This window comes from Tyto alba, unplaced genomic scaffold (assembly GCF_018691265.1).
Source record: "Tyto alba isolate M040663 unplaced genomic scaffold, T.alba_DEE_v4.0 Super-Scaffold_16, whole genome shotgun sequence".
NCBI lineage: Eukaryota > Metazoa > Chordata > Aves > Strigiformes > Tytonidae > Tyto > Tyto alba.
Window position 1 is genome coordinate 14,750,581 of NW_024881278.1, and position 72,089 is coordinate 14,822,669.

The 72,089-nt window shown below is 39.1% G+C and overlaps 1 protein-coding gene across 1 annotated transcript; it reads right to left on the reverse strand.

The window, feature by feature from the left end:
• Positions 1 to 5,402: 5,402 nt before the first annotated feature.
• Positions 5,403 to 58,015, reverse strand: CNIH3 (cornichon family AMPA receptor auxiliary protein 3). Its single transcript, XM_032989424.2, has 6 exons — positions 57,685 to 58,015; positions 30,403 to 30,471; positions 27,456 to 27,503; positions 11,026 to 11,138; positions 8,381 to 8,524; positions 5,403 to 6,367 (listed from the first exon to the last, which is right to left on the reverse strand). The coding sequence occupies exons 1-6, from the start codon at positions 57,763 to 57,765 to the stop codon at positions 6,340 to 6,342; spliced, it is 483 nt and encodes a 160-aa protein (XP_032845315.2). The 5' UTR covers positions 57,766 to 58,015; the 3' UTR covers positions 5,403 to 6,339.
• Between the last annotated feature and the right edge of the window lie 14,074 nt (positions 58,016 to 72,089).

Below are 72,089 nucleotides of genomic sequence, written 5' to 3' on the forward strand. Positions count from 1 at the left end.
AGTCTGGTATGAACACTGGCATTACACTTATCCCTCTGAAATGCATGTTCCTCTTTGTCCTGGGTTTGAGTGAGTGGTGTTTTTGGTAGCTGAGGAGGGGGCTACAGCGGTGGTCCTTGTGAGAAGCTTCTTGAAGCGCCCCCTGCTCCAAATCGGACCCATCTCTGCACCAGGGCTGAGCCAATTAGCCATGGTGGCCGCACCTCTGCAATAATGTATTTAAGAAGGGACCTGGGAAGAGGAGTGGGAGTTGTGAGGAGGAGTTGTGACATCTATGTGATCACCAAGGTCAGTGGAAGAATGGAGGAGGAAAGGGCAGGGAGGTGTGCTGGAGCAGAGACCTCCCTGTGTCCTATGGTGAGACAGCAGGGCGACCCCCCCTGCCACCCATGGAGGTCTATGGTAGAGCAGACACTGGCATGCCATCTCAGGTGACTGTGCCCGAAGGTGGCCAGGATCCCATGGGAAGAAGCAGCCCTGGATGTTGTAATTTAGTGCTGGGAGGATTGCAACACACGGGGGAGACCCATGCCGGAGCAGCTTGGGAAGTGCTACAGCCTGTGGGAAGGACTCAAGTTGGAGGAAATTTGTGCAGGACTCTCCTGTGAGAGGGGGACCACACTGGAGCAGGGGGAATAAGTTATAGAAGCTCCCCCCACCGAAGATGGAAGGAGTGGCAGCACTGACTGCACCCCCCATTCCCTGCCCCTGAGCCACTGGGGGAGGAGGTAGAGATATCGGGAGCAGAGCTGAGCCCAGAAAGAAGGGAGGGGTGGGGGAAGATGTTTTCAAGATGTGGTAATGCTTCTCACTGTCCTACCCTGTCTGTTAAGTGTTGTTGTTAGTGTCTGTATTAAATTTATGTTCTTTTTTATTTCCCCTAACAAGTCTGTCTTTTGCCCGTGACCGTAATGGGTGAGTCATCCCTGTCTGTCCTTATCTCGAATCCTGAGCCTTTTGCTTCATTTTCTCCTTCTCAGAGCTGGCAAGGAAAAACAGTGTAAGCAGCTGTGTGGTGCTCAGTTGCCCTCTGAGCTCAAACCACAACACTCTTCCATTAATACAACTCAGTTAAACGGATGTGATATCAAGATCTAAAGGCTCGATGGGACTTTCCAGTATGAACCTGATTCCCATGTAGCTCTAGAGTAATGGACATTAACTGAAGTCTATTAATAACAACATAAAATCTCCAGTAAATTCAAAGATTTTGTATCATGCCCTATAAAAAAATTCTTTTTAGAAAAATACCTGTGTGGAGACAAAATGGAGAAATCAAAGCAATAGATTGCTAATACCCCTACTAATGTACGAGTAATCATGACTGCAACAGCAGTTGCAGATCATAACAACCTCAATGCAGTTCCTGTAAGGTGTAGGTTGAAGTACTTTTTCTTCCACTTTCAGTGACTTAGTGCAAAAGAAAGAGTATGGCCCAAGGAAACAGATGGAAAAACATTTCTGACAGCTTAAGTGCAGTTAATTATTTGTAGGCGAAGCATTCTGCTATCAGCACTGATTTGCTGTATTTGAAACTGAAACAGTCATAGCAGCAACAATTCTATTCAGCATCGCTGCAATTACCTGACTATATATAGGACAGGCAGAACCACAGAGCAACACCTTACCAACAGGGCTGCTTTTTCATCGCCTCCAGAAACAGGCAGCTACAGGCCAGCACACTGTGCAGCTACCCCTTTGGTAAGCAGCCCATTCAGGTCTCATCCTCTCAATTTTTTTCCATCTCCTACCTTTTTCCTTTAAGCAGAGTCAACAGTTACAGAAGAAAAAAATAAAAAAAAAAGGCATTATATGTATGGAAAGATTTCACAAGCTAGGTATCACCATTCTCACTTTACAGATGGTGCAAATGAGGAAAATGAATACTCATATAAGTGTGTGCTCACTGCACACCCGTTCAAAGGAGCAGAGGAAGATGACATGCTTTCTTAAGACTTTTGTGGGATTTAACTCTATCACCAGAGCATGTGAGAGAAGAAAACTACTGCTCCTAAGTAATGACATTCACCCTTCCAGAAAAAGAGACAGGAAAGGAGCAGAGTTGGGGAGGAATCTCTAGCCTCCACCAATCAACAAGGAGGAACTGGAAACAAAAAGGATGGCAGAGATTTTTTCCTCCCTTAAAAGTGTGACATGGAGAAGAGACTGCCTTGTGATCAAATATCACAGCACTTTTTCTGTTCTTCATCAACAGCTATGCAGTTCGTTACTTCCCATGCTTTGGTCAAAGTATTCCTAGCTTGTGTTTAGCCAGACACATGGCCAGGGATTAAGAGGGCAACAGGTATCTTGTATCCCTCATTCTTCCCTCCTCCATTTATGTTTCTTCTCTTATAATATGGCTGCCAAGCCTAACAGGGAAAGCAACAAATCTGGTCTTGAGAACATCCACTATAGGTGAATGCAACTGTTCAGAGACCAGACCAGACAGCCACAACACAGAAAAATCCAGGGTAGATTTCTGGAATTTTTACAGTAATCCTACACTTCCTGTTACATAACAGAGCTATTTGACTTTAGAAAAAAAAAAAAGGGGGGGGGGGTTGTTTTGTACCCTGTGACAAATCCAGAGAAACAATCCTGACGTTGTAAGAAAATTACTAATTTGAAAAACAGTATGAATATGGTATTGAAGTTTACCTGCCACTAAAGCAGCACCACCACATCATGGTTCAGCACTGGAGTGCAGCCAAGCAGTGGCAGTCTGCTGGAGTAACCCAGCAAGATACTGCAACCCACCTGGCTAACAACACAGCGCAAGGAACATGCTGTGGGCTGTATCTCACTCTGCTGTCTGTGAGGTCCACAGCACTATCAGCTTCCTGATACTGCCAGACACCTTACTCAAGGTTGAAGATACCGTGTAAGGTTGGAGATACCTGCCTCACATTAAACTTCCTCCAACTAATGCTTTGGCCAGTTTCATGAATTATTTCTGCTCAGGAGAAGTTTCACTAAATTCAATGAAAGGGAAAATATCTTCATATTAAACAATTTTGACTTTAAATTAAGATTTTTCTTGAAGAGAAAAAAAAAATGCTACTGGGAGCAGTAGGATTACTTTTCTGAATAAGGGTTATTGGAAGGAACTGAGAATGTTAGCTTTCATTGTCCATTCATAGTAAGGACTAGTTAGAGTAAGATACTTTCCAGAATACTCTGAACAGTGGTGATCATCCATTCTTAAGAAAAATTACTTTGACTGGAAAGACAACAGAGAAATCCTTTAAAGACATGAAGAATGGAGAGCTTTTATCCGGGAGGATGGAAGAAGAGATAGTTCATTGCAAACACAATGGAGGCTGGAAAGGACTGCTCTCTCTATATATCAGGGTCATAAGCATCATGAGATAAGGTGCATTTAGGCTAATGTTGGCTCAGAAATAAGTGGAATAAATTATCCAAGAATAAATTAACTCTGGAATTGCAGAAATACTTTCTAGTACCCAATCAGCAAGATCCTGGAAATGCTTGCTTTTAGCAGTAGCAGGATCAAACAAACTGTTCTGCTTTCAAGTAGGGTTTGATAAGTGTATTGATGAAGTTGCCTGAAACTGAGAAATTGTTTCAAATGACCTAGCACATCCATTCAAGTATTATGTCCTCAAAGTCACCTGAAGCTACATACAGAAGACCTACATATGTAAGTGCTTCTTGTGCAAAGTCAAGAATTAGATGCCAATGCCAGTTACAAAAACTCATAGAGGTTCTACCCAGCCTTGTAGACAAGCAATTGACCGGCTAGCAGTCTAGCTCATGTCTAAATCTCAGGATTTGAAAACTGTGTTTTCAGGCAAGACATGATCATGCTTTCACCCATTCATCCTCACAAAAAAATTCCAGGCCTTTCAATGAAACTGACTTCAAAGCACGTGTCTGGTATGTAGGAAACCTGAATTAATTTATTTCCACCTCCTACATATCCTGGGAGAAGCCTGGAAAGATTCAGTCACCTGTTCAGAGTTGAGAGTTTTATGAGGTAGCAAGATATCTAGAAGTGATTCACTGTGATTTGTTCTTGTGAATCTAGTTCCTATACTTCTGTAGAACTAGATGCTTTAGTTGGGATGTAGAGAAGAAATTTAGTTACAATCATCAGCTTTTTATGCGTTGTGCATTAATTATACCATGGCAGCAGAGCTTTATCAGTTAGCTCTGTAACAACCCAGTGAAGTTTCTTGGCTCAAGCACACTCCAAGTGAATACACCTATATTGCTTGCAGGATCATTGTGATTTCAAGAGCAGTTTAGCCACTTCTGTAGTGTGTACAATCCAAACTTCTGAACCATAAGAGCCCAAATTAGCATCCCAAGTAACCTGATTTGGCAGTCTTGTTTTGTGCTTCCTCAACTGGTAATGATACGTTGTAAGAAGTTAAACTACATCCACTAAAACTTACTGGCTGTCTGTACTTGTAAATTAACGAATGTCTGCACCTGGGACAACTTGATCATCTAAATATTGTTAGAATGACCCCTGGTATAATTTTTGTGCAGGCCAGCTAGCACTCTTCCAAGCAATGTCTAAGCATGACTGGGGAGTTGGCATGGTCCAGGGGCAGACAGTTTGCATGCAGCAGCTGTGCTTTGCAGGCTAACAGGATTTAATTTTGTTAACGTAGCCAGATGAGAGCAGAAAGAGTCTTGGCACTGTACACATGCAGTAACTCTGGCTCAGCTTGGACCTTGCTAGACATAAGATGTCTCCATTCAGCCACTGCTTCTGCACCATGCTCTGAAACAGGGTATGTCAGCACAGAGGCAGTGCTGAATGTGAGACTGCATCTCTCCTGCTCAAGTCCTGTGCCCAAATTGAAAAGTCCTCAGAGTTTTGTCCAAGAAAAATCTATTGGCTTTTAATAGCCAGACCAAACTCAGCAGGGCCAACAATGAGCTAGTGCTAACAAGACCAGCTATAACCAAGCTGGGATACAGATGGGCCTCTCTGCACTGTTCTCTGCAGCATCCCTGGCAGCAACGTACCTTATTAGCTCATTCACAATGCATGATCCAAGTTGGTCTCTGTGCAAGAACTGGTGTTAAATCTTGATCTTACAGGTTTGCCTACTACTCAGAGCATCAGTGGCTGCATTGAAATACCTTAGTGACTTTGAGGGAACCAGCCCTGGTCCACTAGGTTCAGCGTTGAAATATGTTTAGCAGCAGTTCTGGACACTTGATGCCTTTGACCTGTCAAACAAATGGATTAACCTAAAATATAAATAGAGTATTTATGTAGATGTCTATTTGTATATACATATGTATATATATAAAGATATACAGCCCACATTTGAATTTAAATGAGAATTATATGATAAAATTTAAAAACTTTTAAATTATAAAAAACTGAACATCTTTCAATAGAAACCTCATACAAGACAAAAACATTTTGTACATTTGTTTCAGCTTAAATTTGACAGCAGAAATAAAGCTGCAAAACAGAATGACGGACCATGATAGCTGGTCCAGTATTTTGTTATCCAGCATTGTGATGAATATAATACCTATGTTACAATCCTCCTTCACATATGTAGCTTTTGAGACTCTATTCTGATAAGTGCTTGGCATGATTAGGTGAAACCCTGTGTATTTATATATATATATATATATGTATCACTGTATGTTATTGGTGCATCACAGATGAAGTACAGAAATATACTGGATGTTCTCCTAGAGAAATAGCGTATCATTAGAAAACAGAACACTGCAACTGCAAATTCTTTTGCTATTGTTGTTATGCGTGGGAAAAAAACAAACACTGAAGCAATTTCCACAAGACTTGACATCCTCGTTTGATTAGTGTCATGTGAACATCCCTGCAGAATGGTCACACATCTGAATTCCAGTTGGTGCTCATTTTCAGAATGTGTTGTAGAGCTGTTCTTTCTGTATAAGATGATCTTGCCCTCTGCTTCCTCTGTTCAGAACAGGCATTAAGAAAAGAAACTTTGCTCCCTGGAATATAGTAGGGACTATAGTCTACAATGAATCCACTAAACCAAGCAGCATTAACCCTGGAAAGGTGAATAGTGGTGCAACTTAGCCCACCTTGTTGCATTTTTGTTTTGTTTTGCTTGGGTTTTGAAAATCATTTACTGCAACACAATGAGAAACAGGAGAAAACACAGTCAACTCAGCCATTCTCCCGTGTTATTCTGCTTCTTCTTGCTGGAACTCTGTTTCATGTACTCTATTTACTTCTTGGGTTCAAAGTCTTCCTCTCTTTGCTTTTTTTTTTATTAATCATGCATATCTTGGCTCACTTGTTCTTGTACCTCCAGCCTTTGTTGTTTTCAGTCTTTAATGATGATCTTTCAGTTATGAGCTCACCAAAGTGTAGATCATGCTGAACGTAAAAGAAAGACAGAATATGAAAGTATCCTTTTGAAGCATACAGAGCGCTTTGATTTTTATAACCCTTTACTGTCTGTCCCTCAGGTCTGACTGTAATGGCCCATGCTTTCCTTTGCATTCTTTCTATCTCTCTAAAGCATCTTAATTACGGTGTATTCAAGACGGGTATCAAAAAGCACTCAAGAAATAACAAATTCATTATCGACATCCTACTGCACCACAAGCTGTGTTTGAGCTTATTAAAGTGTAGTCTGATGCCTGAATTTGAACAGTGAAGAAACAAAACCATTTTGCTTTAGCATGTTTGATCTTTAAAACTTCAACCAGCAACTCTCAGCAGGGCAGGCAAGGTTTCCCATGAAACTGCATTATTTTGTTTCCTTTGGAAAAAACCCCATGCAGTAGAAGAAACATAAAATGCAGATACCAGCTGGAGTGAATCCATACATACTAAATGCAACTCTGAAAAGAAAAGAAATTGCAATATATTGCTATGGCTCCATTTCACAGCAATTCTAATTCTGACAATATCCAGGAAAGCACAGCAAAATTGAATGTAGTTAATACTGTTTTATTTAGCACCAGGCAGTGGATTTTGGATTACAGCCACATTTTAGAATGAAGGAAGCAAGACTCAGAGGAAGCTGCACAACAGTAGACTCCTATGCTACAGCAAACTGCACAGCTGACTTTGACAGGGTCTTTTAGACATCACAAAAATGTGGAGTTAAAAACGCTTCTCTCTCAAGCCATGCCTTGTCATCTCTCCTTGCACTACCAACAAGAGCTTCTCCAGCATAACTACCAAGCTTTCCACTCTCAGCCCCGTGAAGAGGACTGGTGGGCAAAGGTGCTCAGCCCAAACCCACAAAGCTACTGGATGCTAAACTTCTGCTCAGATTCTCATGCCCCGTCCATCCTAGTGTGAATTAGGCACCTACCATCTTCTGTGAGACTGGGCCCTTCTACTTTCTCTCTCTCATGTATGCAGACACAGGCACATACACATGCACATGTGGACAGAAAACTCTTTTCCATAGTATTTAAAACTAAAATTGAGAAACAATAGCCTGCAGCAATGACTCCTCAGGATATGAGGAACAACAGAACAGATAACGGACCAGTAATCAAAGGAGAAATAACATTTATCTTCTTCCACCAGCACATAAGCTTGCCTTACAGGGGGATTACTGCATGCAAGACTGGCTTGAAGAGGTACTCTATGCAAATACATTATGGAAGAAGGAGTAGAAGAAAGGCATCATAAAAGAACACCTCCATTGAAAGTGTGTTAACCTTTGTTGTCAAGTAGTTTTATGATGTGATTGCAGCAGTGACTAAAAGCACACAGATTCTGTCAAGGCCTTACCTTAAATATGATACTCACATACTCTTGCACTGGGCATTTGTGACTGTGCACCAAGGACATCTGACAGCTAAAAGGGGCAGGGGGACAACACACAACTGGGGTCCGTATCTTCAAGATGGTATTTAAATTAGGGGTTTGGACCACACACAGGCTTACTCTGTCATGAAACGGATTGTGTAGGAATGACTACAGGCATGGTGCACCCTGTGTTCCTACCCACTGTTGACCATTTACTTGTCATCTTGAGCATCACTGCACCAGCAGATGTAGTATTTTTCTTATGATTCTCTTGAATAATAAGAACATTATCATTTTCATATGATGTAATGTCATTATCATAACATTTGCTATTTAACCCATTCTAAGAGACTATGCAGAGGAGGAAGAAGTTTTTTACTTTGGGTTGGCCCTGAGGCCTGGCTCAGGCCTTGGACAAACGCTTAATGTTCTGTACTAAGGTGTCAGCAGATATAAGCACATGCTTCTGTAAGTGAGAATGCTTCCCTGAATCAAGTTCAGAAGCAAGGTTTATAAGACTAAGGAAATGGGCCAGTTGGTTCCAGCCATTCTTAAATACAATTTCACATTTCAACTGAAAAGCAGCTAATATTTCCTTAGTGAGATGACCAGACTTACCAGTACAGATAGTAGAAGAAGGAAAGGAGATAGAAAGCTAGCTTACACCAGGCCTCTTTTTGACAGTAACTCAAGGTATCTGCATTCATGACTGCAGGTGGATCATATGCTAGCTCTGAACTATCTGCTGGGCAACGAAAATACCTGAAAGAGTAGGAGAAGACATCTGGAATGACTCTGTAATATTGTGTATTAAATATGTGCACATATACACCCTACTGATCACCAGCTCAGAGGACAACCATTTTCTATGATACAAGAGAATTTTCCTCTCTTTTTCAAGCCTCTATTTCTGGACGCTGTTAAAAGACTGTTCTTATACAACCAAGCAACTCATGAATGTGGACTTTCTGTGTTCTATTAATTCTTTAGATTGAAACATACCCCCTTCCTATATAGTTATTTCTGGCTTACTTACTAACAACTAACATATTGTGAGTGACATTATGTGGCAGCTTGTGATCACAGCATGGAGGAAGGATTACTGGGCTTTAACTGCATCTACACAACTGATTTCAGACATGATGAAAGGTGACAGTCTCAACCAACTGATAGCTCAGTTCCTCCAAATCTGAAAGGAAAAAAGTCAATATGGAGTAATGTAAGAGCTGGCTGACTAATGTTTTCTACATATAGCACTGCTCAAAAATTTTTCATCCAATAATTTTAATTGGAAAACGTTTTTCTTCTCACACAGGAGAAATTTCTAATTATTCTCATCGATTACTGGATGTTTGAGAAAACCCTGACAAAAGAACTTTTTTGGCAAAGGAGCTTTTGTCTCTTTACTTTGCAGTAAAAAGCAGAAGCAAACCAAAAAAAGAAGTCGAGAAAGTTAATAAGTTGCTTTAAGATCAGCATGACTCAGATGAAATACTGTTATTTTTGTTGCTTTGAAACAGTAAACACTGAAGATTGTTGGGATTACTTATAGGTAAACAGACAGACAGATAGATATAAAACCCCCAAACAAGTGACCACCAGGAAACTTGGTATGCAAATGTTCTCATAATAACTTTTCATTCCTCCCTTTCAATATTAGCCACATCCACTTACAATCTCTAATAACATTACAAATTCTTTTACAGATACCACTGATGAAACCTTGCTTAATTATCTTCATTGGGATGAACATATTACATAGTATCTTCCCATGGCTTTGTGCAGGACTTTATCAATGAACCCAAACCAGTCTGTGGTTAAACCAGCAGAAATTATGGGGTAATTATAGCAAAGTATGTGGAGAATCATGGAAACAAATACAATCAAAAGTTCTCTTCAAAGGATAATACCATTATTTAGAGTCTAACTGTTTCCACCATGGACATAAAGTAAAATTTTAAAAATTTGTTTTAAAAAACTTCTTAAACCAGTATTATTGTCACACTTTGATTGTTAGCCCTTAGTAAAACAGCACCATAAAACATTATTATTGCACCAAACCGATAGGAAGAAAAGTACTCGTAGCTTCATCTAATTTAGATTTCTGAGAACTATACTGGCACTGAATGACACACTTTATCATATGCCTCTCCAAGCTTTTGCAGAAAATAGTGTAGAAAAGCTACTACTTTTTATCTCCTGGTTGAGATAATGGTTTTGTCTTCTTTACAGAACTATTCTTCAGGCTACTTCGCAACAGGAGATATCTGCTACCACATGTATCTTTGTAACACAAAGAGAACGTGACAGACAAAAGTCATCTGTGCTTTTACAAATATTGTGGAAATGCAAATCTAGTAAAGACTCCAGACTGACAACCACAAAAAAAGATATCTCTTGGTTATCTTCAGAGGCAACAGAAGGCTGATCCTCTACTAGAATGCAGAGGAAGATGCAGCAGCAGCAGCTGCACTGCCTGTCCAAAAAAAAAAAAAAAACATTAAAGCTACTCAACAGCAGGTCCTACATGATCAATTCTGAAAGCCTCTCAGTGAATAGAAACACAATGCAGAAATCCAGAGCAGAAACACTCCCCACTTTTTCATGTGGGCAGGGTGAAGACAACAGCTCTTCATCTACTGCAATCCCTACATCAAGAGTCTCTAAGAGACCTCTCTTGCAGAACAGAAATTCTCCACTGTACAGCAATAAACAACTTATTTTATAGTGGAAAAAAAAAAAAAAAAAAAAGCACGAAGCTGCCAAAGAAGATGAAGATGAGAAGCAAAATTCTGTCAACCTGTCCAGTCTTTATTTTACAACCCCAGTGGAAAGGTTTCCTTGCTGGGGCTGAATGAATCGGTCCAGTATTTTTCAGATATGAACTACCTTACAACTCCCCATATGTGAAGTATTTAGAGCCTCACCAAGTTCCACTTTCAAATTCTAGCCTACTTAATTTCCAAGTTTTCATTCGGTTGTGGTGAGTGCATCCTGACACCCTTCAGAATACTAATCCAAGTCAGTAACGCAAAACCATGTTTATATTATTATGTGTTTTCTTTACCCCTCCCAAATGTTCATGAAAAATATTTACTTTTTCTCTGGAAACATAAGTTTCAGCTGCTTCTAGGCAAAAGCTGCTAGGCAAAATACATTCAGCCATACTCTTTTCACTGCACATCATTGTTCATACGATCTGCATGTGTGCTGAGCTGGCAAATAAGGCTAACAAGCAGTGAGCATATAAAAGATGGGCTTACCTCCAGAAGTGATAAAAAAGCAAAGGAACATTTAACCCCAGCGTGAGCCACTCTTGAGCACACAAAAACATTATGCAGAAGAGACTATGGATAGAGTACTCCGGCAACACCAACTAAAAAGAAAGGAACAGAAATAACAGATGTCAGTAAAACACCTTTTTGGTTTTAGCCATTAGTTGTTTTCAGAAAACAAACCATGTCTGCAAATCTCCCCTGTGTCTGTCCCTGGACATATCTCAGTTGACAGACAGCTTGACTATGGGCAATGAGCACAAGATGCAGTGCCACGTTTGTTCAGGTTCTAACCGTGGCTGTACTCCAGGGGCTTGTTGAGAGGCATGGGACAAACCACTTAGTGTCTTAGCTGGTGCTCCAGATTCCTGTCCACAAAATGTAGATTATATTACTGCCTCCCTCACAGAAGCATCATGAGACTAAATAGGTGTCTGTAAAAGAGTTCTTAAAGAACTAAGTTTCATTACTGATGCATTCAGAAAGGAAACAGTAAAGCTATTACTGAAGCTTCCCTTCTATATTGGAGGAATGTCCTTGGAAAAACAAAAGGTTGCTTCTACTATTTTGATATGTTATATACACCCTGAAGAGATCAAATCCATTACTAAGTCAGCATTGCAAGCTAAAACCCACTACGACAGGAAACTCACTTCCTCAGTAAATCCATGGCTCCTCACACTACTTGTTTCAGACCCAAGATGATTCTTTCTACTAAAAGAGAAAGTGAGTGGGCAGCTGGCAGAAGCAGAAATTTGTGATGTTGATTCAGAGTAGTTATTTCTAAAGGCATTTTGCTTTTTTCACTGCTTTCCCATTTCTTAGCTGGCTTTCTTTTCTTGTTTTCTTCCAATGCCTTTTCTCAAAAATCTCTATTTCTTTTCTTCAAGTCATAGATGAGATTAATTTCCAGCAGAACATACTTCTCAAAGCTAGACAATCCCATACACAGTTTATCTGCATCTCTTGCTGCCTCTTGGAGCTACATCAACCAAAGTTAAATCACAAAAAGCATTTGAGGGGCTGCTTCTGATATAAATTAATTTTCATCTGTCAAATAATTTAAGTGAGCCCTATTTTTTAAAACAATGTAAATCCTACTATACAGCTACTCCCAATGCCTACCTACTCCCACGAAGCTGTACTGCAATAAATTCCATCTTCTTGGTTCTAGAAGTATTTCCACCTCACATGAAACATATTTTTTTGTTTTCATTTAACTTCACTACTTGAAATAATTAACACGTTTGGATATCTCTGTGTCTATGCCTTCAACTTAAAAATTCTCAAAAGTTTATCTTATGTGGATGACAAATCATAATACAATTACACAGTTCAGATTCCAGATGGTAGTTATTTATCACTGCTGGATTTTTTTTTTCATTTTTAGAATGCGATTTACAACATGACTATAACCTTTCCCTAAAGAATGATTCATCTTCATCACAAATTGCAGACAAGAAAGGTCTTCATGATGTACATCTACCCACTAAACATCACAACACTTAAAAGTATATTACATTCATTATCAAGTATTTGATTTCTGATTTCAACATGATCCACAAACTTAGCAAGAACATAACCCTGGTGCCTGATCAGTGGGCTGGCTGGCAATAACAGGGAAGGAAACCCATGGTGAAAATTATGCAGAGCTTAAAAAACAAAACAAAACAGAAAGTCTGCTGTGAAGCTAGAAAGGAAACAAAGGAAGCAGTGAAATTTCAGAAACAGACTCACTTTCCAGTCACAGTTTCTGGTGCAAATTAAATCTAACTATGCTTTTGATAGAACAACAAATGGGCCATTTATGTCTCTTCAACCTTTTATTGGAGTGATATTTTCCTGTGGACATAAATAAAGGATCAGTGCTGATCACAGTTTCTGAAGAGAATTCATGCAAAGAAGCAAACAAAGCCCAGCCTACAAAGCCAATTACAGTTTATATTCAGGCAATTTACCTAAGAGACCAAATCTAAAAGGAGGTGAGAGAACTGAAAGCATAAAGTGTAGAAAGGCAGGAACAGCAAGGCTTGTGAGGAAAAGTAAACTGATTAACTAAATAACAACACTGCCCCAGTACTTGGCTGTAAGAGTCATACTGCAGTTTGACAACAATGTCCTCTAAAACCAAAGGAAACTTTCAATCAGCTTTAGCAAACACAGGATTCAGCTCCTGGAGAGAAGAAATCTGGCTGGGAAACAAGCAACAGTCAATCCTTGTTGTTCCTGCTGAGGTAGTTAACTGCAATAGTAATTTCTGTGATACAGATAGCTGTGCAATAGGAATTAAGCTAAAGTCTTTAATTCATTCATGGGGGAGCATATGAAGCTGTCAGATGGTAAACATGTTAGGATATAAATAGTAGACTTCTATTTTGAACCAGGACCACCCTGATTCAGAAAATGACCTCTGCTTTCTGACACAGCTCAAGGGGAAGTCTTGAGATGGTTAAAGAACATGGAGTTGAAGGAGGAACTGGCAAAGTAGCACAATTCTTAAGGGCTGCAACTTGGTCACTTTGAATCCCAAGCTAATGGCATTACAAGTTTATCATCAGAAATTCTGCTGGCTGAGATTTACCTGTGGAAAACCACAGGAAAAGGAAGCCAGATTCTAGACCAAAATGCTGCTAATCAGAAACACCTTTTGCTGTAACATAAGCAAGGGAAAGAAACTACAATACCTTTCTAAGTTTTGGTCTGATATGTATAGTTAAGTAAATATCCGTTATCAGTAAATATTCAAAATCCTTATCCACAATCTATCATTTGCATTTAAAACGTAAAATCTTAGGTAGATATCATACTCATATCATTACTGTCTCATCATAAATATTCAATACATCCTCATACAAAGTAGTACACACATACATGCACACGTAGATAAATTCTTCCCCTCTAATTCCAAAAAAAATAAGGCAGGCTTTGCTATATATAGACATCTAGGTTTGGCTGAACTAAAGCATGGAAAAACAAGCACTGAAGCTAAGCACCTGTCAGCAGCTTCTTTATGTTTATATGAATACAAAGACCTCTGCAGATAGCAACTGCAGAAGGGCATCTCTCGGGAAGTTCAGTCCTAAATAATTTTACACAGTTTCTTATTTCCTAAAGATACTCTGTTGTTCTTATACAAAAGATAAACCCATCTTTTTCTGTCAGTACTTTTCCTCATTCTGTTTATTACATATGGATACCTCCTCAAATGTAATTTTGCTTTTGCAGAATATTATATCATTTTTACATGGAATGACTCTTACACTTTGTCTTGCCAGGGAACAGGACATATAAAATCCCTTGCAGAAACCAAAACTGGGAAGATATTATAGCAGGAATAGTAATCTCCCTTCATTAGTGCTATTAAATTCTCACGCCTAGTAAATGAACTGCAAGAAGTGAATCAAACTGTTTTCCCAGTCACTGTTAAGCCACTGAAATGTCAAGACCTCATGCTTCTTTCCAGCACTTTGCTTAGGACCAACACTCCCTAGTGCTACGCAATAACAGTAATTCTCACAGAATTGCTGTTTCTTCCCGCAAAAGACTCTGAGTCTACATCAGTCTCCATCTGTGCATGCCAGCCTCTGTACTGTAACCACAGATCTTACACTGTACGCAAAAATTGCCAGCCATTAGACACTCTACCCTTCCCAGGGTTTCTGAGAGTCTTCATTATGCTGTTAGAGGCTGAGACAACTTCTCTTCTTAATGCCTGACATCTCACCCCACAGATGGCAGGAAAAAAACTGCAGGGAAGTGGAAGTTGAATCTCCTTCATGTAATGTAACATCTCTGGTGATTACCCAAGTGGAAACAAATTGTTCACCTTACAAACACAGAGGGCCTTTTCCATCCACCTAAAAGCAACAAGAAACTGAAAACACCATGCATGCATTGAATCACCTCAGAGCCCCATATTAGGCCTGAGCTAAGCACAGGCTGCTTTATTGCAGTGGCTAACGTGCTGCACGTCCTTCCACTAAAGGATGGCCACATCTTGCCATTGTGGTGCTCACTCTGCTGTTTTTTCCACCATATCTCTTGCTAAAGCTGACGTGTAGAATTTTTCCTCATCAGTAGAAGGGAAAGAGGCAACGGACATGTACCCAAGGTTTTCAGAACACAAGAGTTACTTTAATTATACTTTAAAGCCCTCCCTAACAGAGCCTGCCAGAGCTAACCCAGGTTACTGAGGAGTATAAACTGCTGAATTAAAGACATTGTGAGACCAAAGGAAGACAATTATTTACATGACTCTGAAATTCTGCTAATTGAACAACATAGACTACAAAAGTCAGAAATGTAGTGCAAGCAAATGAGAAAAAAAAAAAAAAAAAAAAAAAAGCAGGAACACACAGAAAAATAGTAGCAGCATGTGCATTAGCCTAGACCAGGCACGTATGTAGGATGTACGTATGTTGAAACAAACAAATCATATCTGTTTTCTTCTGATGTTGCACAAACCAAAGAAGCAGGGTCAGCTGTGCATAATTTATATACACGGATCATAAATCTTAACATTTGCAACAGTTTAAACATACTGCTTGCATTGATCAAACACATGAAACATTAAATTTGCTGTTGAAATACAGGAAGGCTTCCCACTTACATGTTCTAGTGTATCCTTCTAATTTACTTTAAATGATTTGAGTTACTTGACCTTCAAAAACTCCTCTGAAAGGCTGCCCTAGAGCCCAATACAATGCTGTCACAGTAAATACACTAAGGTTTTCAGTCCAAAATTTCAGATTCGATTTCTTACAGTTCTCCTGTTAAAATCCACACTTGCTTGTGTCTCTACAATCTCTATTCTCTAGTTGCTTATAGCAATTACTTAGAAATTCAGTGGTGTAGTTATAGTTTTGTGCTATAATAATTTTAACCAAAGTATTTTAAGTAATTCAAAACCATTTTATGCAAACCCCTAGAAGTATTTAGCAGTTTGCTACATATATGTGTGCAATTAGCTGAAGAGAAAATGTTGGGAAAATCATTTCCAGATCATCACAAGAACAACCTGCAGCTGAACCTACTAAGTTCACATATACAGATTTATATTTCATGTGCAGGAGAGCTATGGTGCATACACGCAAGACTCAATGTTACGGACCAAATGCAGAACAGAAATAAAAGAAAGGGTATAACATCTATGTTTTTACCCCTCCATCTTTCTAGATCACAATGAAGTGAAGCAGTAAAGAGCCAATGCTTTGTAAAGGAAATCTCATCATTGTAATGCACTATTGGAATTTCTTGAAACAGTATTAAGTGGATGTGAACATAAGTCACTCCACAGCACAAATACCAGACAGTGAAATGAATAACACAAAGAACCTAATTATCATTCTCACAAAGCACTCCATATCTATCTGAAACACAGAACCAGATCTAATATTATAATAAAAGATTTCTGGATGCTCTTTCCATCTCAGCTACTAAACACATCTACCTTTAGGCCTATCATTTAAATTCTCACTGTCTTATTTTTGCCTTCTGCAACATGGGGATAATAAGATTTAAAATTTATAGATTCCACTAGAGCCAGTTTATGACTAGAACATCTAAGTTTTGTCATAATACAAATAATAACTTTAACAAGAGTGACAGCAGAAGATCAGGTCTTTATGAAACATTCATCAGGAATATCTATAAATACTTCTATATTGCAGAGTCTATGGGAGGTCGTAACAGCCAGCAGGTAAAAAGGTTATGAAACAGATTTTAAAAAAAGACTCTCCAATATAAGGCCTGCGGGGCACCAGCACAATTCAAAAAGTGCCCCGTCCTTGGAAGGCACGTCATTAAGGCAGATGTGCTGTGATCTTACAAGTGTATCTCCTCTGCTAACTGTTCTTTTCCTCTCAGCAGGGATCAGGAGATATCTTCACAACCTTTCTTTTTTTTTCACGTTAATTCAGAACCAGTAACACAAGCTGGGTTGGCAACCCTGGAGTGTGAACTTCTCTAATTTTCCCAATACTGACACGAAATAGGGTAACAAATGCTTTCTTGCCCTACCTCACTATTGTGTTTCAGACCCAGCCAGCCAGGACGCCCCACAGCTGGGTTATTCCAAGAGCTCATGCCCTCTTTGTCTGCTCTCCCCAAACTGGTGAGAATGACAATTAGTACCACAGCTGCTCATTAGGGTCTCAAAAACCAGCCTCTCATTTCAGAGGCAGGTCTGTGAATGCAGAGATCTCAGTGATTATTAAAATGAAGTTCAGCCATCTGCACGGCACAGGAAGGGCCCTCAGGTCTTCTCCTGGGGGTCGGCCTAAGATTGACGGTTTCATAAATGCTGAAAACTAAGTGTTCACTAAAGGGCTCTTTCCATATCTGGTGTGTAAAGACTGTCAGTCTGAGGAAGCAGATTTGGTACGGTGGAGACATGGTAAAGACAATCCCTGACCTGCTATTCTAACAGCTTTATTGAAAACATCAGCATCTAAATGCAAGGTAGGACATTTAACTCCCAGCAGAAACAATTTTCATCCATATAACAGGCACAATGTAAAAACATTGCACTCTATTTTTAGATACTATATTGCTTTTTATAATTGCACAGTGGCTTTATAGGGTCTGATCCTGACTTAAATTCAGAATGAACATTCTGCTGAACATAACAGTGACATTTGATTTAACCCCAATTTCTTTAGTTTTATTAAAATGCAAGTATTTACTTTATTGCATACCAAAATAGAGCAAATACAGTCCATTAGCAAGTCAAATTTTGCCAGTATCTTCAACACAGCTCTGAAAAACAGATGCATAAATTACATTACTCCAAGCAGCTGAGAAGTACACTGCTCTCAGGGGTACATTACAGGCAACAGTTACTCATGTACATTTTTGCTGCATCTTCAGCCTTATTCTGCTGTTACTTGTGATGTTCTGATACTGTAAGGACCTATGTTTACATATCCTCCAGAACAGTACTGGAGGAAGCTAAACTGCAAAGCAAGAGGTCATCTATTACAGGATGATACTTTGTTTGCCACTTTGATTATTGAATGAACATGTAAAAAATGAGATTAACAGCAAAATACAGCCAGTTAACCTGAAACAGCTTTATACGTAAATATTTTCATGAGTAGTAATATTATGAATAAATATACATATCTTCTTTCAAAGCATATTTCCATTTCCACCAGGCATTGCACTGGTGAATATTGCTTCCTCCCTGGAGTAAAAGTGGGGTAAGGACCAAACTGTGACTGAGTCCCAAGTTTGAACTCTTCTCTCTTGCAATACTTTTGTAACTCTTCCTCTTATGATCTACCCCTGCTTTGAACATCTGTGCAGGCACAGCAGGTTATTATAAGCACACAGACATCCTTAGGTAATGATTGCTAAAAATAATAATTGTTATGTTCTAACTTTTAAAAAGTGCTGAAATCAGGAACTTGTAAATTTGACTAAAAATAGTGCTGGCACAGTGCACATAATAAATGAGTGTCAGTAGTGAATGAATTGCCTGCCAAAAGTACTACATTTCCTCTAAATTCTTAAGTCTTATCTTAAGTACTTTCTTTCCAGATATGGTACTATATACAAGGAAAGGATGAAAGGGATTATGTTCAGTATTTTTATTGCAATAGTTATAACTTTCTAGTAAATGTGAACCCAAAATATTTACAATATAATAAAAAGTGTGAAGAAGAGATACACTACCTCTGGTCAAGCAACATTTATGGAATTACTGGTGCGGAAATTATAAATACTGCAAGCTCTTTGGTCTCAATTTGACTGTTAGTTCTGCAAAACAGCTACCGTGCTAAGTTCCACTCTTCTTGAGGAAATAAAAACTATGTGGGTGCCCAAGAGACTAACTGAATAGGGCACACTCCCATTTTATCCCATTTCACACTTCATAGATAATAAATACAACAAAACAGTAGGCAGAAAAGACTTAAGAGAACGAAAGAGAGAAGCTTTTAGATGATCTGTAGCGAATTTCCTAACATAGTGCAAAAAAGGAAAAGGCAGCTCAGCAGTAAAGGTACTGAAGGCCTAAGTTTTGTCTATACTGCAAATTTATTGCAATATTCAGGGAAAATCATGTCCCTCATGGTTCCAGATGCAAATATAATCTCTACCAAGCATGAATCACTATCAATATGTTAACTCCATCCTCTTTTAGGCAAGCTGCAGGAAACAATTAAAACAACAGACCTAGTGAAAGTGTATAATACTTCAGTCAAAAATATTTTACCTGCTTCTCCCATATCCCTACTTTCTCTGTCAAGCTACATTCTTCTTTCTTTCTTTCACTTGTACAACCTAAGGACAACCCCGCTGTTTACATGAACAGCAGATTTAAAATTTATCTCATGCCTCTTTTGATTAACAAGAGATGCTGTACCAAAATTGTCTAAAAAGGACTCATCCATAAGTCATGATTTCCATAAACTAAAAATTGTGTACTAACACATTTTTAGCTAACTTCAAATTTTATCCTTAGAGTGTAAAGTTACTCATTCCTAATATAAAAATATATTGTCAGAGACACTCTGAAGGTCAGAAGAAAATTGTTTTTATCATCTAATAGCAGTTTAGCAGTATCTTTCAAATAAGTACTGAGTATTGGAATACACACCAGTTCTATGTCTCTTTCACACGCTCAGAGTCTAACGTACTTTAAAACATCCTAGGTCACTTCAAACAAAACAGAACTTAAATTTAGTTAGTTTTATGAAAGATATTGTAATTACATTCCAAGTCCTAACTGACAGAACGCATACAGCGTGGCAAGCTTACATCCTACAAAATCTGCAGATCTAATTAATGCTTTAGAAACAGCAATACCCTTTATTTCAATGCCTGCATGCAAACTCTAGAATTCCTTCTGAGGCAGCTTAGGAGCTAATGATGTGTGTATATGTATAGCAGGGGAGTGTAGCTCATACTCACTATAACGTTGACAGAGATCTATCTCATTAAATTGTTTATGAGTATTTCCGTAGAGCAAGAATCACAAGCCTCTAAGCATATGACACAAGATAATTTTACTCCCAACAGTCATGAATTGGACTACAGTAGTTTGACTCCAGACTGGGCTGGATTTGAACAGCTGCTGTAGAGATTAAAGACTACAGACAATTATTAACTCAATGAACCATCAGAGCCCTCAGAAACAGCAAACAAATTTTTAGCTTCAATTAAAAATAAAAGATTCAAACTGCCTGCTAAAAAGAAAACTAAGTAGCTCTGAAAACAAGATTGATATCATCAGATCAGCTGTGCAACCTTTCCTTTCATGTTGTGTACATGTCTTGTGAGAATAAACAAATGCTCTTCATATTTATTACTATGTGGTTTTTGTAGCACCTGGCACAATAAGGTTTTACTCTTTATCTGAGTCTGGAGGCATTACTGTAACACAAACACTAATCAAAATATAATAGAAAAGGGTGCCAAGTCTTGCTGGAAGGAATCTGTGGCTGAAGCACAACAGGGCCTTTAAAGATCAAAGTATCCAACTAAGGAAATAAGAAAAGAATGCAAAATTCAAAGAGTGGCAAAACGTAAGACAGCAGAATATCCACCTAAAAGCAATAAAAGCAGATTTGCTCCTGTATTATATTTTCTTCCAGAAAGAAGACAAATAGAGCAACCTGAAACCACCCTTTTGAATCTACTGAAGACACCTTTAAAATGCAAGTTTTCATATGACGTTAACTCACAATATCAGTGTAGTTGCAACAACAGATCATATGTTTAAACCTCTCAAAAAAGGATTACTGAACAACTGTGTCACATTCGTATTGTTTTTCACACCAGTTAATAGAAAGTTCAGATCTTGATAAAACTATCCAGTGTGACCCAACCAAAAGGCACCCCAACTTCTGGGAAATATGTACAAGCCACCCTCCCTCATGACACAGTCCTCTCCCAGTAATGGCCAAACCCAAAGGGAAGAAAATTATGATTTTCCGAGGAGTAAAGCATTACTAGATCAAATGAAGCTCAAATGAAAGCAAGTGCTGAATTGTCTAATAAAAAATTTGTATTTCTTCCCCTCATTCTACTCAGAGTGTGGCCTTTGTGGTTTCTCCTGAGTTTCACTGGTAATTTCTACACAAATTCAGACATATTTGGTCATAACCCCTAACAAAGCACGACACAGTTTTTATCTAAATGGTGTCTAAATTATAAGAACTTCAAATCCAAATGTAAGTCCAGGCCTATTCCACATAGGTTTATGCTTGAATATCAACACATTTATCATCTCAGAGTGATAAGCAGAGATTGATTCAAGCTGTCAATGTCAAGGAGAGACTGAGAGGGTCCACAAAGGGCTATCAGAGCCACTTGTGTGGTTCGATCTTAAAGACGAATAATAAACATCAATGTCAAACTTGAAGTCAAACCCTTCCTAAATCCAGGGACATTCAGAAAGCTTTTTCATATAAACCAACTTGATTTTGAACAGCTGAATTTCAGTGCAAAGATTGGGGGGTGGGGGTGGGGTGGACGGGAAGGTGTATTTGAGATTATAAAAATAATTCAAAAAATACACAGTATTTGCTGAAATTGTTTTATACACAGCAATGCCTGCTGAGGTACAAGCTTCTGTATCGCACTGAATCACAAGGAGGCATTGAATAACCACCCAGGTACCTGCAGTATGTCTTCTATACACATAATTCCACATTAATTCTTCAAAAGTTATCCTCATTGTCTCTTGATTAGGGTTTATGCTTCCAGTCCCTCAGTGGGAAGGTTCTCCTGACAGTTTTCCTGCTGCCCAGATGATTAGTCAAAACTCAGCAATTTCATCATATTGATGAGGTATGAAAAGAGAGAGCATTAGATACATTGAGAAACACATGTGCTGAGAAACCCATAACTGATGCACTCTTTGGTCTCTAATGAAAGCGGTCAAAGTTTATGTGCTCCACCATTGTAACAATCACTGTTAATGGGAAAAAATACCACATGGTGACATTTTTTGTTCCCTCTGCGATCTTGGTTACAGCAGCAGTTTATCACAGCTCTGGAAACATCAGCCTCTTTATCCTGCGAGGCAGAATACCACTGCTACTTCCACAGTCCAAAAATATGTTATAACGAGACTAAAAATTCTGTTTTCTCTCAGATAACGCAAGCATCTAAACTTCTAAAGCAAAATGTTCACTACCATTAGGAAGTGCTGAATATAATGCATATCATACAAATGGTATGTATTTACTCTGCAGATCTACCCCTCTGGTGTGCAACATTTTCTATTTCTGTCAAGCGTAACTAAATGAGGAATTAAAACTTCTTTACTGAAACTGCAGAAAATTTATAGCTCTACAGAAGGTAAAAACTATTGCTGCTATTCCCAGTTCTGCAATGAACTAATTGTCTTATTGCTGTAGTTTCTGCCAAAGAGACTCTTCAACCCCAGGAAGAAAGTATGATTCCTTCTTACATATAGATGGATACAGACCACTTTAAAAATTTCTTGTGATATCACATTTGCTAAATTCACTTCTGTAACCTTACATTAAGTGTTTTAATGAACCATGCTATAGGCTTCCAAAAGTACGTTGCTAATGACTATCAGCCTGCAGACTGGCTAAAAGAATGTCACACATCTATAAATCCCTAAATCCGTGATGGAGCAATCAACTGACATATCCAGAAACACACACTTAAAATCCATCACATTATTTCAGGCTTGCCAGTGATTATGAGGCAGAACAATAGAAGGAGTGATCATTGTAATAACGAGGAAATTTATCAAGAAGAAAAGAAGATGCTCAGCCAATTGAAATCAGGTACTGTGACACTTGATGGTCTCTAAAGGGGTATGCCCACTGTAGCTTCTGCATGCACAGAATGATAGTAGCTACTGGTAGGTGAAGGTCTGGAACCTAACAAGGTCCATGTACAAAAATTACTTCACATGGCAATCACTCTAGTTCACATGGGTCAGTCTCCTTCACCTAAAATATTCAGGAAAAAAAAAAGTCAGCTGAATAAGGATAAGAAAGGAAGGATAGGGTTACTTTTTAAATATCTGATTTTCCATAATATTTATCAACATGTAAAGTAGAAGAACCGCTATACTAAGAAAATACTGTTTTCAGCTGCTACTAAGGAAAAGCTAAAAGGCTAACTTGTTCCCTGTTAGCTGATCCAATGAGCTCAGTAACGTTTCACTGAACATATCGTGGGGTTTTTTTCCAAGCTTTGAGTATGTGCATTCAACAGTGACAAACAGGCATGACACAGACACAGGATCAAGCCTCGTCTTCTTCCTTGGAATGCTCCATCTACAGTTGAACCCGTGGTGTTAACCCACAACCCTTCAAGCTTCTGACTACTCGTCCCTCTGAACTGCTGTTACTTTCACACATATAAGTAATTTTGACTTTTTTTACAGAATATTTACATATGGAAACATACCAAAAAGAAATTCTACGCAGACACTCAGATGACTAGAATTATATACTATGCTCACTAGGTTTTACATTTTATTTACAGTGTTTTAGTTTGAATGGAATGTCTTCTATAATTGCTCTTTAAGGTAACTATTGGTTTTGGTTATTTACCAAAAAGTATAAATACAGTAAAACTGAACTATGGTGTTTATTAGGGTATATACTATGGAATATAAACTCAAAAGATAGATCTATTTTATTTTTGCAGAGTAGTAAAACCAGAATTGAATTTGGTAAACACTAGAACCACTGAGTACAGAATAAACTTCCACCACTGCTCCTGCAGATCCAGCTCCACTGGAAACCACAATGACAGAAGTACTAGAACAGACCAAGCGTTGGCAACCCCCAACCTCCGAACTAAAAATGTTAAAGCTTGGTTCAAAAAAGACTGTGTGAAGAGGTTTTGTGTTTGGGTTGTTGGTTTGTTTGTTTTTTTTTTTTTTAAACACCCCCACTCCTGATTTTGTCGCTGTTGCTACTGCTAGTACTGGAGCACTGAACTGGCTAAGTTTGGTTATTCAGAAGTTGTCCCTGCAGGGTTTTTTGTTTGGGTATTTGTTTGTGTTTTTCAAGGCAGTTCAAGTTAATCTGGAACATCTTTGAAATTGATGTCACCTTGCCTGTTGTTAGATTTCTTACTGAATTTACTCTCTTCCAATCATCACTTTGGGATGTGCCAAAAACAAAAAAACCCACTTGCAGTTTTACAATTTTTATGCCTAACTCAACTTAAACGCCCCACTGTATACTACAGTAGCAAAATGAGCAGAAGTCTGTCTTTTACCTTCCTCAATTCCATCCCAGGTAAGTTCCAGTTCTGCTGTTCATAAATCACTCTTGCTTTAGCTTAATGGGGTTTAAAAATAAATATTTGCTGATAATTTAAGAAAGGTCACTTACATTGTTCAGCAGTGTTTGGCATGAGCAAACTGAAGTCTGAAATACGTTCGCTGAGCAGGAAGCTCACTCAATCAACTCTCCTCAGTAAGGATTTATCAGACTAATTAAAAAATTACAATGCTTAACTTAATCACAATTTAATTTAAATTTCCTCAAAGGTAAAGTAATAATATTACAGTGGTTGATTAATGAAATAGGCCATGCTTTATTCTAGGAAATTCCTAATTGTCCTTAGTGCTACAATAAGTATATCCAACAGGAATCAATCAGGTAGGCAGATTTCTTGAAGTACAACTGCAATTATATAATATTGCTGTCACTACTAACTGAATATATTTTAATAACCCCACCAAAACACTTAATCATAAAAATCATGGTAGACTTACATGGCACACCTCACCTATCCCACTCCTCAGCAGGGCTAATGAGCCCAAGGAGCCTGTACCGCTGTATCCTGTGCTGCTTCCACTAGCTCAGGACATCTCATTCACAACTACTTTGTGTTTCTCTATACAGCACTGTAGTGTGCCACGTAAACATATCCTTAGAGAAACAAAGGTAGTTTAGCAATAAAGAGAACACAGACTCCGCAGCACTCACCAAAACTAGTGCATGTTATGTCCTGTGTGAATCACTTAACACTTGTGTGACGCACCAGTGTCCACACAATGGACATGGTTAGATATTCAACAGTTTAATGAGCACATACATGAACTATACTATATACATGAAACATACATATATATACTATATATAAGGCCCCCAAAACACACCACTGAATAAAATGAGATACCTGTATCCTGAGAGAACCTCACTTTGTGCTGGCTTCAGAAAACAAGTCCTTCTCATTTATTTCAGGATAGAAGAGATTTTACCATGGCTAGACAAAATTCATAGCTTTTTTATACATAATCAATCATCCTCCAGTAACCAGAAAACTTAAGCTGATCTAATTCTCATTCTATAGCACCATAAAAACATGGACCCATGGGTACATGCGTGTACACATGCCAGCACCATATATATCTGCTTCACATGATTCCTACTTGTTTTAATGATACAGAAACATTTTCCCCAAACCAAATGTCAGAAAATGCCTGGCTGTGGAACAATTACATCCTTCATTCTATATTGGAAAATGTAAGTAAGTTCTGTAGTATCTCATGACATATCACATACCTGGTCACATGTTGTTAATAACCTTCTCCAAGTATTTTGGAGATAAAACTGAAAATCCATCCTTAAGAAACTCTTTGCCCACTGGGATCAGATTTATATGACATATATGCCCACTTAATAACTCTCAAGAACCCCTTCTAAAACCAGGATATAATGAAACTGAACAGATTTTTGCAGCCCACCTATAACCTCTTTAAAAAACAGATTTACAGCATATCTTAAGCATTAAATTCTAATGTCATAAATAGCAACACAGAACTGTTTTCAAAGCCGTTTAAAAGAATTACCTGACTTCAAGACATAGGAAAACAGATATGTTGTTGTTTCATAGAAAGAGAAACAGACCTACAGCCACACAGTATTATAATGAGGGATATATTTAGTGCTTGCTGAAAGCATCTTAACTGCTATTTTCCTGTATCTATATATCTGGCACTCAGTTTTTTACTGTTTTTCCAGAATCTTCCCCAACAGCGAATCCTTCATTCTACATGAACTAAAGCTATTTTTAGCGATTGTCAAATTTGAAGACTACAAATCTCTAGTTACTGCATCTTCCTCTTCTTACATATAATCTCTCAATTAAAACAAATGTGTCCCCAAAGAACTTTGAAGAAGAGGCTGAATTAACAAACTGTTTAAGTGAACCAGAAGCAAGCCAATCCCTTATGAATACAGAGCCTGTAATTAGCCAAAATGCTCCATTTTCTGTTCACAGTGAGTCTGAGGCTCAATAAAAATTAAACACTGATGCAGGCAAGGCATTCCCATGGGGCTCACATATATTAATACACTACCACTCACCAGTTGCTTTATGTCAAAGAAACTGGGACACAGCTTGAAATTGGCTGGCTGCCTATTTGATAAATGGAAAGCTATATGGTGACAAGTATTTTCTCTTATTTTCATATCCCTAATGTCATAAACAGGCTAAGTCAGTACTTAAATGTGGCTCCTAACAGTCACATACTCACAAAGGTGTCAAACAGATACGACTCAGATTCTGACTGATTAGAGAATGACACTTCATAGATTCTGCATGGAGTCACAGTTACAACTTTGGATCACCCCAAATCAATAGTCCCCTAGCACTGGCTTTCCCAAAACCTCTAAGGATGAGGCCATCAGTTTCTTAAAACTGTATCTGAATTTAGTTCTTCGCTTGGTTAGGATGCAATCAGCAGTCCTCACTTTAGTGATGACCTTTTTAAGCAAAAATGCAGAATAATTTGTGTGGCTCTGTTGCTACTCTGCAGAAATCAATTTATAGAGAATATATAGAATGAAATAGTTTGGAACTATGATTATTTTGACTTCAGTGAGACAGAGTCAGGAACAATGAGTGTTTATGAAAACCCTCTTGCAAGCTACAGATGAGTAAGCCCCATGAATGTATCAATCCTACAATTTCTAAGATCCTTCAAATCCCTCAGAAATTGTGTTAATTTATAATAAATACTATATCAACTTTTCTATTCAGCCAATTTAAAAACTTATTAAATATGTAGCTAATAAAATGTTAAGTTTATCAAATAGCAAGCCACTGTTCAAAAAAGTGCATTTCTAAAGCCCATACTACAACAATATCATCCGTTGATAGGGCTGTAATAGCACCTCAAGCTGCAACTGCAAAATGATTCACCACCTTCAAAAAGTATGTTCCAAAATGAATGGGCTGATGTTATGAAGTTTCAGATCTTATTCAGAAATACTCTGTTATGTTAACCTTTTATTTGTCTTACTCTGTCCTTTCAAGGTCATCATGACTTTCACTTCTGTAGTAGAAACCAGCCTTTTATCAATGGAGTGTGAGGATCATTCAAAGAGAAAATGAATGCACATCACCACCGAATGGCTTTAATTCTCATAAACTTCACAAATCTTAGGCTAGTTTATGCTCACCTTTCTCAGGAGGAAGCAAATACGCTCAATATTTCTCAGCCGCTCTCTCTGTCAAGAAAAAGTGGGGAAAAAGGTAGATTAGCTGGTGCTATAAATTCAAGACATTGTCTTACAATTACAGTGGGTCAAGATCATAATTAATGACTGCAGGGAAGCAGCACAGGCTATTAATCTGAAACGTCAGTATTCACTTCTTACCTAATGCTTGCAAGCCAAATGATTTACCCATTTCAAAGTCCCATTAAGTTATTTTTTCACCTGTTACTGGGCGTAACAATAGAATTCAAGTCTCTGTTAGCCTTGAGGCAGAGGCTACAACTTCTTTTCAAGTCAGCATCTGTGGCTCTATCCAGTGGTGCCAATCTATACCACAGATACTTGGTCTTGCATTTTCAGGTACCCAGCCTCAGGCTTCAAGATAATTCTCAATGGGAAAAACAACTCTGAAGTTGGTATGGTAGCTCTTCCTCTATCACTAAGTGGGTGCCTGAGCAACGGGTAATATCAGAATTTAACCCATTAGTGAAGAATATCTGAAATGTCCTATAAATGCCCTTTAAACAACAGATACATTCATAAGTATTGAAAGTCACTGTAATTAAGCACTGTGACTCAAAAGATGCTCTAAGCTCAATTCACCGAAAGAAGACAAGTCAAAGACAGGTTTGCTTTTAAATGACTCATAATGAGGAATTCACTAGTAGAATCAGATTTCACTCTGCATAACCCCATCACTGGGGTTACTGTGAAAGATTCTACTGCTGGTTACACTGCAGAAAGCAGAGTGGTCTTGTTGTCCTCAGAAGACTATCTGTTAATATTTTCATTCAGACATGGGAAAAAATATTCTGAACAATGACCTATTTAAACAGGTAATATAATATACCAATGTGAGAAGTTAACTCTCCCTAAGATTTTTGCTTTTCAAATGTTTTAAATTTGCTCCAAGTTTGAGTTTGATTTCTATTTTCCAAATAAATGTCTCTTTTCCTTTCCTGTCCCCAAGTTTAAACCATTTAAAAAAAAAAGTGTCCTTCTGGAAAGACAATGGGACAGTGGCAGCTTGATAGTCACCAGACAAATATTGTGCCTCTATCTGGTGTCTGTGATCTAAAAGAGATTCAGAAATTTTAGAATCATGCTTGGAAACATGAGAAAGGAAGCATGTGGATGTGCCTGTGAAGCTGCAGAAAGCTTTCTTGCCTTTCGGAGGTGGTAAGTGGTGAGGGAAAGATAATATTCTCAATTCCCTTTAGAAGACAGATGACTAACTACAACTGGCCTTGGAGAAGTTGGAAGTCTATCTTTGAACTGTAGGTAATAGAGTGTAAACCAAGAAATTTGAATTAAACTCTCAGTACTGCCATTGGTTTTGCCTCTGATGTCTCCTTAATTCAGCCTTCTCTTGTGAAAAAGGCACTATGTCATGAAAATGTTATGGAAGATACATGAGTAAACATCAGACATTCTTATACTACAATAAAGAAAACTACCCCACCAAATAAATGAAATATGGGCACGAGAAACTATGCATACAGAAAAAGGAAAATACACTTGAACAAAGGTATAAGAATTACCTGCTAAAAATCTTCCTTTTATGTCAATGTAAAAGGCATCAACACATATATTGTGCAGAAGTAATCTGAGATTATTGCTTGAGTTATCACAGCAAGTTTCATAGAAGAGTGTCAAGTATGTCAACTGATCACAGAATACTTTGCTGTGTTTTACTGGAAACTCTACAATTACCTTTTTGATTACACCACTAATATGACTGAAATAGGGACTTACTAACGTTTTTATCCTGGAGACCGATTCCATTACCATTTTAAAATAAGAGGAAATTGTCTCTATGGAGCATCTTACAAGTTTGAGGAAGAGAACAAATTACTGGAATTTGGTACATATAAACACGCATTTTTTGTGTCTAGTTCTCAAGTGGGAAGTAAAACCAGACAAAGTGAATTCAAAATCAGATTACTTCCAGTAAATTCATTCCACCAAAGTCCTCTATAGGATTTCTTCATATAATTTCTTTCTTCAGTACTCATTCTTTGCTTATGTGTTAGTGAACAGTAAAAAGATTCTTGTAAAGATTATGCTTAAAATCAACAGTGGTCTAACCAGCACTGCAAATCCTCTGCTGAGTTATGAAACAAGGATAAACGGCGAAGTACTAGCTACGGAATTGGGTTATCATTTGTGGCAATTCAGTAACTCGATACCTTGTAGAGCTCAAACTCAGCACCTGTCATAATCATTGTAATTCCCAATGAGATGACAGGGAGACAAGTTCTGCTCTCAGTTCTGGTGGTACAAATCTGAGGCATGTTTAACTGTAGTCAGCTAAATCACCCTAGATTACAGCTTTAATTAACAAAGGAATTTTCATATGCTTAAATCTGGGTTGCATTTTGGTTCATTAGGTAAAATTGAGTTTATAGTCCCAGAGTGACATTTAACCTTTTCCATAGCAGATGCAGCAGAATGTGTTATTTACTCTTAAAGCACAACAGAATTTAGAGCCCTGCCATGGGACAGAGAGGTCTAGGAATGCACCTTTTATCAAATCCCTTCAAGCTTTTGACTCACTGATACAGACAGTATGGGAGAAGGTGGTCGTCCCATGCTTGAACACACAGAAAGCAAATGATTTCAAAAAGGAAAATGTGCCACAGAATGAAAAGATAATAAGAAAGCATTAGCATCACATTACATATCCTTCAGTTTTTGAACTTCACATTATTTTCCTGCCTCCTTCAGCAAAAAGGAAAGCTATTAGCATAAAGAATCAACATATGGCTTCCTATGACTGACCCAATATATCAATTTTCCAAACTACAGTTAACTTCACAAGACTCTACATTCATTTCCACACCCATACTTTCACTGACAGCTCAGTGCATCTCCCTTAGCTGCTGTTTAGCAAGCCACTGGTTGTACTCACTGCGTGGACTGGGTTGCACTGATCTATTGGGCTTTTGAAGTCTGTCCGAAGTTCATCGAAGGCGATTATCTGAAAAATAATTTTTTCAAATACTGTAATTAATACTCATTCAAACACTTACTTTTCCTGTAGAGACTAGTTAGGTGCATCTCCTCCCTTCCTCCCCTTCCAGAGAAGAGATGGAAAACTAGCTTCTCTGACACTCCTTTCAGAACTAGCTAGTTAAAACAAAACATGGGATACTCCTACATATGACATCTAGAATCCATTAATCTGTCACTTTGTAAAATCATATCTATAGTCTTTTCAGCATTGTTGCTTTCCAGATTTCTTCCCTCGTATCAGCTAGAATTCTTTTCTCAAACTTCCAAATGACACAAAACTATTTCACAAACAAATACATCTCCAGGCTTGATGGAAAAAGTCATTAGCTGCCTAAAACAGAGGTGATTCAGCTACACTATTCCAGGTTTAATACATGCACAACAGCCCCTTTTTAGTAGTTGTTAAGCCTACTTCAGATATTAATTCTCAATTAGTATCAGCCTAGTTATTATTAAGCCGCTATTCACTACCAAGCAAACTCCTTAAAAAGTAAACCATTACAGCAAAACATGCCCTTCCTAAATTCCAGCAGGTTTTAGAATCTTACTTCAGACCTCATTAATGGAGGGATGTCTTTTGCTCATGTCTAGTTTTCTTCATTAACCGATGGATTGAGACACACTGGTAATTACTGCCTGCTTTTAAAGTACAGTAGATTGAAGTGCCCATAAAAATAATAACGTTTTCTTGGAAAGAAAACAGCTGTAATAACCCTCAGCATATTTCATTCAAAGATCTCAAAGCATGTTCTTTATTTTATGTTTGCATTCTAGTAGTACCTTTTCTTCTGCTTGCTTCACTCAAGGAATGAAAGCTCACTATGATAAGCACCACATAAATAGATGTTAAAACAGTTATTCTTTTTTAGACAATTTCCAAACCGGGAAGGTATTTTTTCTCAATAAAAAGATGATGGAAGTACAAGGTAGTAGTTGAGTAATTAGTATATGAGTGCAACAACCATTCTATGACATGTTACAGCATGCCTGCTGCCTAACTGTTCAAAAAATAACCAACTGGGTGTCAACACAGACCTGCTGTATAGGTAAAAACCACTAATTTTACTGATATGGAAAGCAGGAGCAGAAATCCTGAAAATGGCCTATCCATGATTCATATAATAATCTGGTGAGAGGCTTGAGAATAAAACCTAGAGCTACAATCCACAAATCTAAGCACTACTCTGCATCCCACTCTAATGCTGCATTCATCACACTGAAGCACATTTAAAATCAAAAGCGTGGCATTTTACAAGAACACTCTACAGAATTAAATTTATTCAAATATGACAAGTCTAAGTGCCAGAATAAACCACAAAGGGAACTATAAAACATGATTATAAGTGAAGCATTTCTCCCCATGGATGCAGTATCTCTACGAGTTAGGAATTAAATCTGCAACGATGTTTAGACTGACGTAAAAGAGCAAATAACAGAAACTGTTATTTGGGTCAGAGTACAATTCTGAAGAATAAGGCTCATGACATCTCTATATTTAATACTTCTTGAACAGGTCTTCATATTCTCAAGCTAAGCCAACTGTTAAGAGGGCAACAACCATGCGAGTCAGACACACATGCTTCTGTTTGTAATTGGGTATCAACACTGGCACTGACAGCATTGACAGAAAGGAGGAAGGATGGCTCTGGAACAGGTAAGAGAGCTGCCTCTGTTCATGCTGTGCCACTGATTTACTTTTGGATCGTGTGCATCTCCCTTAAATTCTCTCTGCCTCACTGAACTGGTACTTACAGGCTTAGCTTTAAGATAGAAAACTGTATGAGCTTTGAGTGACAACTGTTTTTAATAATGTACAGTGGTAACTGCTTTTTTTCTATTGTAAATGTAGAGAAGAGCTGAAATTTCCTTGTGGGAGAAAAAGAAAAAAAAAAAAAAAAGCGTGAATGTGCTGTGCTTTTCCCTTTGGTAGTCAGTAACAGCAACTAGGAGTTTGAGATAATCATGAAATGACAGCAAGTACAAGATCCAGCTCATGCTGTGAGGAAAGACTGGTCTGAGACAACAACATGGGGAACCTGAATACTGGAATCACAAGATGGACCCCCATCAAGAAGTCCAGGAAAGCCTCTAAAGATTCACTGAACACAGAACCCTGAAGCATGTTTAGATGAAGAAGATCTAGGTTGCTCCAAAAGCCAGAACCATTGAGGCAGGGGTCTGTGGAGCTAGCCTTAACTAATGCAGCTAAATCTTGAAGAAATCCTAAATGACAGTTTGGAGAAAGATTAGCCTAAAATACACTATACATTTAGATTTTCTCATGTTTTGCTTTCACTTTCTTTGTTTGTTTTGTTTTGTTTTGTTTTGTTGTTGGTTTCTGGGTTTTTTTTGTTTGGTTGGTTGTTTTTTTTAACCAGCATTCCCAATCCTGTAGTCAAGAACCTACTCTTTATTTGCTGGCATGTCATTTATTTTATGTTATGCTTGCGTTATATCTAAGAGCACTGAAACAAATCTGACAGTACTAAGCACATTGTTTTCATGAAACCAGTAAGTGTAAATACAATAGTCTCAAAGACAAAACTTTTGGGACGCCTGCAAATTATGACAATGTTAAGACACATTCCTGCTACACCTGCAAGAAACAGATTGAGGTCTGGTATCAAGCACACAGGACTGGAGTAAAGTTTCTTCATTAAAAGTTTTGGCATCTCTCTGGAAAGAGACTGACAGAAATAAATTCTCAATTCTTAATATCTCATTTCATAAAAGTTCTGTAATTGTTTATTAAATCTCCAAGAATAAAAATCCAGTGATGACATGAAGATATCTATTTTAATTTATGAAAAAGCACATTTCTATTTCTCAGTCACAGTTAAAAGCTTGAAAGTGTAGCACTAGGTAGGCTCGCAATTAGAAGGAATATAAAGAAACTCCCAAAGTTTTTCAGAGGCATGGGGTTTTTGTGTTTTGTTTTTGTTTTTTGGGGTTTTTTTAATCTCACAATGTTGTGTGCCCTAATTCTAAAACTGCAATTGAGAAACGATGGAAACAAAGCTGTAGCTTCTTAAGATTGGCAGTTGCTCACAATACACTATGTAACTGTGCAACAAATTGTATTGTATTACTGAAAATAAAACTGGGTTGTGCTGTGGCATGGTTTACATAATTAATTAGGAAACGTCTTCCTCTTACAATTATAACTATCCTTCCCTAGCAGTTTAATGCCCTAGGGCATTGTGTGGACAGAGTTGCCATTTTTCCCTACAAAAAACAAGTAACTACTTGCCTCCCTTAAGTATTTCACCATGCTTTCACAGGAGGTGCAGCGTTCTGGCCATACTCTAGAGGAACAATCTCCTGGCCGTTTACGTTTCAGCTGGATGCAGCTGGAAGCTACCTGCTTCCCATGCATCAGCCCATCAGAGCTGCTGAACACTCTGGGACAGCATCTGGGTATGCTCAAGGTCTTGTTTCACCTCCAAAATTGTCACACTTACCGGCATCTTGACAGAGTAGTTCATATGGAGGCAAACAATGCAATAGATCCCAGCCAGGGCACTTCACCATACAAACTGCCATCCTCTCACCTTTGTCAATTAATGTATTTTATAAATTGTTCAGTATGTTTTAGTTATCCAATCTGATTTGATCCAGGGTGGCAATTAAGACTACAAAATATACATACATGTGGACATCGACAACCCCATATCTCTGAAGGCCACACAATAAACAGACTGTTCCAAAGAAAAATTACTAACCTCTAGTCACAAAGCTAAACAGATAGCTAAGCAGATAACATTTTGGAAACATGTGCCAGGGACTGATTTTACACAGAGGAGAAATTTATTTCTATTAGTAAATATTAATGTTGTACACAACTTCACAGAAAGAGAATAAGGACCATTTGAACTTTATCTAGGAACCTCAAGAAAAAAAACCCAAGTTATCTGTTTATTTGTAAAGCTGTATCAGGAAAAAAAAAAAAAAAAAGCATCATGTTTAGCAATAATTTTTAACATTACAGCAGAAAGTGGCCAGGGATTGAATGGGCAATGGATATTGAACTACCTTCTGACTTGGGGAATTTTCCCTGTGATTCCACATTGCAAAACACTTCAGGAAGTTCATTCTGCCACTGCCCTATCCGTGCTTTCTTCTGTTGACAGAAGCGTACTTGTGGGTGTTATCCACCTAATAAAACTAAAGGTTTATAAAAATACTGGTTGCAGTCTCTGGTGATTCACACCATCTGCAAATCTCAAAACTCCAAGTGTAAATCAGCAAGGAGTTTGCCCCAGTTTAAACACATTGAACAGATGAGATTGTGATGACAACGTATGTTTCAGTACAGCTACAATTGCAATGATATTTATAAAATTTGTTTTTATTACCTGCACTCTCTGTGCCTATCTCTCCAGACAAGAAGAGCTTTGAATAATGAAGTATTCACATAAGATTGAACTTGAATTTTGTTTTTTTTTCCTATGGTTATGCATCCATCAAACTGAAAATTTTGCCTATTATTGGTAGGAATTAATCTCTCATTTTTAGGGAAGATACTTCTATATTTTTTTTTTAATCCCTGAGCTCTTACAGAAATATATTTTAATTGAGAATGTGATGTTTTAGGGTGGCAGTGGAGTTGGTGTGGGTGTGAATTCAGTGACAGCAAAGAAGTTGGATATTATTGCTTATTGGCATCTCAGAAAAGTTAAGATAAAACAGAACTTGATGACAACCACACTAACCACAGAACAGTAACACTTAACATATGTTTCCTTGCCACCATCCTGTCAATGCACCACAATCCCATCTTGAAGAAACTGTCTTTAATCGTTCATTTAAACATTTTTTCTACCCTCCACTCTCACACACAGTTTTCACAGCACCCATACCAGCAGTTCATAGGCTATCTGCAAATCAGCACATGGACAGAAGGTAGACAGGTTTAGGAGCATGCCTGCCCATCAATTGGTGTATAAACATAATTACTATGTTTGGGAAATAGTGTTGAACATTTATCAGGTTTGAACCATGTTGATGCAAGCTGGGTGAGTTACTTTGTTGGATTTTGTTGAGCAGAAGCAGCAACTGACAAAACGTGCGGCAGTCAGATAAGAATGCAAAAGGACCTGAAATGGAAGATAAGCCACTGCCTTGATACAATGGCATCAGAGGAGCCCATAGAGATGCAGAGAACAGTGACATCGACAAAGTGACAGACTGAGAGAACAATTTTTGCTATCCAATTCTTATCATGATATGAAATGAACAAGAAATTTAGCTATATGCTTGGTGAACATTTGTTCAAGATGGTTGTTCCTCTTCCTTCTTTCTCTTCTGGTTTAACTGATCTGGTTCATGCTACCAAGCAACATAAACACAGCAAGGAGAACCCGTCCCCCTCTGTAAGAGTTCCTGTGAGTCAACACCTCCACTGTGACCTCCAGTAAGAACAGTCATTTCAGTTTAAGTGGCCTTTAGTCACAATACTTTCAATATTCTTGTAATACCTTATAAATAATAAGAGGTGTTAACTGTAGAATGATTTTATTAATTTTATAGTCTCTGATATGGCCCAGAGACCATACATGACACATCAAGCAATGTAGCTGTGAGATTTAAACTGCTTTTTAAGCACTGTCTTCCTCCCCCTCACCAGGATTACTTTTTGTTAAGTTCAGCACTCGCAGCATCACAGATGACTGAAACCAGGTTTGAATCAACCTGACAATATTCTTTTAAGAATACCATAAAGTGCTGACATTAGGCTAGGAGAAAAAATTAAATCAAATTACTGGGAAAAAATTCTATCTGTGATACTAACAAATCCTTTTATACGATATCAAACTACATGAGAGCAATTTGGCCTTCTTTGGTTCATTAGCACAGGAAAGGGATAAAATGCAGGTTGTGCTATGACAGGAAATAACTTTTAGTTTTACTTGCCAGTGTTTGAGTGTATTGTTCATTACGTATTTTTACTAAACATTACTAAACATCTGATGGGCTGGGGTTTTTAAAGCCCTGAAACCAAGAGCTGGCTGCTCAGACAAAACTGTGTTCAGCTCTCGTTTCAGATTGTATTGTAATAAATCAGGGTCTTCCTACAACATCTTGATTGCCACTGAGCTGCACAGAACAACTTCCACAGCCTCTGAGGGCAGACGACAGAACTTCTGCTGCAAAACACAGCCTGCTGTTGCACTCTACCTGCAGCCTCTCAAAAAGGGGGATCAAAAAAACCCATGGAGGAATAGTGATGGGAAAATATCCATACTTTGTGCATATGCACTTTATAAACTTTCCATAATCATTACTTAAATATAAAATTAACTTAATGGAAAGGATGCAGGCTCACAGTTAAGAATATGCATAAAGCCGTTAGACTGTACCTCCATTTCTCTGCAACAGAGGGTTTATCAGCTCGTTCATTTCTAAAAACACCTGGAACTGTGTAGACTTGCAGCCGAAGAGTAGTTCCCAGATTCTCTTCACAAGTCACTTTCTGCCTTCAGGACAGGGGACAAAGTAGGCTGTTGCTTTTCAAGTTAATTCAGGAGAAATTAAATAGGCTAAACACAGAGGCCAACATTGCACAGCATCACCATATATACTGACAGAAATCTGAAAAACAATCTTTGTTCTAAGTGTCTGGGTTAACTTTCAAACCCTTCAGAAAATCTCCAGATCAGTATAACTCTCTGCTTTTCACTTCTTAAAGAGGGAATTTTTATATTCTTATTTGGTACTTAGTATGATGAGCATTTATGGTGCTACTCACTCATGCATGCTCTTAACACTAGCAGTCTGTACCCAGTTTTGGATCTGTACTTAACACAGGCCATGAAGGTTTTCTGGCAAGCCTCAGAGCTGCTTTCATGTTCAGGTTCACACATTCAATTTATAATCCACTGAAAGAGCACAAAATTATTCATTAAGGTTACAATTGTAACTATAGTAAATTCAGCATTTTGGTGAGCTAGGTACTAAAGCATACTGACTTTAAAATGCTGGAGCTGTGCAACATTGCAAGTTTACAAAGTTGTTTCACTCATGAACAGTGACTATCTTTTTGGGTGTAAAAAGATGTCCAATGAAATACTAGTTGTTCATAAAACAAACTACTTCAATTTACTGGGGATCCAAAATGTGTTACAGCTGCTCTGTAACCATTAATATCAGTACTATGTAAACAGTTCAGAGGGAAATAAAGAAATACATATTGAAACTGCAGTACTGGAAGATTTAAGGCAGCAGAAAGTAACACTTAAGCTACAGTTTGACCAAGACACAGAAGTAAAAAAAAATACAGAATTTCAAGGAAGTGTTTTAGGTCTATTTTAGCCTCCTATTTCATCCAGAAAGAATAGCTACCAATGATACTGCACACTAGTATTTTGTGACTAGCACAACCAATCAGATTCTCATTTATAATAAGAGGATTAGGTGTACATATCAGAGTTTTCAAAATAATGTATTTTCTCTAAGTCAGAAGAACAAGTATTTCCAATATTTATAATAAACTGATTCTGAAAGAATTTCCAGATTTAAGACAAAAAGCAAAATTTTGTTCCAACACTACATTTTTGCTTTGGAAGTTATTCAGTTTGTACGAAAATCACATTACATTACATAGTTCAGTATTTCATTGTATTTATTTTAAAGAAAATACACTGCTTTGTAGAGATTAAGACATTTCTTCTTACTTTTTAGTATCTCTTGTTTGTCCTATAATTAAACTAACTAAATTAAATGCCAGTAAATTTTATTAATTTATAGTCACTTAATAGTCAAAACAGAATCTAGGAAAGAGAACCGGAGGGGACTTTCTGGGCTGTCAGCTTCAGCCCTCAATTTCTACAGACACCACATCAGTGGTAAATACACCAAGCTTATTTTTAGAACAAGGAGGAGGCATATGATTTCCCTTTTCACTACTCCATTTGGAACACAGCACAAACCTGCTGTGGAAGTTGGGAGCCTTCTCCTAACTTTTAAATTTGTTCAGAGATAACACAAACCATGTATATCATTGCCAAAACTGCTTCATTACAACAACTACTTAGTAAAATGAGAAAGCTTTATTTTGTGGGAACTTGTATCAAAATTGGCACAACTCCAAAGCCATTTATCTTCAATTCAGCTGAAATCCCATCCCAGCTCATGCTAATTGACATTCATACAAACCCACACATGCACACACAAATCTTATGCATTACAGCCCCTGTATGTGAATTAATAACAGGGCTAAATGATGCTGGCACTAAAACTCTAATTCATTTTTTCCCTAAAATAGTGGATTAACTCTTGGGTGTCTGGAGCTTTTTATACTGACACCTGCCAACAGAAACGAGATCTAACCAATTCCTTTTTTGAAAAAGTCAAAACTTTTTTCTTGCCAAATTTCTTTAAGAGCCTCTATACATAAGTTACATGTATCAGATTATCCCTGCATTATTAACCACTCACTTCTCAGTAGCAGGGAGAAGAAGGAAGATCCTTATAAACATGAAAAAAGGGCCATAGATAATGTGATAGCACAATAATGAGTGGCAGAGAAATTAAAAAATGGTGAAATAAGGTTCCTGTTTCAGTCTTCACGTGGCTAACCAGCAGGCTGAACTCTCTGTGGCAGAGGGAACACCACACTCTCCCCTTGCCAATCTAAGCAGGGACCAAGTCCAGAGAGAACTCTGTACCTGCTACTGCATCCCAGGGGAAGAGGTGTCCCTGACAAGGAAGCGCTGCAGGAATTTCCTCTGAAGACAACTCAGAAGGCAGGGAAATCTACCTAGTCAAGCTGTGGCCAAAGAGATAAGAACAGCTGCTTGTACGCTACCCATATGGCTGCATCTTAACAGCTTCAGCTTGATTACGAACTGTTTGAACAGAGAGGCCTGACACAGCTCTACTCCCCACCTCTGACTCAAAGCCACATTGCAGGAATTTATCTATGGCAGGTGTAGGAACTGTCTCAATAGTCAGGAGCTTTCAAATTAGTAATGGAATTCAGTACATCATCTGGAAATTGGAAAGAGTTTTATAGTGGCAGATATCCCTACTGCTATTTATGGACTTCAATATCTCTTATTTGAAAAGATAACCCAAAGATGCACTAAAATCTGCCTCTCTAGATAGCAGTTCAGATTCAGGAGACTGGTGTTAGAAAGCCCTGTAGGCCAAATACCTACAGTATTTTTGTGGGTTTGTACTTTAGATAAGGAAACTGTTAACAGAGTTAATAAAAATTGCCTGCCTGGTTCACATCACAAGCTGTCAGAATACAGTCTTAACTCCCAATGACATTCACAAACGATGCATCACCTCTGCCTCTTTGTAGCAGGCAGACTACTGCAAAATACCTGCAAGTTTAAACATACATGCCCTGAAAAAGCACTGGATAAAGGCAAAAAGACAAAATCCACCATTCAGCTTAAACATTTCTAATGTCATAATTTTACATGGATATATTATCCTAATAGGTGAAATATGCAACTCCACATTGCCTGTTAGTATCAAAGAATAACCTTTAATCCTTGCCTATCCTCAACAACATTCCTTCCCTCACCTTTATCAGACTATTTGTAACTGCTTACCTCTGAAACCCAGCAAGTGCTCTAATCCTTGTAACAGCATTTCCCCACTAGCCAGATGGGAGTATCAGCCAATGCCTCAATGTTATCTCAGATGACTTAGTTCCCTGCATTTCTCCATATGATCTCAGCTACCAACCTGCCTGGTATTTCAAGTTGCCATATTGGGGCACATTTACATCCTGATTATATTTAAAGTGAGGCTTAAATCCTCTGGAAGTTGCAGTTACATGATCAATGAAGGAAGGACAGGACATAAAGCAAAATAATTTGGAGTGATCTTTGCACTGTCAAGTATAATTCTAGCGGAAATCACCGCTCCTCAGTTTCTGTTAGTATGAAGAGCTCGTCTTTCCTCTATTAGAGAGTGACAGCCAGCAGTTGCTTAGAAAGATTATTCAAAATTGCATGAATGGATGAACAAACTGCCTCAAAAGTCAGAGAATTTTATCCTTTTTGCAATATTTTATTCCTTGCCTATATTACATTCTTGTTAAACATCTCCTATTAAAAAAGAAAAAAAGGCTCAAATCTTGGTTTTCATCATACCTGCCCACGTAACTTGGTAGCTTCCCAGATCAGTGTATCCGAAATGCTGGTTTTGATGAGAACCTTAACACTACAGCCAAATAAAGCAAAGAGAGGAAAGTGAGATGAAAGGTATTCCCTTCTTCTCTTATGTCTCCCCAATGTATTCACTTTTCTGATTATTACACTTATTAATTCACCACATATTAATAAAAGTAAACAATAATAATTAACAATGTCTTGCAGTTATAAATCTTCCTTCAAGGTAATGAAAGCCTTAACAAATGCAAGGAAAATATAATTTCCATTTTTTTATACAAGGGGAAAAATGAAGCTCAGGGAAATTAAATGATTTACAGAATCAGTGGCATGAGAACCAAAGCCACCGGATTGCTGCACCATATAAAATGTTAAAGGAAACAAAGAATACTGTCAGTAGACTAATAACATACAAGAAGTGAAACTATGCATTTCTGTCTGGTTATTGTACCGTTGTTTATCTCTAGAGAAGAGCGTTGCTTTAAGCAGTGCCTTTGGATTAAGATTGCAAATGATTTTAAATCACTCAAGGGTAGAAAATTGTTCTATTTGTCAGATTTCACACTAAGAATTGTATGGCATTTCCTTGCTCTACTTAACTTGAATTTCACATGCTGTCACTATTAAACAACTCTCCACATGGAAATCCAAATATGTTGCTAATGCAAACAAAGCTCTTGTGGCTCCATCCGGGGCTGGCCAAACATATACCTGAGCACCTAGTATTCATCTTTTTATTGAAGTTCTTTTGTCTGTAAAAGGATGTTACATTTAGGTCAACATGATTTAAACTTTTGAGGCTCTAACTTGAAGCTTAAGCTAACTTAACAGTCATTAAAATCTTATTGCAATTTCTCAAGTATTCAAACCAGATCCTAAGTCTTTACCAACAGAAACTCCAACATGCAAAATTAAGAACGCATAATCTCCATTCTTCAAACGTGATTCAAAAAGCTTTACTATCTACTTATGGAAATGTAGAGGTATAATTATACTACTCTAATTAAATACTGATGAAAAACCATAAAGGATAGCTCTCTTGCTGAGAGCATATGTGCACAAACACACCAATATGAATTGGTATAGTTGCACCACTGTATTTCTCTGCATAAATAAAAACTATACAAACGGAAAAAACAAACAAGCAAACCAACAAACAAAATAAACCACCACCTTTACAGATGGACAAAAGCAGTATTATTGCTGCAGCTACACCAAATCAGATTTCCAAGTCGGCAGAGACGTGCAGGAGAAGCCACTAAGAATAATTATTTGGCAGTCACCTGAAATGACTCACCTATTAGTGGAAATGAAAAACTCCATCCACATGGTGACAGACAGAAATTTATCTTCAGGAATACAACTATTCTGTACAGAGCTTTAAGTGCTTTGAACGGAAAGTTACTATCTCCATGAGTTACTGGCTATTACTGCTACATTGTAGACAATAATTTGAAAAAGCAACCTGATTTCCGAATGTGAAGAATTCACTTGTTATTACTTTTGACAAAACCACTAATAAAACCTCAGCAGCTGCAAAATTCTGTTGCAAACACAATGTTCCCAGAAGGATGATTTGACAAGAATCTATTGACGGATTTCTACAACTGCTATGAAATGGGCATTTTAAAATAATGTCATTCAACTGCAAGGAGAAACAGTTTTACCAGCTAACAAGATTCCGGACACAGATTTCACTTGCTCACCACGGACACTGAAATATGTTTCCCAATTATCCTGAAACTGAGAGATGTCAACCCTCTCCTTCAGGAGAGAGACAGATGTCCCACCCATTCCCCAAATACAGAGTTGAGAGATTACCTGTGCTTGTACCACAACTTTAAACCTACTCACTGTCCTCCAGACTAGACCAGCTGAAACCCAGCCAGGCAAGAATCAGCTGTGCACATATAAACTGCAGTTCATTAAGAAGTGAAGCAAGCAAGCTGTGCAGGAGGGATGATGCTAATATAGCTGTACAGAGCCTGTTTCTAAATAGGCTAATAGTTTTGCTCCCTGCAGCTAAGCTAGAACACATTTCACATTTCAAAACAGAGCTCAAGCGGAGGAGGAATTTTTAAGGTACGTCCAGACTGCCATTCTTCCCTCCCACCCCAAAGGATTTAATAATTTTTTTTTGGTGACAATTCTTTTTTCTTAAACCTTACATTACTGCATTCAGTACAGGGAAACAGTTTAGAAAGTAGCAGTATTCTGTGAAGAAAACACACCCCTCAACTTTTTTTTCTTTTTTCAAAGGGACACAAACAGTTGTTACCAATATTAAGAAAAAAACCCCACATTTTCAATTAGCAGCAAAACTGGTGAATACACCACATTGTTGTGAACAAAAAAAAGCTTGCAGATACATGGAGATGCATTACTTAACTTTAATTACATTCAGTGTGGTAGAAACAATTCCTCTGCCTCAGCTGACTTAAAAAATCAAGTCTTCTATCACTCACAACAGAATATGAACCAACAGGCTACTCATTTTTTTGAAACATAGATAACAGTGTCAGTTCCACTGCTGGTATCACATTACCATGCATAAATATACATTTCACTGAAGGGATTACAGAGGCAAGAGACCTACTCTCACTTTTCTGTATAAGAATTTTATACAACGTGAGACCATTCCATTTAGCAGGATAACTGTGTCAGGAGACTCTATGAGTCAGTGATGAAACTAATGTCAAGGTCTCAATCAAAGGCAGCAGATATGAAGTTGGCACTCTGAAGCAGTTGTACGTGTGCTCTTCTTCTACCAGTAAAATCTTACAGAGGATCTGACAGTGTTTCCCACCAGCCCAAAATCTATACACCTTTGTAGGTTATGGGAAATACAGGTTGAATCTCTGCAGCAGTAGGGAACTGAGTATAAATCTCCTACACTCCCCGTACTTTTGACACAAGCATGCCGCCAATATTCTGCCCTGCATATGGTCTCCTCCTCCTACATCCAATGGAGTATGTTATGTGGATTCTTTCTAAAATGAACAGGTTTTTCCATTTAGACAACAAGATCAAAACCTTTTAATCATTTCAGTATCTAACCACTTCTGATTTCTTAAGTTCAGCACCAAAACCCCAAGATCAGTTACTTACAGAGCACCTGTGACAACAAATTGCCATGTTGTATCAGGAATGCTGTCACTTGTTAGTTAGGTACTAATTTGATCTGATAGTCAGGACTGTCTTGAAAAGCAAACAAATCATCTGTTACAGTGTGGATTCCCACTCACAGCCACACATTCAGCAAGCTAAGAAGGCGCACCTCAGCAAAGGTCATACAGACTCTTGCACCAGCTTTTTCTTCTGTCCTGGAAAGGATGCAAAGACAGACCATATCTGCAGATAAACTGAACAAGCAGACGTGTAAAGTTCAACCGAAGCTTCATGCCTAGACTTGATCTCTTCAATGGGCCAAGAGCAAATGATGGGAATTTGGATCCAAGCTTTACAGCTGAGGTGTTGACCTCAGATTTGTGGCTCTGATTCAAGTAATGGCTAGTGCAAATGAACTGGTTTGCAGACTTCTCAACCAACCAGGATGAGAAGAAGACAGCATCACATTCTACCCTTGCCCAGGAGAGGCTGAGGAGCTTTGCTTCCAGCACAAGAGAGTGCTGCTTTCCCCTTCTCTTTATACTAAACTCCACACCAACAAAGAAAGCACAATAAGAAATTAAACAACTAAGATGTATTTCTCACTACCTCTATATCAGATTCATTGCTACGGATTTGTACATCTTCTACTTGTATAGGCCAAATTCTTTACTGCCCGGCTTCTTCCACACCAAACTGGGGACAGGCTATAGGTGAGTTGGTGAGAGACCTAATACAAAAGGCTGGCCAGATGAAGAAGGTAGGAGGAAGGGTGGTAGTCTGGTCACATTGGACCAATAGCAGGTTAATTCTGGCTGGAGGCAATATAAGTGCCTACCTGTAGATGTGAGAGACTATATTCTTCTGTCCCTGTTTTTTCTCAAAATTATAAATAATTTCTAATTTACCCCACCTTAAAACCAATGTGCTCCCATGCAAGGTTCCTACTTGTCTTTTTCTTCTCATCAAACCCACAGTATGGGGGATATGAGAGGAGAAGGACACAGACACATTAAAGCCACAAAGCTCCATCTTCATAAATTATTCTCAAAATGAACCGAAGTACTTTTTCTATTAGTTAACAGCACAAAGCTGATAATCCCAAAGCTATGAATAAACAGGATGTTTCTGCAGAATAAATTCAGGGAAAGGGTAGTAAACAGATGGGAAAATGTACCAAAATAGATATAACTAGAAAAGATATTTGCTCCAAAGAAGGAGGTAAGAGAATGAGATCAAAAGAGATTTTAAATTTTTTTAGTATCAGTATGATGAAAGTCATGGATGAGAGACTGGCCAGTTGGCTGGTGTTGTCTCTAAGCAAGTTTCCAATCTTATCACCACACCACAATTTATTCTATTCCTGAGATTTCAAAGATTCCTACATACTGTTACAAGTTATTGTTTTGACATTTTTAATTTCTGTTACACTGATATATCCCTGGGAGAAGTATTACCTCCCTTTCCCCTACAAACTCCTTACACTGAGTTCTCTTCCATTTCCTCACAGGTTTCACATCGCTGCTGCTACTTCTTTTCTCCTCTCTCATGTTCTCCATTCCTACCAGCAGTGATTTATGCACATTCAGCAAAATCCAGGAAACACATAAGGGCATCTGGGTTCTGTCGCTAAAAAGTCTGTTCAGGCATGTCACATATTACAGCATACCCAAACAGAAGACTCATTACACAGGCTGTCCAAAAATGTCCACCACCTGAATTCAGCCATACCTTCTGGATTCAGGCAGCCTTCTCAAACAATTGCCTCCCAAACAACAATTCTGTGTTCTCAATCTTCCCTCTTGTTAGTCCCTTACTCATACATATATTTTCTTCCCCTCATTTGCTCTTTCTTTCACAATTTGCCCCTTTAATTCTTCCCTCCCACAGTCCCCTTTCCCCGCTTCCCACACCATTTTTATTCCCCATTATCCACGCAACAGTGGGGTCCTACCAATGCTGCCTCAGAAAGGAGCCTGGTGTGGGGCAGCAGGCAGAAATGCTGCTGGGTCTGTGTTTCCTGCCTCCCAGTGTCACAGCAGGAGCCCAGCTGGACCAGCAAGAGATGGGACAAGGGGACAGGGGCTCTTCTAATGCAGGAAGCATCAAGCAGGGGTGCCCAGCTTCAAGATCTTCCCAAGTTTTCTTTCTTTCTTTCCCAAAAAGAGGCCAGGCAGAACTTGGAGGAAATAACCCCAAGGCCAAGACACACACAGGTACATGAAACGGCCATCAGCCACACAGCTGTGTTTGCAGAGAAAAGGCAAGGTGAAGCAATACAGCAGCAATGCAGCTGTGGTTGCAGAAATAGGGCAAGGGGAAGGGACAGAGCAGCCAGTAGAAATCATCAAACATTGAGAGTGAAACAGCAGACCAAAAAGCATCCTCATCTGTTCCCCTGTGTTTTTATGAAACTCTTTAGTTTAATTCCAGGACCATGATTAAGGCTAAGGATACATTTCAGCAGAGTTCCAAACAGGACTGACACTTAAATGATCAGCAAGTCAATTTGCTAAAGGATCTGCTATTAGTGTTTATATAACACTGACGGAAGAACAACTCTGAAGCACACTCAATCAAATTGATCTCAGTGGAGCCTTCATTATGCTTGTTTATAAATGCCCATTCTGTGAATGTACAAGGCAGCTTATACTTCAATGGTGGTACAATATGAACTATTTAGCCAAAACTCAAAACTCAATAAAATAATAATGCAACAGAAGATTGACTAAACAGTCAAACACTTGAAACAGTGACTCACAGCATGAAGATAGTTGGCCTTTAAATGCATTCAAAATCAAATGTCATTCTATTAAAAAAATGGCGCTTGGATCAACAATGCCTGGCACTTGAACAGTATCTGTTATCAGAGAACTGCAATGACTATAACTTACTAATTCTCAATTTTTTACTGTAGTTCTTAATATTTTAAACTTCGGTTCCTCCAGTGGTGTTCTTAGCTTAGACTTCCAGACATATTTAAAAAAAAATATCTCTATCTCTGACAGCTAGAATATATGACCCACAAACAAATGGAAATATAAAAGGACCCAAAACCAACCCAAAGGTTTTTCATGACCTATTGTGTTAGTGTGGAGCTGCAATCACTGTACTATGAGACAACTCAATGAAGGCACTATTTCTTCATCCCCCTTATGTTCTGCTTCATGCGCTCATACTATCAAAACTGGAGCTGGAAGTTCAGCACTCCTGCAGTATCTTGCTGAGAAAACCTACTTTCATTGTAAATGTTTTGTGATTTTTTCAGTGCCTTCTAACTTTTCACAATGACATTCCCAAAATAAATCCTTGCTTTATATAGTAATACTTTTTCCATTGGAAATGGAGAAAAATATAAAGACTTTTGTCCTGCCTTCACAACATGCATTGATGTTCCTCTGAATTTTCTTGGGCACACAATGAAACACTAAGCAAGAGGAAGATGCTGTGTTCCAGCGGAAAAGTTTTGTACTCAAACTGGGGGGATAGGATGGGCAGACTACACGGTGAAAAACTGACTGTACCAGCAGACTGAAAGGGTAGTGGTCTCCGAAGTCTGACTGATGCCCAGTTAGGAATGGAGTTCCTCAGGTATCAATACTGGAGCAAGTCTTGTTTGATATCTTCATCAGTGACTTGGAAGATGAGACACATGGGGCAAATTTGCAGATGACACTAGACTGGGGAGATCAGCTGGGATACTGGAGGGCACAGCTGCCATTAAGAGCTGTCTTGACAAGCTGGAGGAATCGGCCAGCGAGAGCATCATGTTGGTCAACCAAGACAAGGGCAAAGTCCTGCATCTGGGATAGACTATCCACATGCCACTACAGCCTGGGAGCAACCCACTAGAAAAGGACCTGGCCATTCTGGTTGACAAGACAAGTTTGGAGCACATGACATACAAGGAGAGACTGAGGGAAGTGGGTTTGGATATGGCAGGATCTAACTACTGCATTCAGTTTCCTGGGGTGGTGTCCTGGGTTTGAGTGGTGGGGTTTTTTGGTAGTGGGGGTGGGTCATAGGGGCGGCCCCCTGTGAGAAGCTTCTTGAAGCTCCCCCAGCTCCAAGTCAGCTCCACCTCTGCACCAAAACTGAGCCAATCAGCTGCGCTTCTGCGATAACGTATTTAAGAAGGGACGTGGTGACGGGCAGTCGGACTTGTGAGGAGGAGTTGCTGCAGCTGCATGAACACCAAGGTCAGTGGAGGAACGGAGGAAGAAAGGAGGGGGGAGGTGTGCCGGAGCAGAGACCCCTCTGTATCCTGTGGTGAGACAGCAGGGCGGCCCCCCCTGCCACCCATGAAGATCTACGGTGGAGCAGACACTAATTTATGGCCTGTGTTTTTTGCCTGGATGATCAAGGTGCTGTGCCCGAAGAAGGCTGGGGTCATGTGGGAAAAGGTAGCCCTGCTGCTGTAATTCAGTGTTGGGAGGATTGCAGCATGTGGGGGTGTCCCATGCCAGAGCGATTCAGGAAGGGCTGCAGCCGTGGGAGGGGATCCAGTCGGAGAAAGTTGGTGTCCCATGCCAGAGCAGTTTAAGGAAACATGGGAGACTCACATCAGAGAAAGTTTGTGGAGGACTGTCTCCTGTGAGAGGGGGACCATGATGGAGCAGGGGGAAGAAGTTCCAGAAGCTCCCCCCATCGAAGATGGAAGGAGTGGCAGCACTGACTGCACCCCCCTATTCCCTGCCTTGCTGGGGGAGGAGGTAGAGATATTGGGAGCAGAGCTGAGCCCGGGAAGAAGGGAGGGGTGGGGGGAAGGTGTTCTCAAGATGTGGCAATGCTTCTCACTGTCCTACTCTGTTAAGTGGTGTTGTTAGTGCCTGTAATAAATGTATGTTCTTTTTTTTCTTCCCCTAACAAGTCTGCCTTTTGCTGTTGACTATAATGGGTGATCTACCCCTCCCAGTCCTATCTCTAACCCCAAGCCTGGCTCATCTGTCCATTCTCATTGCCGGAAGAGAAGGGGGATAGAGTGGCTGCGTGGTGTTTGGATGCCAACAAGGCTCAAACCACGACAGGTGTGTTAGACAGAAATCAGCACAAAGCTCTTCTCAGGGGCATCCACCAAGAGGACAAGAGACAAAAGCCAGAAGTTGCACCCAGAGAAATTCTAGATGTGTGTAAGAAAATAATGTTCACATGGAGAAGAATGAAGTACTAGAACAGGTTCCCAGAAAGGCTGTGGACACTCCACCCATGGAGAGTTCATAAGTCATCTGGACAAGGACCTGAGCAGCCTGGTCTAACTTTGAAATTAGATCCACCCTGAAGAAGAGATTTGACTAGATGATTTCCTAGGTCCCCTCCAATCAAAATCATTCAATGAACCTTTTATTATTTCTTTTAACAGAAACTGGATCTTTCTTAAGTTGTAATCATTATCAAGGAACACAGAAGCAATTCTATCAATAAAATTGCATCTTGCTCTCTGCACAGAATCATGGTCACAAATTGAATATTTCTGATGGGAATTTCCAACTGTGAAACACTGGAAGTTGATCTAGTAAATCAAGTAGTATTTGACGTTCTTCTACCTTTACCTCATCAGCTGACTCTGTCCTGTGACTTTAAATGACTATATCTTTGTGGAGTGAACATAATAAATCTTACTAGTTTCATATGTGAGAGATATTTTGTTTCCACAGAAAATGGAAGTGTTTTCCAAACCACCAGCGGAGGTTTGAGCCCATAGGGCAACTGAGCACCATGCAGCTGCTCACTCACTCCTTCACCCCCTCGGGAAAGGGAAGGGGAAAATGAAGCAAAAGGCTTGTGAATTGAGACAAGGAGGTATGACTCATCCATTATGGTCACTGGCAGACTCGTTAGGAGAAGAAAAAGAAGCAGAACATCAAAAGAAAAAGAATATCAATTTAATTTAAACACCACCACCAAGACTTAAACAGAGTAGGATAGTGAGAAGTATAACCACATCCTAAAACCACCTTCCCACCATGGTTTTGTCTGGGATATAGATAATTTTTACTCTTAGTAGCTAGAATAGTACTGTGTTTTGGATTCAGAATGGGATTTGGTATGAGAATAATGTTGATAATACACTGATGTTTTCAGTTGTTGCTGAAAGTTCAAGGACTTTTCAACTCCCCATGTCCTGCCCATGTGCAGGTGCACCAGAAGTGGGAAGGGAGGACAGCCAGAGCACCAGACCCAAATTGGCCAATGAAATATTCCATACCATGTAATGTCATGCTCAGAATATAGAGGAGGGGTGGACGGGAAGGAGGGAGCTCTCTCTCGCTTCCGGAATTGCGACTGCGGCATCTTGGTATTTGTGGATCCCAGCTGGGAACAGGCTGGGTGTCGCTCAGTGAGTGGTGAGCAGTCACACTGTGCATTACCTGTCTGTACTTTCTATTATTGTTATTGTTTTATTTTATTTCAATTATTAAACTGTTTTTAATCTCAATCTACAAGTCTCCCTTCACCCCTCCAATTCCCTCCTCCATCTCCCAGGTAGGGAGAGGGTGAGCAAGCGGCTGTAGGGTGCTCAGTTGCCCTCTGAGCTCAAACCACGACACCCTACACCTCCCTTCTTCCCACGCTCAGCTCTGCTCTCCATTTCTCTACCTCCTCCCTGCCAGCAGCGCAGTGGGGCAGGGAATGGGGTCACAGTCAGTCCCACCACTCCTTCCTCCCCAGGGAGAGGACTCCTCGCACCCTTTCTCTGCTCCAGCATACTGTCCCTCTCATGGGAAACAGTCTTCCATGAACTTTCTCTGACACGAGTCCTTCCCGTGGGCCGCAGCTCTTCTTGAGATGCTCCAGCATGGGTCACCCCCTGCACATCACATCCCTCCCAGCATTGAACTACAACAGCAGGAGCTACCCTTAGAGTCCCAGCCTTCTTTGGGTGCAGCTGCCTGCTCCGGAATGGGGTCCTCCACAGGCTGAAGGTGGACATCTGCTCCACCATGGACCTCCATGGATGGCAGGGGGGGTGGCCCTGCCATCTCACCACGGGCTGCAGGGAGTCTCTGCTCTGGCATATCTCCCCGCCTTCCTCTTCCTTCCTTCCAGTGACCTCAGTGTTCACACAGGTGTCCTCCTCACAACTGCCACCACACAACTCCCCCTCCTCCTCATAGGTTCCCCTTCTTAAATCCGTTATCGCAGAGGCACAGCCAGCGTCACTAATTGGCCTGGCCCTGGCCAGAGGTGGGTCTGACTTGGAGCCAGGGAAGCTTCAAGAAGCTTCTCACAGGGGCCACCATGTCGCCCCCTGCCCCACTACCAAAAACCCCGCCACTCACACAAACCCAGCACACCACCAACCTCTAGAAGAGTAAGTCTCTCAGCATCCCCAGCTTATGACTTAAGTGAGACCTAGTTTCATTGACTGGTAGAGTCACCTCCAGCTGTCAGCAACAACACTGGTTATAAATGAACTGTATGTCAGAGGCACTGAGGAAGAGAAACAGGTCAAAGCGGTCTAGTATCTGTAGGAAGATTTTTATTCTCTGTTGAGCTTCTTCCTCTTTCCAAAAAAATATTATGATAAAAGGGTATTTATATTGGGGTGGGAGAATCTAATAAGCCAGAGGTCTGAGAGTTGAATTCCATGTTTCAAGTGTGATTTAATGTAGTATGTGGTGGTTGAATAAACAAATATATGTAACAAGAGCTATAACCTCATGCCTGACTCAACCTAGGAGTTGTCCTCATGGTATAACAAAATATGACAGCTACATCGCCTCGCTTATTAACAAGCATAGCAATTTTTAAAAAGCACTAGAAATACATTATTTACCAATTTGGATATAAAATCCCCTTAGTAAGCACACTTTCCAACTAACCTTAAGATGAAAAAAAATACTGGATCTCTGACAACCCTATTTTCTGCACATTTTTGTAGGAGGCACGAAACTCCACAGAATAATCTATTTTACAGAGATAATGGAGTCACTGTGAGTTGTGAAGCATCTGGAATAATAGCCAGTGGCAATCACTCACAATTTAAAACCTTTCTCCAAATAAATCTCATAATGACAGTTCAAGAATATACAGAGATCCAATTTAATCTTTCCATAGCATTTAAGTCTGTGGTAGAGCCCAAAGACATCTATCATTTATTTAAATTATTATTTAAGCATAACAAGGTAACTAAACTGAAATACACCTATTTTCCAGTATATAAGATACAGTTTGATCCACAGCCTATGCTGCCTGGCCTAATATCTGTCTGTCAGCACTAACGTGACAAACTTCTGAAAGAAAATTGTAAGGGAACTGTCAAAAGCTATGTTATAGCCAGACCAATCTGGTTGTGCTCTGTCTTTAAACAGAGTGGAAATATCAGACTCATTCATTAAACTGTCATGATTATGAAACCTTCAAACATGTGCTTAGCTTATTAGAGAAGAAAAAAATGTTTTCAAGAAAAACTTAACATAGAGCAATGGTATTTGTGCTCCTGTTCAAACCTTAATCTGATTTTATTTTTAATCACATAATTATCCAATATTCTCGGAAAACTGAATTAGTGACTCATTAAAGGACAGCACTGAACCTCAATATCTGAAAGAAAATCCAAGCTTGACCACAAGTCTGTAAGGAAATTACTTTATTTTCAATACAGGCTCTAAAGCACTGGGAAGAGGTTAAATTGAGATGACGGGCAGCCTTTACTGAAGAGGAGCACAGGTTCAAGTGAGCTCATGGATCTCTTTACTGGTTTCAGGTAAGACAGATAGCTATCCTCCAAACCAGAGTTACAGAAACAATAAGACACTGATACACAGAGAACATTGATAGACTAGCACCTAGTTTGTGACTCAAGTGCTTTCCTCAACTGAATTTGCCATCAACCCAAGCTTCAAATGATCCTCTTGTGTACTTTTTATGTATCTTTGAAATTCAGGTTGTACAATCTATCAAAAATTAGGCTAGAAATTTTATGATGAAGCCTGAGTCAGTCAGATATTGAGTACCCACCAAATTCCACATATAATAACTCTTGGAGAGCTTTTGAATTTTTTACTTAAGCTACTGCAACTTGAGTACTAATATAATACAGTCCACATCACCAGGACAGAGTGGCAACATCTTACATGTACATAACACTTTCTGTCAGAAAGCAAAGGCATTTTAGGGATAGATGATACGCAGTACTTGGAGTTTAGTTCTATTACCCACACTTAGTAAATGAGAAAACAAGGCATAGATAATTGAAGCTGTCTGCTAAACATAACACACAAAGCCAGTAGCAGAAACAGCAGTGAATAGATTCCAAGGGCTTCTTTCTCTGGTGTTTGCAAAAAAGGATGCTTTAGTTTAAAACTAAAAGTCAATCATAGCCTGTTTTACTCTGTTCAATCACTGCCTCCCACTGTTTTTAAGTATACCTGTGAACTTATAACTGTTAATTCAAGCCAAAGTTGTATTTAGGGTCGTTTATCAGGATTAATACTAACCTCACACTTCAAAAGAAAAATGGGGGGGGGGGAAGGGGGGGGGGAAGAAGAGAAAAGCATAAGACAAAAAAAAAAAGGCAAAAAATTTCCATGTTCTGCTGCTTTATTCTTCTTATGCTTGGTTCAAGTAACTGTCACCAATTTCAGTGCAACCTCTTGTCATGCCAGAGAGCTGTTCCCAGATTCATTTGAATTAGCAATCATATCAGAATACTCCACAAAGCATTCAAATTGGTACAACTTCTCAGGCTGGAACCATTATTTTTTTTCACTGCCATGATGCTCCTAACACTTTCTGGCAGTTCTTAAGTACTACTGCTTATGAAGCAGTTGCACAGATCCAAAGATATGCTGGTATGAGTTAAAAAAGAGATGGCCCACCACAGAAATCCTTTTTTTTAAACAGTAATGTTCATTATATTTATGAACTGGTTTACTGTGGTATTATAAAATGGAACACTTTGAAAAGCTCTTTCTTAAAGCTTTCCTTAAAATAACAAATCTCAAAGCAGATAATTTCATCTTCAAATATTTAAAAAGGACTCAGATTACCGAGAACCGATGCATTTGAAGAGAATTGTGCTGCAGGACATCACACAACATGCCACATTTTAAGTGATGAAAAATAAACCACAATTTGGTCAACTTCAGTCCACTTCAGACACAACTCTGGAGCTACACTAGAAGTGAATGTGGTATGTCAAATCTTGTTGGAAGTTCAAACAGACATGACATAGCTCAGTTAAATGCTAACAGGAAGCCAAATCTTAGTTCAAGGTAGTTCAGGAATGGAGTAAAACTGATTAGTAAAAAGCCGTTTATAAAGAAGAACAAAAGCTGAGGACAGCAAAACAGCATCTATGATCGTTAGTAAGACAACCATATACTCTGTTCTTGAGTTTACAACATGATCAGGTGAGGATATAAAATGATGTCGTTAGCAGTCCAAATTCTACTGTTAGTTGTATCACAACCACACCAAAATATGCTCAGATGCATTAATCCAAATGAGGGGACACCTTGGCCAAAACACATTTAAATGATACCTCAGCTAGTAAAGCAAGCAGGGTGCTATTGTAACTGCATTTCAGCAACAAGAGTCACATGCAGTATATACTCCAGCCAACTGAACTGAGGTATCTCTATGTATTACTTTTTCCCCCCACAAGATATTCACTCACCAAAGTTCACTCAACATTTTGGCGCTTGCTATCTTTACCTGAAGACAGTCTCATTTAACTGGTATACAATCAGCTAATATGGCTGCAAATATAGCCAACTAATATAGCCAAACTGTATACTTATGAGAATTCAAACTCCAGAAAAAGTTTTAGTCCTCAGATGGAGAAGTTTTCCTGAATTTTGAGAGGACTAATTCATAGTGTTACATAAAATTTAACACCAAAAAAGTTGTTTAAAACAGTCTATTTAATTCCACAATGGGAATGTAAGGTTTCATTAAATTCTAGAGGCTAGTTAGAAGAAACCAAACTGAAAGGTCACCATCTTCTACTAAATTCTCTAGTACTTTTCCCCAACAGAGGCATGAAAACTTCTACTTCTGCATGATGTTTCTAATATTGTATCATTACAGACAGAGGTAATGTGGCCACTAAAGAACCTAAATCCTTAAAAAATTCCCACAGAAAGTGGTATTGGTACAAGGTAGTACATGGAGAATTCAATTTTTCAGACCTTTTCTTTCATTTGGTGATTATGAGTGAAATTCCAGCAACAATTCATTAAGATAAATCTTGTGCATAGTTTAAACAAATGTTTCTGATAGTATCTAATTTAGGGTTTGTTTTGTTTTTTTTATCATGACTGACACCACTGGTAACCTATATAAGATTACTCAGAGGTAGGAAAAAAAAATTTACATGTTCCAGATGTCTGAAGGAGTTTCTGTATTTTATTTACAATTCCCTTAAAATATTCTGACCAGATTCATTCTGTCTGCCCCCAAAGAGTACAGTGCATAGGAATGTGTAGAAAGCCTTTAACTTATTTGAGTAAAGGCATCAGAAAAGTATAGTTTCCAAAAATAAAAATCTTAATTTTGCCCCCTTCGTTTTAGTTTCACAGTTTTTAATTAGCCTATTCATCAATACTAATGAAAATTATAATTCATCTGACTTCCCAGTAGGAAGAAAATGACATTTTATTTGATCCACTGTTAATTCATTCCAGATAACTGCCCAAACCTCAGTCAGCTTCAGGTTAGAACAATATCAAGTCCAAATGCTACATTTTTTTCTTGACTTTTAAAATAATTTACAAAATATGAATTCTCATTCAGTCTTAGAAGCTCAGAAATCTTTCAAAATGATGGGATGCTCAGATTGATCAACAACTTACTCTTAGTAACCAAATGTTTTTTTAAAAAAAAAAACAACAAAAAAAACAAACACAAAACCAACTTTCAAATGCCTTTTAACAGGAAAATATAATTAGTAGAATCTTCCACTGCCCTTATGAGAACCTATTTGAAACATATCTACTGTCCCTTACAAGTATATTGCAGTGAAAAAAATCAGGTCACAGGGAAGGAGTAGGAGTTTTGTTTCTTGTGAAGATTTTCACAAGATGTTTAAGGTAAAAGGAAGTCCTATGACTCAATACATAAGCCACATGCTAGACTACACTTTAGAAGAAATAAGAAACCAGATTATAACTGTTCCTATAGAAAGAATAATAAAAATCCTTGTGTTTTGTATATGTGGGTAACGTATGCTTAGAAGTTTATTCTAGCAGAGTGTTAAATCTGTTATCCTATGACCTTCACAAACCATGTATTTTAACAGAATTATTATCTATTTGTAGGAAAAAATGATACCAATTCTTGCTCTATTACAACAGAAGAGCATTTCCAGCCATTTTCAATTTCAGTCCCTCAACAATTTTTCAACAGATTTAAGAAACGTGCACCATAAACATAAGCCGATTGACAAAAGGTTTCCTTTCCTAGTTTCCTCTTACAGAACTCCAGAACTAATGGATTGTTCTCCATAAGTTTACAGATTGAAATTTGAAAAGTGTTTCACTAAGAATAAATTTGCACTAACTACACTGATTTATGGAAAAATAATTTGCCATATTTGTTAGAAGTACTACTGACAACAGCTTCAGTCCAGGAAAAAGACAACATGGTAACAGACTTCAGATATCTAAAAAATAATTTAAATTGTGATAGTAATGAAAAAAAATAACTTTTTAATTTGTAGCAAGAGATTCAGAGCAGAATATTTTGAAGAAGCTGTAGAATTCTCACTTTTGGGGACCTAAAGGTTTTGGGAAGGAGAGGGAAGAAAACACAAGTAATCATCTAAATTTTACTACTCCTTTTCTGAGAGAACAGGACTGCAGCAGTTGACTGCTAGAGATCTCTTTCAGCCTTGCAGTACTTGACATCACTACAGTATTTGGCACTACCATCACACTTCTGTGGTTTCATTAATAACAAAAAACTTGTAACTGCACCATTAAGAGTTCAAAATAATTGGATTTCAAGGAATTCTCACAACAGAGTGATCTGTTTCATACTTCTAATATGCTTACATTCAACTAAGCTAGCAGCTTTATTCTTGTTTCGGTAAAAATAAATTCTGTATCTCCCTTGCTTGTTAGTCAAAGGAGGGGCTTTTTAATCTTATTCCATCAGGTATCTGTTGAGGCATTCATGAGACTTCCTCTATTTTTCAACTTATCCTGTTCCATCCTGAACGTTCACAGCATGAAGTTATTTGTGTAGTGTACACATAGTGTAAATAATTCCAAACTATGTACCTGTTTAAAAGAATTGCAAATTCTGCATAAGAATAATTTCACTACTGCGGATATATACACCTTCTAAGCTACATGCTTACATCTTCCACAGTCACCCAGCGTACAGCCAGGAATGAGCACCACCGCTTTCGAGTGAAACTAATGAAGGTGGACTCCAACACCCAGTTCATGCATCAGAAGGATGAGGGAGTTTCACGTTCAAATCCGACTGTAAAAAAAAAAAAGTTATCAACGTAGTAATTGCCGAAGGGAAAAACAACCTAACTGCTTCGTCGGGTACGGGGTGGTTTCTCCCCCACAACGCTCTATTCTCAGGCAAGAAGAGCAGCTGCTCTTCCCTCGCAGACCTCCCGCTTCAGCACAGTCGGTGCCAGAGGGGTGAGCACCTTCCAACCAGCGGGCAGCATTCGGGCTGCCAGCGCTCCCCGGCACCGCGGACGCCCGCGTGTATTTTTATTAGTCTTCACAGAACCGTTGCCATCGGCCTTTCCGCTGGTGAAAACTTAATACGTTAAATAACCCACGCAGAGGTTTCGCGGCGTGGTCCGTCTGTCCTGGCGCGGCCGTGGGCTGCCCGCCCCAGCCCCAGCCCGTCCTGCCGCCCCTCTCCCCTCACGGCATGAGGCACACACCCCCCCCTCCCCGGGGCTGGAGCCGGTTTTAATCGTCCCCGCGGGCGTCGGAGGGGCTGGGGGGGGGGGGGTCTGGGGTACTCACATGCCAGATGGCGAAGAAGATGAGGGCGGCGCAGAGTACCAGCGACAGCATGTAGCAGAAGGCGGCGAAGGTGAAGGCCATAGCGGGAAGAGCCCTCCGCGCCCCCCCACCGCCGCCCGGGGCAGGGGGGGTGGGGTCCCGGCGGGCGACCGGGAGAAGAGCGACCCCCGAAATCCCAGCGGGGAGAGAGCGGCGAAGCGACCGGGCGCCCTCCCGGCGGAGGGGGGTGTCACACACGGCCGGGCGAGCCGGGACGGACTGGGAGCGGGAGCGGCGACGGGCGGGCTGCCGCCGCCGCCCCCCTCACAGCCGCTCGCCTTCGCTCCGCCGAGCCCGCCCCGACCCGCCGCAGCGCCGGCAGCGCCTGGGCTGCGCTGCCCGGCCCGCCGCCGCCGCCGCCGCCGCCGCCGCTCTCCCCTCCCCGCTGGGGCGCGGCGGTGGGCGGCCCCGCCGCCTGGGCGCCCCCGAGGGGCAGGTCCCCTCAGCGGGGGCGGTGGCGCAGGCCGCGGCTGCGGCTCGGCGGGGGGGGCTTGGCGGGAACGGCGGGGAGTCTGGGCGGCGGGGACCGGCCGCCGCTCGGGCAGCGCCCGCCGTTACGGCCGCGTGTCCCTGGCTGAAATCGCGCCTCACGGCAGCGTGACAGGAGCGAGTGTAGGCTGGGATCAGTTTAGGCCAAATCCTGAGAAGGTAATTACGTGCCTAAACTTGAAGTGTTTTGCGCTGTGTTTGGTGGGGTTGATTTGTTTGTTATTTTTCCTCTGAGGATCAGGTAAATCTGAGGCCGTCACCCCACCCGGCGTGGAGCGGCCGGCGCCGGCGGGGCCTCCGCTGAGGGAGGGCGGGAGGGAGAGAGAGGGGAGAGAAACCGAGCCCAGGAGCTGATGAACGGGAACGGAGGAGCTCAGCGAAGTGGGGTGAGCCCGCCCTTTCCCACTAGATGATGGAGGTATCTAGTGTTAGAGTGAAGAAAGACAAACCTGCCTTCAGTGCCACAAACTAGGAGGGTGCTCTCGATGACTTTCAGGTATACGCAATACCCAAACCACTGAAGTACGTATTCAAAATAAGGAAGGAAGAGGAAGCCCCTGCCTTCTTACCTCGTCTTTAAACAGCATCCATAAGTGCCTCCAGACATGACGTAGCCATTTCTGCAGATCTGTTTTAAATTTGCCATCAAAAGTTCTTCCACCTCTTTGGAGCACAACAGCTGACACAGTACAGCAGGTTTGTAAGCAAAAAGTTTTCAGGAGAAAATAGCACCAGAAGTCCCATTTAGAAATATTATGAAAACAATGGATAAAAGCTCTGTATTTGAAATATCCTTGCAAAACTTAAAAAGAATTTCAGTTCGCAGCATTTTTTCTATCCTTTTATGGATGAAAGGGGGTTCTGTGACAAAACTATTTGGAAATTTGTCAGTGGTCACCTGTGAAAAGTCAGAATTCATGGTACAAAAGCATAACTCCATCAAAGCCAAGTTCAGTACAAGCTTTCTTTTTAAAAGTTTACAATATATTTTTAACATAATACTCACTTTTATCCTGAGGAAAGAGTGCTGATTTGAATCAGGAGTCAAGGCCAGTAATTAGTAAACCAATCAGGAATAAACTGATGGATGTAATTTTTTATAATCGAGCAGCTCCAGACTGTACATGTGATTTGATGCTTTAATTAAGAAGGACAGAACACAGCAAATGGTAATGAGCTTTGCTGTCATACAGGGATGCAGTAAATGCTTTGTAATTCTCTGACCTTTTAATTCTTCTGTATCTGAAATCCTGCAGAGTGTATGCTTGTGAAAGTAAATGGTTTATTCATAACCACACATTTTGAAAAGAGCTGTAAATGAGGCACAGAAGTCATCCTTGGAATGATTTATTTTCTTTTATTTTGCCACCGTTGCTTTAATATCTGGATGTATATTTCCTATGTTAAGGTTCAACGCAGAAAAACTGATGCTTCCAAGAAAACCAAAACATTTATTTCTGGAGCACTTCTATGTATACACTCACACACACATATAGGTGTATCTATAAAAATATAAATACACTGTAGGTATCATAAAAGTCAGAAGTGGAAACAACCATTAATTCTCAGTTTAGGACTACAAGGTAAATATTCTCCTCTTTTTCACTGTCTCTCCTCTTCATTTACATTCCAGCTATGTATTTGGAACTTTTCAACGAATATACAGGCAAAATACTTGTTTCGCATTTTGCAAGGAGACAGTTCCACAGCTCAACACTTCCAAGATCACATAGTCTTTCCTCATACTGATTTTGAAACATATATTGCCCATTAGCCATATTTCTAGTCATTAATCACTGCTAGTGGCTGACTAATTACAAAAGTTTCTGATATACAGTGAAAGGAAAATCTACCAAGATGCATTTAGCACATTTTTGTCCTACTAACTTCTTACATTATACCATGAGGATACCTTAAGTATTCTGAGATATTTAAGTGATGGAAAGTGGTGAATTTACCCTTGACTCAGTACATCTCTGAGATTTGTCACCATAATCATTAAAAAGTCTTCCTTGTCTCACCTCCTTACAGACATTACAGCTCTCTGTAGCATGAGGACCTCACAGCAGGGAGCCGTTCCTTTGTCATTTCTGAATGAGACTACTGCAAACCAGGGCATCTGAGGCAAAAGGTGAAAACAGCATGGATATGCCTGACCCTTTTCTCACTGGTTTAAGCCTCTGTGAACACAGCAGGAACATCAGCCTGTCTGTTAGCTCCCCATCCACTTCGAAGGTCTTGCTCCTAACCTTCAAATAAACTGATGGATCTGATCCTAGCTGCATGAAAAATTACAGTCCAGCACCCAGCTGAGCTCCTTTGAAATAATGCGTATCACAGAGACCAGAACGGAGGGTGTGGGAGCTGGGGATGCAGCATTATAACTGAAGGGCTATGGAATAGACACACCAGACAAATACAGAGTATAACTACCTATAGAGAAAAACCTGTTGCATTCAAAACTGCTATTTTAACACTTCTTTTCCCAAAATAAACAAAATGACATCCACACATTGAGACAGACCTGGGTTTCTTTTCTATTATTAGATACAAAAGGCCCAGAGGTTCTGCAGCAGTCCACTAGGAAATGCAGTAATCCTTGCTCTCTGGTGTTCAGCAGCTCGTTTTAGCAGCCACAGCCTCAGATTTAGCACCTCATCTTTTATCCTGCTGTCTTCAAAATTTCACAAATGTTCATGCTTCCTCCAGGTCATGTATTCCCAGGCTGTTTGCCTGGAAGGGACTGCTGCTCTCACCCTGTGGCACATACCTCTAACCTGGGAACGCAGCAGCAAAAACTATTCAGAAAGCTGAAGCATGGAGATTAATTTCATACCAAGTAGAAAATCAGTAAGAAATTGAAAGTAAATTCATGTTCAAGTTGATTAAAAGATGGTTTGTATTATTTCCTCTCATCTTTAATCAGAGGCTATTTCTTTTAAATGTATCTGCTGCTGAGTCACACAAGGTAGTTCAAGATTAACAATACCTCAGGACAAGTTTCTACTTGAACTGGTTTTATAGGCTTTTGTATCCCACAATACACACAAACAGATCATGACTGTGTGTTTGTAAAACCTTTGGAGAAAGGTTTCTTACAAAAGACTATAAGGGTCTTTGCTTTGCTTGAGCAGATTAAATTTTGGAATGCTACAGTTATCACTGAAGCGCATACTGTGCTTTGGATCTGATGCTTGTAAACAGAAAGTATTTGTCTTTACCATGCATATTTATTAGAAATATGATGTCAGGTTCCTGAAGGAATTAGAGACTCAGTCAGACCTTTTTTTGAAATACAGTCTGATCCCAGTTTCATACAGAGTCATCACAAGAGGGCAGATGGTGGTGCTGCTTTTGTACAACTAGTACTGAGATACTGACTTTCAAGGTTATCACTCTGCAAATATTATAATTGGTCAAAGCATAAACAGAGAGGATTTGGGATGTTTTACTTAAGGACAGCTTTTTACTTTGTGAGGACCTCTATAAAGGAACCATAAAAAGTCAGACACTAGATAAATAGTAACAAGGGAATACATCAGGTGAGCAACAGATGACCCTCAAAACCAAAAGATATCCAGTGTTTCTATATATGCTGTGAAAATAGATTTAGTAGATTCATGAGTTCAGGATGTCCTTATGTTAGCAGGTCTTGGAGCACTTGATTTTATATGAAATGACCTTTCATGCTAGATAATGAAAGAATTTGAAGGTACTGAAAGAAATTTCCAGTGGCTAATTTATAGGACAGCATCAGAAATGAGAAGGGACTGCTAACGAGTCCTTTCAGCTCCCAAATAAGTACCACGACTGTATAAACCTAAAGGACAAGTCTTTACGAGACCAGTGATCCCTCACGTGAGAGGCTAAAATCACCATAAATCCACCAACAAGGTGGTATACCCTCAGCCAAGGTGGTTCATAGTTTTAAGATTCATATATTATTGTTACAATGTATTGTTTGAAGTGTAACATATTACCGAGTACCTGTTAGAGTAAAAGCCATTATAATAATTATAGTATTGCCATCCATTGGACAGTATATTTTAATAATACATCTGACTCTCTCTTTTGTGAACCTTAAGCAATACTAAATTATTAACAATGCTTATATACAAATTGCCATCACTGGGCTTTACCGCTAGTATCCCGTAGAGAGTAATAGAAGCATTTCATACACTTACGCATTATTATTATTTCAGATTATGTGCAGATTCCAGATGAAACAACTCCATTACTTCATGGTCAGTTCATTTTCTAAAGGTTATCACTGCAATAATAAAAGCAAGTGACATTTTGTTAATGAAGTCTTATTTCCAGACACCAGGAATATGATAGTTCACAAACCCACTGACAATAATCTAATTTTACTGCCGGGTGAATAAATATAGTATTTCACCAGCTGTTAGCAAGAATACTGTTCCCACCTTCTTTTGTAGGAAATGGCTGAATAAATTTTAACTACATTATCCTAGGATCACAGGGAAGTTTATGTTGGAAGAGACCTCAGGAGGTCTCTAGTCCAGCCTCCTGCTCAAAGCAGGGCCAAATTCAAGGTCAGACTGGTTGCTCAGGGCTTCATCTGGTCAAGTCTTGAAAACCTCCAAGAACAGAGACAGCCCAAACTCTCTGGGCAACTTATTCCACTGCCTCTCATCTTCAGAAGACTTGTCAGTTCACTGCCTATATCGTTACCAGGGCGTATCCCTTCTCTAGTACACAAATTTATGTTTGTCCTTGCTGAAGTTCATATGGTCCCTCTCAGGCTGTGATCTCCATGTTTAATTACTGAAACCCATTTTTAAAAGCATAGATTAATATGCAATACAGAAATGTTCCTAAATAGCAAAATAAGACTGTTCAGAACATGACAATATACTGCTTTGCTTCTACTATTCACTTTCCAGCCAATAGCAGAATTATATACTATCACAGCCATGCCCATAATGGCCACTGGCAAAACTGGGGCTTCAGATTTGCAATTTAGATACTCATCTGAACTAACTGATCTCAGTAACTGTTCTGTCCCATGGTTTGATTACCAGTACCACGTAGGTATGATACACATTTTGACTCCTGATGTCACTGATAATCTGCTAGCAAATAGAAGAGTGTTTGACAACAGGGAATCTGGGACTTTTTCCATTATCTGCAGGGTTAGTGGAGAGATTTTGTGAGCACAGATCTCACTGCACCTCTTAATTCCTAATATATTCTTTTCTGCCCTATTTCTCCAGCCTCCTCTCCCCTCTACCACTCAGTTCTTTCCCATTAACCTGTCTTTCCATTATCTTCTTGCTAGTTCATAGTCCCAGCCTCGTCCATCCACTACCTTCTACTTCCACACCTCCTTCAAATTCAGCTTTTGTTTCCTGGGAGTTCATTAAGACTGCATCCTCATCAGTGATGAACTATCTGACAGGATACTAAGTGCTCCAGACAGATCAGATCTCTGATCTTTGTTCTAGGACAGAGTAGCAAAAGCAAGAGGAAATAGCAGTTTCAGGGGAGGTCCTGCTTTAACGCACAACCAGTGAAATAGAATGGGGAAAGAATTTTCTTAATTTCAACATATTTCTAATAACTATATGTGAAATTTTCAGAAGGATTAGCATTAGCCAAAACCTGTAATTAATCATGGCAACAGCAGAAGTCATGTTCATCTTACAAAAGTTACCTCCCAGATGGGAAGTCCTTCCAATACATGGAGAAGGCAGGAGCCTTCCATAAATCAGTAATAAGATTTTCATCATCGGCAGAATAATGTGTCTACTTTTTTTCCTATGAACATTTTTCTGAACTGCTGAAGACCTTTAGTCTGGAGTTAAAGACTAACATAAAAATGGGATCCCATGCAGGAAATAGAAAGTAAGATCTTATCATGGAACATCTGAAACAGTCTTAACTGCCTTTGACATTACCTGTTTTGCTTCAAGTCACTACATGGAAACTACACAAGTAATTCTTGCTAACATTGCTTAATCCTGCTAAGAAGGAATTTAATTTTGGTCTGAGCTGGGGAATGAGTGGGCTGCAACTTTATCAATTCTGAATAACTGAATTCCATCAAAGGAATGAAAATGGAATAACAAATTTTCTGAATAAGTAACCTATGAGAAATCCTTCAACAGTCACAGAAGATCCTGCAGAGCTAGCTATGCTAATTAGACAATTTGCATAAGATATGCATTTGTCCAAACACTGAAATACCATTCTGGGCCAAATTCCTCTGATTTTAACAGTGTCTCATTTTTTCCCACCCCAGAGCCTGAAATATTCTGCTTATCTACAAGCCCTGCTGGTTGCTCCTGCCCATTGCAGGCTGTACCAGATCACACCTCATGGCTCCATCATTCTGAACAGAGAAGCCAGAACAAAGTCAAATATGTGATTCCCTTCAACAGTTCTTCTCAGAGGAAGATTAAATTCTCTCCTATTAAACCAAATGCTCTTCCTCTTTATCTCTATACTGAGACTACTACTGAATGCTCATCCCTGCTATCCAGAAAACAACAATCTGGTGCAGTAAACCAAGGCCCGGTGTCTTTGCTCTAGTTTAGAAAAAATTCAGTATTTCACCAAACTGACATATGTGTTCTAACTGAATTAATGGTCTTAGTCATTTTTAACTTCCACGCATAAATGAATAGTTACAATATGGTCTGCATAAATAACAGTGTTGACTAATGAATACATAAACATTAAATTATGGCTGTATTTATTCAGAAAAAGTGTTTTCACTTTTGATGCAGGTTTATGAGAGGTGGGTACATCTGTGATGTGAAAGGAAGGGGAGGCTATGCAGACATACAGCAGCATGCGCTGCAGTGGCAGTACAAATAGACTGGTTGCCATGAGCTCAGGACCTTTATAACCCTGCCTCCTCATCCGCTACCTTTGCTAAATTAGTATCAGGTTCTACTGACCTCTATTTAAAAGAAAAAAAAAAATCAATTGCCAAAACCCCTCAAGTTGTATTATTAGCATATCAATAACAGAACTCTTTATTAAATGCTGAATTTAATTAAAGGTTGTCCAAACTGGTCCTCTAAGCTTTTGTAACTTTGAAACATATTCTTTCATATTATACCAGAGAGAAAATGAAAAATCCAAAAGTAGGAATGTTTTTTGACTGTAGGAGTTAAATTAATGATTGTAGCACACTATAGCACTTAGAATTTCTTGTTAGTTCAGCTAAAGTCCCTTATAAAAGCTACTTCAGCATTTGACAAGAACTGAAGAATTCATATTGTAAATTGGAAAAATACCAAAAGGTTGGAGGTGGCAATGGAGGAGTGGGAACATGTTTAGCAAGAAGTCTCATGAGAATGCTGTGCTGAAAGATCATTTATATTCTAAATATAAACTTTTAAAACATTAGCCATCCTGGTTTTGACATCATATAAAATATTTTCAGTCTGAAGCAGATCCAGCAAGACAAAGTGATTCTATATGATTTACCCATCTCTTAGGAAGAAGAGAAAAGGAAAGGTTTGAAATAGTGGTTGGAGGTTCTAGTGCATCTTATACCACAAATATAGTATCTGAATTTGTGTTCTGTTTCCTTTTTCTTTCTGTTACCTTGAAACATTTGAATAAATTTGCTTAAACCACAAGGGTCAGATAATGAAAGTTTGGGTCTAGATCTTTAGTAAATATTCAGAATGCATATGAAATACTCAATTTACATCTAGGAATAGCTAGGAGAAACAGTGATTGTGATATAGTAAATAAAAATTCTGCCCATGTTGGGCTTATTTTTGGAAGTTAATATAAAATCTATGTCATTCAGAGTAGCCTTTTTCCAAGTCCTATATGTTTTGTACCTACGTTAATCAGTAAGGACAAGGTATACTTTCTTTTGTTAAACCAATTGTCACTTTTATTTCTGAGACAAAAATGTCTGAGCAGTAACAGGTGCCAGCTCCAGTCATCAATGCTCTCCAAATGAACCTACCTTGTGTTATTTCTTAAATCCTTGTCACTCAGAACTCTGAAGCAGTTGTTCACTGGAAGATCAATGAAATACAAATCTCAGAGATTACTAGAGAAATAGAAGAGCTAAATGTGATTTTAACTAGTTATTACCTGGGAAGAGAACAGTGACTCATGTCGACTTCAGAAAGTTAAACAGCCTTTAAGAAACTATCATGACTCACAAGCACCGTGCACACACACACACATACAATCTATTTCTCAGTTCAAGGCATTTTGTTCTTCTATAGAGAACTAAGATCTCTTCTCCTTGAGCCTACAACAGCCTTAAATTAATGTAATTGCCTTGACATCAGCTGGTGAATTGATTCAGAGGGGTAGATGCTATATATGTTCTTCTTGCTGACTGAGTTACATAAATTGTTGATCTATAACCTGACGTGAAACCGCACATAATAGGAAGGAACTTTTTTTTTTTTTTTTTTCTAAAAGATATTGTAAGATTTTGCTTTGGATTGCAATTTAAGCAACTCTCAAAATCAAACTGACTCCTGCCAGGTTTTCTTTGTGGACATGGTTATCTAAAAGAAAAATATTTTTCATCAAGTATTTAGGTGGAGATGTTATTTTGGCTTCTGCAACATTAATTTTAGTGGCAATAATTCCATATCCATTGAAACAATTAACATCAACAAAACTACTATTCAGTTAAGCAAAACTAACCAAGTTGGCAGACTCAGATTTGAAATAGAAGCAAAGAGGACATCTTAGCTGTACTGGCATTTACGATTCATATTAATGATCTATCAGTTACTGTTGTCACTAACATATATAGATATATGTATGCTACTTTCTGAGAGGTACTTTGAACATCCAGATAACTCAAAATCAGAAAGAATTTTTGCTGATTTGAACTGCAGAAGAGTTTTCCACTGTGATGGTCTGAACATGACCAGACAAATCTCAGTGGAGATCATACTGCAGGAAAGGGTAACACACTGGACAGCCCCCTGAGTATTCTTTGTATATTTGTTCTGGCCCAGATGGAAAAGATAATTTGTGATAATTAGGGTGTAAATTTCCAAGCACTGCAGCTTAGCTGCCCTAATTCCCACTAAGGCCACTTTGCCTTGCTGGGAGAAAGTAATCTTGCTTTGAAAGTACAGTAAGACATTTTGCCTTTAGCACTGAAGTGTCTCCAACAAGAACGGTGTGAATAAGTGAACTGTAAATTCACATCCAATGTGGATTCCTATTAATTTCCTTCTGTTAAAATGCCCATAAATAGGGAAGGTGGCTTGGAGCTGGCTAGCAGGCTAATAGATGTCCAGAAAGAAAGTCACAGAAGTCACTGGAAAAATGGAATAAGATGATCTATGTCCACAAATGGCATTACTAAGTTAATTTTCACCTTGAAGAGGAAGGACTTGTATCCTCACAGCCTAAGGAAGGAGCCAGAATTATTGCAAACGAGCTGAGTAGCTGAGTAAACAGCTTGATCTGACAAACAACTAACTACTCATCTGAGCAACCAGGGTAGCTGAGTGTGGCGAGATGGGCACATGCTGCGTTGAGCCCAACACAGCGGCCGAGAGAAGCTGTCCTCTGATGGTTGTTCGCTGGCCTGTCTTAAGTATGGAAATCCAACTCTTACGAGAAAAGTGTCTGCCTTGCAAAACTCAGAAGTGTACCAAGCACAATGAGATTCCCCTGCTAACCATCTTGGTGCAAGCGAAGAGGAACAAAGACTTAATTACTCTTCTGCTCCAACAAATGGTACTTGCACACTAATACCCAGAAAATGCACTGGCGAGCATGTGCACCTTTACCCATTCCAAAATTATTCTACATGGATTATTTCATCCTGCAGGGCTGCCAGGTCTGAATTAAACCCAAATGCATTACGTAGTTTCCAATCCTTTGATTGTATTTTTCAATATTCTTTGTTAACAGGTGTGGGACTTGCACTGAACGTAAAAAAATTATGCTCATGCAACACTGACCATCTGTCCAAAGGGTAGTACTTTATTTCCTTAAGGTGTAATTTAGCAGTGTTCTGTAAAAGGCACAGAGGTCTGAGAGTTGCTTTAAGATGAGTACATTTACTTAGATGTTTAGCAACATATTCTCACTTTCATTTCTTAGAGTGAGCAAGTTAAATTGAATTAAAACAACTTGTTGACTCGTAAGAAGCAAAACTAAAAATATTGCCTCTTAGCTACAGAAGTGCATGAAAACTGCCTGACATCTTCCTTTTTTCCCACTACACAGCCAGGGTCTTCTCTAAGAAGACAACTTTCAGCTTAGAAACCTGAGTCACAGAAACATTAATTTAACTGTGCTGCAAGGCAAAGACATATTTAGCTTCTTTGAATTCCTAGGCAAGGTGTGAAAACAAATGGAGGGAGTCTCCAGATAAACTAAAAGCAATCATCTGACTGCATTTCAGTTCGATACTGCACCCATTATAGTCAGATAAAGTAATTTTATGCACACTCTCTTTTGTTAACTTATTTAGCATCTTCTGTCTCTGAACATCAGAATTGAATTCCAAATCCTGCCATTTTGGGCCTCAAATCTGAGGCATCTGAATTTATTGTCATATTATATTGTGAAAGTAGATCACCACAGGACTTTATATCTGTATACCTGTCAAATTCATAGGGGCTAACAGCAGATATCCACCCTTCTGTCTATAAAACTTAAATGAGATTCTGCTTCAATATGCGAGTCTTATGGTATCTATATGTATTGTGAAAATGTGCTTTTTCACAGTAATAACCAATATTTTACTATCTTTGGCAGCAACAAAAATGTTTATTAAATACTACAGAATATTATGAGAGAGTCTGAGATACGCATGAAATATCCCCACAGGAAAGCCAGTTTACCGAAGGAGACTGGCACACATTTCCAGTGTGGGTTATATTTTAAAGGTTGATATAATCTGAGACCAACTACATATTTGATAAATCCTGAATGACAGCTGAGGTTCCAGAAGACTGGTATGGATAAAAACCATCTTCAGAAAAGGGAATAGGTTGGGAATTATAAATATTTTGGCATGCTTCATTATTTATTTCACTATTTTTCTGTTAATTTAAATTAAACAAGTAGCCAGAGGAGAGCAAGAAAAAAATAGCAAGGACCGGTGATTAATCAGGGTAAAATTGTATGAAGTGAAACAAAATGCTTTCTATAACAAAGTAACAGGTCTTGGGAAAAGGAATAAACAGTTAAAGCCATATATCCTAACTCTGCAATTTTGACACTGTTTCACAGTGTTGTCTGATTGTTCCCACTCTTAATATTGTGTATTTAATTATTCTTACCTAAATGCAGTACTTCTTATTCTTCTTTGTTGAGTTGCATATGCTTTTCACACTGATTTTTTAGCTTGTGATGATTCTCAATCTGCATCCTACCCTTTCATAGGCAGTTAAGGGATCCTCTGCAGCTGATAGCTGAATGGTATTTAATAATTTTCTCTACTGTGTTATTCAAAATATTAATGGAAGTTTTGACTAGTGCCAGACCTGAGGTTGAATCCTACACAATCCCACATGCAAAGTCATTGCACTTTGACAGTGAATCATGAATAGGAAAACCAGCTGCATTTTCCCAACACAATGCAGCAGTCCTCAGAAAAATAGCTGCATGTTTTATCACAGACTGAATACAAGTCAATAGTATCAATCTGGAATGAAAACAGAAAACATTGTACTGGGATATATAAGCCAAAAGGTAGCACTGAAGATGTGAAGTAATGACATTTTGGGACATTACACTTGTGAAAGCTATGTGTGCCAGATCGAGATAATTCAGGAGATTTTAGAGATGTAAAACACACGGCCTCTGAGATAAGGCAGAACGAATTGAGCTCATTTTTCCTAAAGAAAACTCTAAAGACATGCATGAAAACAGTCTTCACATATGTAAAGGGGTAATGAGTGCAGAAATAGAAAATAATATTCTTTGCCCACTACAGATAGAATAAAATGTAATGGTCTTAAATTGCAAAAAGTGGTTTAAATTAGAAATTAGAAAGACTTTTCTAAGACATAGAAGTGAGAATATGTTGCTAAACTTGCATGTTCCCAACACACCATTAATAGTCACATAAAAATGTCAACCAAACCATGCTTCCTTAACCTACATTTGAAAATGTCATGCACGCTGCATCTAACATCTAAGACTGGATGATTAACTAGATCTTGGTTATAAATTACAAACCAGAGACTCATTACCTTACCTAACGCACTCTAAATCATAGAATAACAGAAAGGTTTGGGTTGGAAGAGACCTTTAAAGACCATCTATTTCCAACCCCGCTGCCACGGGCAGGGCCCCCTTCCCCCAGCCCAGGCTGCTCAAAGCCCCGTCCAGCCTGACCTTGAACCCTCCCAGGGAGGGGGCAGCCACAGCTGCTCTGGGCACCCTGGGCCAGTGTCTCACCACCCTCACGGTGGAGAATTTCTCCCTTATAGCTAATCTAAATCTACCCTCTTGCAGCTTAAAACCATTATCCTCTGTCCTGTCACTACAGGCCTTAGTAAAAAGTCTTTCATTATCTTTCTTATAAGCCTTCTTTATATACTGAAAGGCTTCAATAAGGTCTTCCCGGAACCTTCACTTCTCCAGGCTGAACAGCCCCAAGCCTCTCAGCCTGTCCTCATAGGGGAGGTTTTCTATCCCTCTGATCATCTGATCATTTTTGCAGCCAAATGATTTCTTACCTTTTATACAAGTCTCTTCTAAAGGTTTCTTGAGATTTAGAGAAGAACAATATCTGAAATCCATTTTTAAAAATTCTACTTACTCCCTCAAAAAAGAGAAAACCTAGAATTTTTAAAGCCCAATATTCAGACTGCTGCTTCTAGTATTATTATGGGGTAGCTAAATTTCAGAAAGAAAATTAAACCCCACTACCAGCCAGAACCTTTTGAGTGAGCTTGTGTGGAGGATCATACTTTATTGGCACAAGGAGGAGAAATGCTAATTTCTCTGCAATTGGTAAGTGCTGTGCAGGAGCAGGGAAAGGCAGTGGACTAAACAAACAGCAGGGGAAAGTACAGCCTTAAAATTTAGCATTACAGCAGGCAGCTGAACTGCACAAGCACGTTTAGAAATAATTGAGCAGCTCTGTTACTTCAGAGCTCACAAGCTATGTTGGTTCTTTGCTTACTGAGAGTATCAGCTCAATTGAGTGCCTTCTGTTATTTATCTTTAGGTTTCGTTCTAGGTATAAGGTGACTTTCATGGCAAAGAATAATTGAGAATGGATAGAACTGTAAACCTTTGAGGACTTATTCATTGTACATGATGTCTTTACATAAGTCTGAAACAAAAGCCCGGATACAGTCATTCTGTTCAGAGCAGTCTGGCTCCAACTTTGCTCTGTTTACAGTCATCTGTTACTCTGCTATTTTATGATTGCTAGGTATTTATGAATGGATTAGAGAGAGAGAATTGGGAGAGATGTGAGAAAGACAGAAGATGAAATATGACTGGGATAGGAGAGGATTAGGATAAGGACTTACTGTTCAGCACTATAATCAGTGGAAGGTACTGACCTGCTTATGGTATGATGAAGAAGTGTCTAATGAAATGTCCAACACTGATTTCAACATGAAGTCTTTTCACAATGCCAATACCAGCATACTTTGGAACTGAAAGGCAAAGCCTTCATTTAATCCAATTCTGCCAATGCAAATGCCTTCCCAAATTTAATATCAGAGAGAGCCTCTTTCTGGGCATGAGCTCTGAAGACTACAGCACCAAGTAGGGAAGGGAGTGGGATGACAACTGTGCAGAAGAAATGTCTGCTACTGGCCCAGATTTCCATATTTGTGGAAATTTGACCCTCACTTTCACAACTGTAGCTCCTGAGAAGCAAAGAGGTATCTTAGAAAATATCAGTGCTGGAAATGAATTTCAGGTGT

What these genes read in the sequence shown, in the direction of transcription:
- CNIH3 (XM_032989424.2), bottom strand. Translation starts at nt 57,765, where the DNA reads ATGGCCTTCACCTTCGCCGCCTTCTGCTACATGCTGTCGCTGGTACTC. An exon ending in AGTGCAACCCAGTCCACGCA is followed by an intron (nt 27,504 to 30,402) that starts GTGAGTACAACC and finishes TTTTCTTGACAG; the next exon opens with AGAGAGCGGCTGAGAAATAT. An exon ending in TTCTTCTACTATCTGTACTG is followed by an intron (nt 6,368 to 8,380) that starts GTAAGTCTGGTC and finishes TTTTACGTTCAG; the next exon opens with CATGATCTACACTTTGGTGA.